The sequence below is a fragment of the Pinus tabuliformis genome, chromosome 4_1, assembly GCF_031772625.1.
Source record: "Pinus tabuliformis cultivar Carrire ecotype Pingquan chromosome 4_1, CPIR1, whole genome shotgun sequence".
Lineage (NCBI taxonomy): Eukaryota > Viridiplantae > Streptophyta > Pinopsida > Pinales > Pinaceae > Pinus > Pinus tabuliformis.
Genome location: NC_142303.1, coordinates 81,259,319 through 81,331,407, shown reverse-complemented (window position 1 = coordinate 81,331,407; position 72,089 = coordinate 81,259,319). Strand labels below are relative to the sequence as shown.

General features: G+C 38.9%; 1 pseudogene across 1 annotated transcript; it reads left to right on the top strand.

Annotated features, from left to right (window-relative positions):
- Window positions 1-40,370: 40,370 nt before the first annotated feature.
- Window positions 40,371-46,091, top strand: LOC149174279 (uncharacterized; annotated as a pseudogene). The gene is made up of 7 exons (XR_016258300.1): window positions 40,371-42,287; window positions 42,494-42,655; window positions 43,318-43,589; window positions 43,706-44,347; window positions 44,452-44,653; window positions 44,748-44,990; window positions 45,084-46,091. The product of XR_016258300.1 is annotated as an uncharacterized LOC149174279 (transcript).
- The last annotated feature ends 25,998 nt before the right edge of the window (window positions 46,092-72,089 follow it).

Below are 72,089 nucleotides of genomic sequence, written 5' to 3'. Positions count from 1 at the left end.
GGCTAAGCAGTATGAGCATGAGCACCAAGCGCTCTTTTTTAAGTCTGGCCATATGCTTTTTCTATAGTTGGACGAAGAAATAATTGCTGAAATGCTAGGTATTCCTACCCAGGGAATCGACATAACCAACAAAGGGTTGGACCACAAGTTTATTACCTAGGCATAGAATGATCATCTCGAATTCTTAAAGACCCTGTTTGAAAAACCAAACGCCGAATTGAAATTGTTGTTTCCTATACCTACACATTCCTTAAAACCTTTCTTCCACACTCTAACCTCTCTCCTCTCTATCATTTTTGGTTTGGCTGATGATACCAAAATGGATGAGTCAATTTTCTTGGCTATATGATTCGTTACTCTCCAGTCTGACATTCAAACCATCAATTTTCCTAAATACTTGACCGGAGCCCTCACAGTTGATTTATCTACTCATATTCCTTTTAGTTTTTTCCGCCATTTTCATACCTCATCCATTTGGTCCTTTTTAATTATCCTTCCTATTTTTTATCTTCTAATATTCTCCTGAGTACTACAAACACTGACAATAAAAAGAGAATTTTTTTGTTGGTCTGATGTGATCCATCCCTAGCGTGTCCCCCATGCATATTCATAGTACACTAATTTCTTTGCACATCATCTGAAGGTTAAATTAACGAATGTTGACGTAAACATACTTTCAGAAGAACAAATCAGAACATTAAGATTGACCGACGAACAAAGTATCGAGAGTTGGTTTCTATTTCCTGATTATACTGTAATTTGTTTATACTGATTCGATAAGAAACCTTTTTAATTACCTAAGTATCTGTCGCCATTTTTTTTTCTTATGAAGTCCTTAGACATAAAATGATAGTAAATGAATTACACTTTGTTTCCAAGAAAAAAGGGTCATTGTTTAGTTATCTGTATGCTATTTTCCCTTTGATTGCTAAAAATAAAAATGCAATAGATGCTTTGGAAAAGGAAATGTTGTCTTTTGGATTTCTGCAAGACAACCTTTGGAATTATGATCCCATGGGGATCATCTCATGTTTAAAGAAGCAAGATGTATTATCAACTTATGTTCATGAGAAAAGACCAGAAGTAGAAAACTTCACAAACATTGTAACTCTTGTCAATGATACCATACAATCAACAACATCTACAGGAATAACAGAGACCGCTACCCAAATCCACTCGAGTAATTCTGAAATCCATATACACGAAGAGGATGCAGATCCTATGGTTTCTTTTCCCACTAGTCCTGCATCAAAAAGAATATCAGAAGCCTTGAGTCTGTTCGAAGTGTCACGGTGGGTAAAGCCAAAGGAAAATGATGTGGATGTTGACATATTTGAACGAGAAGTTGAACAGTTGAATAAAAAGTCCTACAGGCCTTGGAAGAGATAAAACCCAAGGATTCAGGGATGCAAGCCCTTGACATTAAACATAATTTTACTGAGCAAAAGCAAATAATGGTGACAGATGCAAAGTTAGTTGTATTCTCAGAGCAATTCCATTCAGTAGACACCTCATAATTTAAGGATGTGATCCCCACAAGTGGAACCGATTCATCTCTGCTACTGACTTCGAGATGAATGGTTTAAACTTTACATTCGTCTAACCAGAGATTGGGGGGAATCAACATATGTTAGGCTCCAGGGTCTCTTTATTGGCCATTAACTTGGGAAGGGTGTCGGAATTGGATGTCATCAACCTGCATCAACAAGTAGGCGAGATCGTGGCCCGAAGATTGCTTGACTCCACTTTTGGGAACAAAAAGATGCAAGCAATGTTGAAGAAAGTGTCTGAGAAATTGCATGTGGAACGCATGGCTTTGAAGACAAAGACTAGTCGGATAAAGGAGTTAGAGGATATAGTCATTCGACAATCCGACCAACCCAAAGATACAGGACCTATTAAGAAATTGCTAAAGGAGAAAGTAAAGGAAATCAAAGCCCTTTAGTTGATCCTTAAAATCCCTGACCATGATCCTCACATCCTAATCTAGGCTTTCGAAAGGAAGGAATAAATTGAAACTCGCCTCCAAGAAATGGAAGTTGCCTTACGACTTAGAGAGGAAGAATGACAAAACATTCTCAAACATATTGAGCGTTTGACACCAGAATCTTGCGAAAAGGAGGAATGTCGTCTGAAACTTTTGGTAGAATACAAAACTTCGATCGATAAAGCTATTAACTCCACCCAAACATTGGAATTTGAATATCCTAAACTATTACACATCAAAATAACCCAGCTGGAGCAATAACTACACTTGGTCGAAGCAGGGAAAGAAAGAGTTGAACATAGAGCGGAGAACTTGGAAGGTTGAAAGAATGAAGAGATCGAGCAAATTCAAGTTGCCTTGAATAATGAGCATAACGAAGTTAAGTCTTTGCAGGAAGTGCTTCAAATTTTTGTAATGGGCAGTGAAGTATTAGTGCAAGCCAAGGAAGAGATATGGAAGGATATCTAGCACAAAATCACCACAGTCAAAGCCTATGTAGAGATCCTCTCAAATTGTGAAAAGGGAATAATAAAAAACGAAAATTTATAAGCAAAGAGCATGGACGCAGCCCTTGATGAAAGAATAAAGTATGTCAACTCCCTCATTGACCTCATCAATACATTGGAATATGACACTTTGGCAGGATTAGATCTGCATATCAAAGATGATTGTATTTTCTCCCTCTACATGCTAAGGGAGAAACAGGTTTCTAGGAAAATAATGTGGGATGAATTCAAAAGGTCTTTAAGGAGATAAATTATTTCAAGGCTGACTGGAATTATCTCGAGAGGTTTGGCAAGCCTTCATTTTGCGGAAATGATAATTGGGTGGTATCCTAGGAAAACTTCTGCGATCAAATAAAGAGTACAAAGAAGGATTTGAGATGTTTAGCTGTGGAGGGAGAAGAAGCGGCCTGTTCATATGTAGTTGTAAATGGTATCTGCAAGGATTTTACCATTCTGGCCAGGATCAATAATATTATACAGAATCTTCCTATCGCTCAGAATCAGATCAGATCTCAGCTGGTGGTGGTAATTACCAAATATAAGAATGTACCCTAGTTTTGTACCTCAGAGTGAGACAAATTCACTAAGTTGAGGAAACATTATAAACGAAATATTATGATAGAGCAGGTCTCATCCACATCACAAGCCATTCACCCAGTATAGCTGATGCAGTTTGTGACATAGCAACCAAAGGATTGGGGCAAAATCCCCTTGATCACCACGTAAGCACCAACTGTCAAGATGCGTGGAGCTCACTCATTCTCCCCCACCATCTCAATGAAAAAAGTCAAATCCTCTAAATCATGAAATCGCCACAATGAAAATTTATTTCATTTAGAAATTATTTCATTTTAGTTTGAAGTTGAATTGGTTACATTCAATATAGTTACTAAGACAATTACTCTTTAAACTATTATTTAAAACCTTGTTTCCCATCATGGGGGGGGTTGTTGATAGAAGTGTGAATTTTCTAGTTTTTGTTGAATTGCTCGTACATGCTACACAATTTTATTTTACATCTCTGAAATTGATCCTTATGTTTTGAAGAATCCTTGTTTATTTTTCATTTATCTTTTGGTTTCCAATTGCGAAAACTAAATCAGAGGCTTTCCCTCGTTTAGAAGTTCATACATTTGGTTTTGATGCTCATATATAGATATATATATATATATATATATATATATATATATATATATATATATATATATATATATATATATATATATATATATATATATATATATATATATATATATATATATCATCAAAAGTAGGACAAAGTGATCTATGCTTGATTGTTGTCAGTTGAAAGCTTTTCTTCAACTTAGCAATAATCAATGTTCTACATTACCAATTGCAAACGTGTTATGTTATATATATTTTTTGTAATAGCACTAGCGTTTCAGAAATCATAAATTTTTACTGTCTTTGTGGATTCTAGTTTCAATATTTATTATGGGATGCACCCATCTACAAAGGTTTAAAAGAGAATGCTAAGAATGTATGTACCTATTGCATACATCTTATCTAATACTGAAATGACTAATATCCTGTAACTTTGTATTTTATTTTTATTTTCCTTCTTTTTCAACTCTCTACTTATCTTCTCCCCATTTATATGTTACATTCTTCGTATCATTAGGATCACATTTTTTGAGATTGTTATTGAATTCAAGTTTTACCACTCACTTCTGTTAATTCCATGATTTACTACAATGAACAATTATCTCTATATGACCCTTTTTTATTTGCTTATTGAAAATCATATAATTAATTATGAGGGCTACCCCTATGTTGCATTGAAGGTCATTCATAGCACCTAGCGAGGGAGTACTTCTTAGTCCTCAGTGAACGCATATTCAAGTCATTCATATGTGGGGACGATTTGAGCACTAACATTCTTTTGGCGTCGTTTTCGGGGATAAAATAGTTTAAATCAGTGGACGACTAATTCTAACCTTGTTCAACCACATATTCTTTTTCGTTTGGCTTATCAACACAGTATATTAAATGACTTATATGAACTCTCTTTGTAGGTTTCCCGAAAACACTAAGAACTCCATCAAAATTGGGGAGTATTTGTGTAAGAGAACGAGCGGACCCAACCAAACCCAAATGCCCCTAGATAACGAAAACCAGTGAGGATCTGAGCTTGCAATAAGAGTGCACGTCCATCGATGCCCAGGTACTATATTAAACACACCTTATAGTTTTTGTATAAAGTTAATTGAAAATAAACCTATAGATTTGTATAGTTAAATAATTTGTCTTTCATAATTCTTATTTCCTTTCAATATGGAGACTCCCTGGAGGTTAACTAGATCCATGTCTGAGGTTAGTCACTCTCCTCTAGAGCACCCTGAGTTGCTAGTCACCATAGAAAACATAAGGAGATGCCTTGACAAGTTCAGGCAGAATCACCTCTTCTCTCCAAATCCCAGGATATCGGAATCCTCTGCTTCTCTGCACTCAAGTTCGTGAGACATGGCTTCAACATCATCTTCTTAGTCTAACAAGACATCCTTCCCTCTTCCATCTACGCCATCGAACAACCCACTTCCCTCCCTGTACCAGTATTTACCTCCTTCCCCCCCTTCTCCACCAACTCCTCCACCCATGAATTCTTAGGTGAACGTCCCTTATCACCCCCTTAACTTATAACGGGATTTAAATGATTTCCTGCCAAGGTTCAACAACAAGGGAGACTGAACCTCTGAAGAAAATGTAGTCAAATTCCAAGACTACTAGGAGAACCTAGGTGCTGAGTATGATGGTATGTGCATGAGATTGTTCGCAAAAATCCTGGAGGGTGAGCCTTAGAAATGGTTTAGAACCCTTCCACCAAACAATATTAATACCATGGATAGTCTTATTCAGCTATTTTCTCAGCAATATGGTGTTAAGAAAAGTAACCAGTTATGGCTTACAGATTTCTCTTCCCTTAAACTGAAATTTGATGAGTTCATCTATGATTTCAATAAACGATTTACCAAATGTTATAACCATTTTCCCGCCATTGTTCAGCCTTCTGATACCGTTGCCATAGTTTCATATTCTACAGTGCTTGATGATGACTTATCTTATGACTTGCGAGAAAGGGAACCTGCCACATCAGTCGACACCGAAGCTAAAGTTTGTGCTTGTGAAGGGAATCTTATCGCTATAGGAAAACGACTCTCTCGAGACACTAGGTATGAGGGGAAGAAGAAGGTCATTGACACCTCACCTAAACATCCTAATGTTTCTTCCTCCCAGGAGCAAAAGATCAAATAAATATCCAATATCATTAAATCTTTAACTAATAAAATCCAATGCTTAGAAGTGGGAAATAGGGAAATTCCTCCAGCTCCCTCGAATCCCTTAGTGCAACCTAATTTTCGCCCTAATCCAGCGAATCGAAATCCAAATTTCCCCCCTAGGAATCAAGCCCCTTTCAACCTTCGTTATCTTCGACAAATGTTGCAGAGAGGATAGAGGCCACATGAGCCACCTATTTAGCCTCCTCTCAGGAATAACGTCAATCTCATCGATGAGTATGACGATGGCGCAGTTAGTCATCTTATGAACCCTGAGGGAGGAGAGTATCCAAGTGTAAATTCTATTAATTCCTTTGACATGCCATTTCAACATGCCCTTGAGAATTTGGAACAAGAGTTTTGAGACCCTCAGCTTCAACGTTTCGTTCAACAACTGGAAGCCTTGTTTAAGCATAAGTATAATCTCAGGCCCGGAAAAGATCAGGCACCTCAGAAGGGACCTACCCCTCAACCTCTCTTGATTAAGGATAAACCCTTATTACTTCTTGAGCCTAATCTTGTTGAGGTAGATACACCTCTTTCTAAAAAATTTAGCTTGCAAAACAAATTAAACAAGCTCAGGGTTAGTATTTCGTTAACTGAAGTCGTAAACATTCCTAATTATAAACAAGAAATTGACTCCTTTAAAAATTATCACCAAACACCTCAGGAAATGGGGTTGACAAACATTATTAACGTCCATGACGACACCGCTAAGATCTCTCTCAGTCCCATGGATCAGAAAAATGGTAATTTGGTCCCTCTTTTTCATATTAGTTTTAAATTCATGATTGGAACCTTCACAATTGCGTGCTATACTCGGGCGCCTCCCACAACCTTATGCCTAAGGAGATCATTGATAAACTCAGGCTAAATATAAACCAAGAATATCATGATATGTATTCCTTTGATTCCCGCAGAGTCAAGTGTTTGGGTGTAATTAAAGATCTAGTGGTAGTTCTAGCCCATATTCTAGTCAAGAGAATTGTCATGAACGTAGACGTGGCTGATGTCCCCGCTAATTATAGGATGCTCCTGTCTAAGAGCTGGGGTAAAAATCTTAGTGGGTCGCTACAACTAGATCTCTCTTATGCCACCATCCCTGTGTTTGGAGGAGGTAATCACCACTTATATAGGGAGTCTAGGCTAACTTATACCATTATTTCAAAGCAAAACCCCAAGAAGTCCCTAGTATATACCTTTGAAGACAATTTGGGAAACTTCGTGTTTTTTATCTCAGAGGAAGAGAAGGTTCTTAGGTCCAAAAAAATATGCTTCTATCTCTTTGCCCCCAGACCCTAATGTGATTTGGAAAATGTATTTCGATGGAGCCTCTTCCAAAGCAAGGTTTAGTGTCGGTGTCGTTTTGATACCCCCCTCTAAAATAAATACCTCCTTTTCTTTCAATTTGAACTTCGAAACCACTAATAACATAGTCAAATATGAAGCCCTAGTTCTTGGGTTAGAGACAACACGGAAGCTTAATATTATGAATTTATCAATATAGGGCGACTCTGAATTATTGATCAAGAAAGTGATGAACAAATGCAAAACCAAGCACCCTCGTTTGTGTGCCTATAGAAACCAAGTTTGGGATATAGAAGATAATTTCTTTTTGGATATCAACTTTACCATTGTCCCTAGAGAGCAAAACCAATTAGAAAATGCTCTTGTTGTTATGACAACTACTTTCATTCCTCCCTTTTAACTTAAAATTAAATTTGAAATAGAAGTCCTCTACACGCTCTCCATACATGACAATCTGAAACATTGGCAGGTATTCAAGGATGACCAAGAGATTAAGAGATGTATTCAACTAGTTGCAGAATTTTCAAATCACTATATAGAAGAAGATGAAGACATTGATCAAGCCCATGCCAATACTTCTCCTTTAAAAACTAAAATTGGTAAGAATGATGTTATTCAGTTGAAAAACAATTACATCCCCAGAGGGTTGATTCCTTTGGAAAATATATTGGATTGAAATGACGTCGTTCCCAACCCAACCCTTAAGCCTCCAAATATGGAGATAGAAGTTGTGAACGTTTCCCCCACTGCTGAGGCTAAATTAGTTAACTTATCCAAGTTACTTCCATCCCATGTTAAAGATCAATACATTCATATTCTTTAAAAATATACCGACATATTCGCTTGGCCTTATGATGACCTTAAAGCCTACGACCAGAGCATAATAAAACATTTGATCCCTCTAAAGGAAGGGGTTAAGCCTTTTAGGAAAAAAATCTGTCATATTAATCCTCTATTACTCCCTCTTATCAAAAAGGAAATTAAAAAGCTTTTAGATTCAAAGATATTTCTTCCATTACACTATTCTACTTGGATATCCAATTTAGTTCCCGTTAGAAAGAAAAATGGTGAGATTAAGTTGTGCATAGATTTCAGGAACCTCAATCGAGCCTCACTTAAGGACAATTATCCTCTCCTCAAGATGGATGTTATACTCCAGCATAGTCATCGCTACCTGCATGTCTATGATGGATAGGTTTTCTAGTTATAACCAGATAGCTATCCATAAAGTTGATATGTATAAAACTCCCTTCACCAACCCCTAGGGTACGTTCATGTATCAAAAAATGTCATTCAGATTGATGAAAGCTAGAGCAACCTTCCAAAGGGAAATGGACATTGCATTCGACAATGAGAAGGATTGGTTCATAGTTATTTATTTATATGACATGACGGCCTTCTCTTTAATCAATGAGCAACATCTCAAGCATCTAGAAGCGATTTTTCGAAAATGTCGCAGGTTTGGTCTGTCTCTGAAACCCAAAAAACATTTCCTTTCTATAACCGAAGGGAAACGACTGGAAAATATAGTGTCGAAACATGGTGTCAAAATCGACTTGGAAAGGGTGCAAGAAATCCAAACTATTTCCCTATCTTGTATGAAGAAAGAAGTTCAAGCATTCTTGGGAAAAACAATTTCTTAAGAATATTTATCGCCAATTTCGCAGAAATAGTAAAGAATATCATCGGGATGTTAAAAAAGGGTAGTGATATTAAATGGGATGAGTCAAAGTATTCCTTTGGAATAATTAAGACTGTCATTATGGAGGCCCCTGTCCTCATTAGCCCATACTATACAAAGGATTTTATAATTTTCCCTTTTGCCTCAGAGCATACCATTGTTGTTGTCTTGCTACAAAAAAACCAATAGGGATATGAGAAACCAATAGCATTCTTTAGTAAGGACCTTCAACATGTAGAGCTTAAATATAGTATTATAGAGAAGCAGGCCTACGCTCTAGTTAAAACCCTTAAGGCTTTTAGGGAATATATTAGGTTAGCTAAGTCTATAGTCTATCTTCTGAACCCTGCGATAAGAGATATACTCTTACAACATTATATCTAGGGAAGAAGGGGGAAATGGATCGAAAAAACTCGAGAATATGATCTAGAGCTAAAGCCCATCAAAATAATTAAGGGACAAGGGCTAGCTAAGTTGTTAACTGAGGCCAATTTTGATGCACTAGGCATCAACCAATATGCTCTAGAGAACTTGGTAGAAGTTGGTGAAGGTCAACAGGATAAGCAGCCATGGTTTTTGCTACCTCTTTCAGACCCTACTACTTTTCATCCAAATTTCTTATCCTTTGAATGGTACACGGATATCATAAGTTACCTTCAAATTATGCAGTTGCCTAGTTCCTTGAGCGAAGTTGCACAACACTCACTAAAGTTAAAAGTTATAAATTATTGTATTATAGATGGTAAACTATACTGGAAAGATCCAATATGCATTCTTTTGAACTGTGTTCATCCTTCTCAATTTGACTACCTGACTGCTCAGCATCATGACGGGAATGTGGCAGTCATTTCGTGTGGTGAGCCACTGCCCATAAAATCTTAAGAAGTGGGATTTATTTCCCTACCCTCCTCGATATGTAAACAAGAAAGTGAGGGCTTGCCACTAGTGCCAAATATTTGTTGGAAATCAAAATCTTGTGGCATTACCCCTCAAGCCTATCATAGCTGAAGCACCCTTCCAACAATGGGGTTTAGACTTCATCGTAGAGATCCACCCTCCCTCCAATGGCCAACACCATTGTATTATCACTGCAATTGACTACTTTATGAAATGGGTCGAAGCTGCCCCATTAAGGAAAGTTAACGACAAGGAAGAGATGGATTTTCTAGTAGAAAATATATTTTCTCGCTTTGGCTACCCTCAAAAGATCATAGTCGACAATGCCAAACCCTTTTGTTCAGTTGCCTTCCAGAATTTTTGTGATAATTATGAAGTAAGGTTAGGGCATTCAATAACCTATTACCCTCAAGGAAATGGGATTTTTGAGTCCACTAACAAAAATATCATTAAAATCTTGAAAAACTCTCAGCATTCAAAGAATCACAATTGGCATGTGGGTTTAAAATATGTTGGCTGGGCTGACAGGATCACTACTAAAAAATCTATTGGAACTTCACCTTTTCAATTGGTCTACTACCTGGATGTTGTTTTCCCATTATACTTAGGCACCAAAGTTATGAAGACTTTGCACGAAGTCATTGAGGAGCATAACAACTTAAAGAGGTGTATCAACCAAATGGTTTAGCTGCAGTAAGAAAGGGAATTGGTGTATGAGAATATTAATCAGCACCAGGAAAAGATCAAATAGATCTTTGATAAGCGTGACAAAGATGGATTTTTTCTCCCCGGATATTGGGTCCTCAATTGGGATAAAAGAATGAGGAACCAGACAAACATGGTAAGTTCGATAACCTATGGTTGGGTCCATTTTTCATCGATAAGGTTGAGGGAGAAAATTATTTTTCTCTTAAGAACTTCAAAGGGGAAGAAGTTGGTCGTGCTATTAATAACCAATTTATCAAACACTATATTACCTACTAACTCTTTTCCTTTAAATATATATATATATATATAATAAACTGAATGGAATAACTATAATCAAATAAACACTAGCAAGAAATTGTATCATATGTTTATATAATCAAAATTATGAAATTTTCACATATAATTTACATAATCCAGTGCTATAAAGGAATGTCCATACAAATAGAATCAAACTACATCATTTAAGATTATCTTCCCCACTAATTAATATCAAAAAGAGCAGAAATTCTTATAGTATCTTTGCTTATGGTAAACCACAAATAGTTCTTAAGAATAAACAACTTTAGGGTCATGCGAGTTGCATACAAGACAAAGTCTAATCCCATTTAATCCTATTATCCCATGTCTCTGAAGGCCACCATACATCTACACATTATTCAATAGTCCTGTGAGATATCTTATGCGTTGCAATCATGTTTAACCTAGATGGAGTCAGGGATCATATAGTCTCACTTATAGCAGCCAAGTAAATGACCAAAGAGATGTGGGATTATCTCTCCATATTGTACCAGGGTAATTCCGAGTAGCAGAAGATGTTCTTGGAAGAAAAGTTGAAATCCATCAGGATGCAGAAGTGGGAAGACATAGATCCCTTTCTCACAAAGATTCAGGAGGTCCAAGACTAGCTTGCAATTGTTGGGGCAGAAATCTCAACCTTCGGAGCTAGTACGGTTGGCACTAAATAGTGTCTTGGAGGATTGACAAGTCTTCGTCCAAAGTATATTGGGAAGAGACATGCTACCAGGATGGGACAAAATGTGGGCTTACTTGCAATAGGACGAGTTGAGGAAAGCTTTGCTAAAGAGCTCCATCAATGGTAGTAGTAGTAGTGGACCAAAGGGTGTGAAGGAGGAGAAGAATGTGGCCCTCACATCAAAGGGTCCTGCTCAAGGGTAGGTGGAGCAGAAGAAGAAGAAGAAGGACCTATATAAGGTCAAGTGCTTCAAGTGTGGCGAGTTTGGCCACTATATTATCCAATGTCCTATCAGGAAGAAGGACAAGCAGGAGAAGCAGGGCCACATGACAGAACATGCTGAGACAGATAGGTTGTCTTCCAAGTTGGAGGAATACTTTGTGATGATGGCCACTATACCTTCAGGAATGAGGTGGGGTGGCTTGGAGTTGTAGCCCTGGAGAGCTATAGAGATTGGGCATGGTCCTTAAAGAGTCCACTTCATGGATCATTACTTGGCTACGGGGGCCCACAATATTCAGTATCATGTTGGAACAGTGACAGTTGATGCAGTCAGCACCAAAGTAACAGTTGCAGACTAGTAGCAGTCAAATGTTGAGGAGCGCAATGCAGTGTTGACTGCAGATCAGGTGGATCACTACAGATTTGGCAGCAACGCAGATTGTTCAGTGACATTACATATGCTAGTAGAAATCAGATGCTCAGGAGACAGATGTATCATACTGAACACAGTTGATTCAATATTTTGAATACTTCTCAGTTGCAATAGTTGCAGTAGTAACAACAATGGATGAGAGGGAGTTGTAGTGCACATGCAGAGTTGGAAACAATATAGTATTATTAGCAGAAACACAGATGCAACATCATAGTTGTGCAATACTTGAGGGGCAACAACATCTAGACATCAACGGCGTGACAGGAAGTGATATAGAGGCAGGGTATGCATCACAAGAGAGAACACAATCCTCGTTAAGATGGCGTGTTAGTTTATGTAGCATCGGATGTGTTCTAGCCATAAAATTTGGTGGAGATGCTAGAATGCATGAGATATCCAAAACCCATAAATCGTTTCTGGAAATTCCACCTAAATATGACTTAATTGGATTATTAACCCATTTTTTAATATTTCCTAAGTCTAAACTTATGAAAAATGGTTAATTAATCAAAATTAATTAAGTCAAGGTGAGAATTCTCTAGAAAATCACACAGATCGATCCAGAAATGATCTGAGCCATCAATTAAAATTTAATCTTGGTCATTGGAGTCCTAACATGAAGATATAAGAAGGGATCGATGTGGTGATGGATAATACACCAGAGTCACTTGGAGAATTTGATTTTCTAGAGTAACAACAGCCAGTTTCTGGAGAGTTCGAGCTTCAGTGAGGAAGCAGAGACAGTGAATGGAAGAGACAGTGATCCGAAGGAAGTTTTCCAAATCTAGAGAGGCAATAACAAAGAGGCCAATTTATTCCTAGTGAGGCAGTGCAGATGACTACACAGTTGCTTCAAAAAAGAAATTCAATTTGGCTTGAGGAAATATCGATTAAGATTCTATAAGTCGGGAAAGTCGTCCAGAGGAACAGAGAATGAGTTTCCTCAACAGAGACAGATAGAACGACTTCATCATAGGTATTTTCGGACTTAGAAGTTCAAGGGTCTACCCAAGCACTGCATAGAGACTAACACAGAGGGTCCAGGAGGATGAATTTTCTGAAGAGAAGTTGTGTCGGGGTTGCTTGTACAAGACAAGAAAATTCCCTTAAATAATTTTGGCCAGGTTTTCTTGATGTGAATTGCTAGTTTCAGGCATCCAAATTGTACTGAGAATTTCATTGTTGCTTAATAATAAAAGCCCTCATTTGTTGCACTTGTTTCCCCAAGTTGGGTTTTTCCAGGGACAATTGTCCAAAAATAACCGTGTCATTTTTGCGTGTGTGCGCTAGTATTTTCTCAGTATCTAGTGCTATTTATTTCTGCAATTTTATTTATGAAGGTTGTAATGTGATTAATTTGGCATTTTTCATAGCAAATAAATTGTTAAATTAATTAACCATTAGAAGAATTAATTCCAGTTGTTGTAATAGGATTTTAGTTTTGAAATTTTCACATGGTATCAGAGAGTGAGTGATCATTTGGGAAGCTCAGAAGAAAAAGAGGGAATTTCGTTGTTTGGAAGGAGTAGCAGGCCTAAATTCTTAGAGACATCACAGTGCTCAGGCAGGTAGGCTGAATTGTTGGGGCAAGAATTCAGTTTTTAGTTGCAAGGTTGCAAAAAAGTCAAGTTGCCCAAGTTAATGATTCCATCTGTCAGAGGGAGTAAAAGCAACCTAGATTTTCGATAAGCATATTCCTTGGTTGGATACAGCGGGTTTTGTAGCAGCAAATTCAGTGTTGAGCGGAAGAGAAAAGCACACACAGTAGAGGGAAAATTTCTCTTAGGGAACTTCAAGTCTCAGAAGTTCCAGGAAGATGGGTAGTAGTAGCTAGCAAATATGTGCATTCTAGGAGTGCGAGTAGCAGAGTAGCATCTAAGCAGAGGGAAAGAGGGATTTTTCAACTTGATCAGAGATAGTCACAACAGGGCTTAGAGATCAGGATAGGTTGGATGTTGCGTCCAACTATGTCATATGGAAGTCTAGGATGTCCTTCCTTTTAGATGAATATGGTATGAAAGCTTACATAGATAATGTGGTGGAAGTTCCCCATGATACAGATCAACTCAAGGAATGCAGGAAGGAATTGGCGAAGGCAAAACAATTGATCCTAGATGGAGTCCAAGATTATATAGTCTCCCATATATCGGACAAGGGAACAACCAAAGAGATCTGGGATGATCTCTCCACGCTATACTAGGGTACTTCCGAGCAGTGGAAGCTGTTCTTCGAAGAAAAGTTGAGATGCATCAGGATGAAAAAGGAGGAAGTCATAGATCCCTTTCTCACCAGGATTCAAGAGGTTTGAGACCATCTTGCAGTGTTTGGGGAAACACCTCAACCTTCAGAGCTAGTAGAGTTGGCACTAAACAGAGTCTCGTAGGATTGGAAAGTATTCAACCAAAGTATATTGGGCAGAGACACACTACTAGGATGGGAGAGAATGTGGGCTGACTTGCAATAGGAGGAGTTGAGGAAAGCTCTGCTAAAGAGCTCCATCAGTGACAGTAGTAGTTGTAGTGGACTGAAGCATGTGGAGGAGGAGAATATGGCCCTCGCATCAAAGGGTCCCAGTCAGGTGCAGTGGAGAAAAAGAAGAAGAAGAAGGACCTATCTAACGTCTAATGCTTTAAGTGTCACGAGTTTGGACACTATAGTACCCAATTTCCTCTCAGGAAGAAGGACAAGAAGGAGAAGCAAGACCAAGCGGCATCACATGCTAATATAGATAGGTTGTCCTCCATGTTGGAGGAAGACTTTGGGATGATGGCAACCATACTTCTAGGAGTGAGGTGGGGTGACTTGGATTTGTAGCCCTAGAGAGCTACAGAGATTGGGCAGGGCCCTTGAGGAGTCCACTTCATGGATCATTACCTAGCTATGGGGGCCCATAGTATTAGTAGTAGTATGGATCAGTGGCAATTGATGCAGACAGTACCAAAGTGATAGTTGCAGACTAGTAGCAGTCAGATTCTAAGGAGCACAGTGCAGTGTTGACTACAGAGCAAGTGGCTCAGGGAAAAGTTGGCATCAACGTAGATTATTCAATAACAGTGCAGATGCTAGTAGCAGTCAGAGGCTCAAGCGAGAGGTGCATCATACTAAACACAGTTGATTTAGTATTTTGGATGCTTCTCAGTTGCAGTAGTTCCAGTAGCAATAATAACATATGACAAGGAGTTTCAGTGTAGATGCAGAGTTGGAAACACTATGGTAGTGTCAGCAACAACACAGATCCAACATCAGGTTTGCACAGTGGTTGATGGGCAGCAACAACCAAATATAAACAGTGTGACAGGAGGTGATACAGAGACAAGGTGTGCAACCCTAGAGAGAACACAATCCTCACTAAGAGGGAGTGTTAGTTTCTATATCATCAGATGTGTTCTAGCCATGAAATTTGGTGGAGAGGCTAGAATGCATGAGATATCAAAAACCCAGAAACCGTTTTTGGAAATTCCACCTAGAGATGACTTAATTATATTATTACCTCATTTTTTAATGTTTCTTAAGTCTAAATTTAGGAAAATTGGTTAATTAATCGAAATGAATTAAGTCAAGGTGAGAATTCTCTACAAACTCACACGGATCAATCTAAAAATAATCTGATCCATCAATTAATAATTAATCTTGATCATTGGAGTCCCAACAACAATATATAAGAACAGATCGATGTGGTGATGGAGAATACACCAAAGTCACTTGGAGTCACTTTGTCCATTGGTGACCAATGCATGGCTAAGTAATTTGACATTAAATTGCGTGCTTACACTCAACAGGAGGCCCTTCTAGAGAGTTGTAAGACTAGATTAGTTTCTCGTTTTGTTAATTTTTATTCATTAGATGAATATATCCTTCTTCACTGTAATTCGTTGATGTTTCTAATTAATATTTTGTCCATCGATTGCTAGAAACACAACACCATTGCGGTACATGTAGATGAACTCCCTAGGGCATCTCAAGAAACACACTGTGGTACTTTTTAATTAAAAAAATGTGGTGTTCTTGGACATATCCTGCACTGATGCATTTGGAGAAATGCATTGGAGGAAGGTTAAATAAAAAAAAAACCCTCTCAACAGTAATTGTCATTTTTACAATATACAATGTGGGAGAGCTCTGAAGCACATATGCAACTCTTGCCACATGCAAGTGCACTGATGTCAATGCTTCTCTTGCTCACCATCCTTCTGTATCATGCTCACCATTTGAGTTTTCAATTTTTTCCAACCATCCTAAAATTTGTTTTTCTCCATTATGTGTCCACAGTGCCTCCCCGACAATAAAATGTCTAGGTAATTTCTATGCTTCTTTGTAATTTATTTTTTTTTAAATTAGAAGTGCAAATTGGTCTAAATTTCCCACTCTTAAAAAAAAATTAAAAAAATGTGCGATGCATTTGATACATTCGGCTTGCACCAATAGCGGTGCACCCTATAAAATTACGGAGTGCACCGCATTATGATGTGTGAACATAACACATCGTCTTGTTGCAGTGTGCTTTGTAAACTAAAATGCACTGGGATTGATGAAACATAGTGTACATCAGTGTTTCATGCCCGATGTGTTTATATTTACCAAATGCACCGCAAGCTTAATATTTAAAAATATAGCCCTAGCTCGGTGTGTTCGATAACTTGGACGTTCTGTACCGGTGTGAAAAGGTTATATGGCAACATCGATGCACAAGTGTGCCACGCCACTATAAAAAGTTCAATTTGTGAACTGATAGCGGGGCATCATACTTATTTGTGCACCGATAGTGGTGTGTTTATAGTTGAAAGCGCACTGACGTTGTTGCATGACTATGTTTTTTGCGCACTGGATTTTTTTTTTTAATTGAAACTTATGTTTCCATATTTACAAATACATGTTTCGTTTAATAATTAAAAATGTATTTTATGTATGAGGTTGATGTATTTTATATGTCAATCATGTAGCAAAGACGTCAGCAGAGGGAGCAACAACAGGAGTAGAAGTAGCAGGCAGACCCATACAATATGGTCTGAACATGGCAGGCCAAAGAGAGCTAGAGGGATTTATACCCTTGCCCTATTACTGCAGTGACCTGAGCACTCTCGGGGAATGTAGCACTATGAGGAGGCTAAATCCCTGAAGGTGCACTATGTTTTATTAGTGCATCTAATCCACTAATGGAGTTCCCATGAGTAACCTTTTTGTGTCGGTCCTACGGTGTGGTATAGGCCCACTTAGGAGGACATATAATTTATCACTCGCCTATCTAGGAGAGGGGAGTATTTTCCTCATTTCCCTTACGTCCCCCGTGGTTTTCAACTAAGAGTCAGCTTGCATACACTCGAAGATATGTCGGGCCTTATGCGGTCTGTCCATCAAATTTTCATGTTCGTGGTGGATAGCCAAAGATTCATTCTTTTTCTGTAGAGGAGGTTAGGTGTCTCTTATTATTAGTCACGACCATTGCATACTCTAGTAGTGATGGGCAGCGCATTAGTTGCTCTCTTTTGTATTATTTTGATTCTTTGATTCAGATACCATGTTCCATCAGATGGTCTGCCATTTTTTTCGGCAGTTTTGCAAGGCTTTAGATAGATGTCATGCATTGAGACATGGGAGGGAGACCTTCCCTTTCGCTTTCGAGCTTTTTTGTTTATTTTTTTAGAGTTTTCCAGAGATGAGGTCAACATTTGACCGTCGCCCTCCTAGTCACTGAGGTCTTGATGTGCATGTGGGGGAAGATGATGCCTAAGAGGGGCTTGCAAGAGTTTTCGGCCAGGATTTCTCCCGAGGCGTTGGCACTATTGGGAAGTGAGGATGACCATGTGTTTGTCAAGTTGGAATTTCCGTACGTGGGGATTGATATGAGAGGGTGTCCCAACATCTTATTCACAAGGGTTGAACCTCTAGATGATAATGGTAATATTATTGTTTTCTTTACATTAATATAGTTTCATTTTCTTGCAGTTTTAATGAATTAGAATACAATTTATTCTAACATGTTCTTTAAATTGTTATATTAAATTGTTTAATGAAATTGTCTAATTATTTTTCTGTACTGTATATTTTGTAGGCATCGACACATTCGATGGGGGCATGCCTCCTCGCCCACTGGATGTTAAAGGATATGAGGAGATGAGCAAGGGCCAAGAGGGTGAGGTACATCCTCAGGGGGGCATGGGCATCCAACACTGTAGGCTTGGTCTATGAGTTCAGATGGACTACTGTGACATATTGGCTAGAGTTTTGCTTGATGCAGGAGTCTTCCTTGCGAGGGCTCGAGATATCACTGCGGATCCTAGTTTCATGGGTCTGTACAATGACTGTCTGCAGGAGATGATGTCTTTTATGCAGCATATCATCAGAGCTATTAAGGTACAGACAAAAATAAGGGATGCATGTCAGCATCATGATGCATCAGTAGATACATCAGATAAGAGTGGTGATAATCATAATCACGGTGATGATCATGATCATGATGATGAGGATGGCGATCATGATGCTTTTGGTAGTACCACCCCATCGGATCATGGTCATTAAGGTGTTGGTGATCCATCTAGCAGTACACCTCCTCAGTCGCTTGATGACGAGATGCAAGAGCTAGAGGATGTGCCTCATGTTTCTCCTGACAGAGAAAACAAACCACCTCCTCCTCCACCTCTGAGTTTTCTAGACCGCGTTGAAGGCGCAAACGTAGTTGACCATATATCGTCTTCTACTCATGCAGAGCAGCCGCCCCTTCTCCACCTCAGCTAAGTTCAATAGATGTTGATCATGCAATAGTTGACCATCCATCGTCTTCTACTGCAAACTAGCTTGTCACTACCTCTGTTTTATCGGATATTTGATTGCACTTATTTGACTTGATGTAGTTATTTGACTTATATATATATATATATATATATATATGGTGCATTTTTTGTGTTCATGTTTATGTACTTAATTTATATGTTGGTGTTGATGTGTATATTTCTACGTCATGTTAGATATGTTCATTTAGTGTGCTTGTAGATAGATGTGTGGTGATGATGTTATATTAGAATGTTTGTGTTTTGTTAATTTGATCACGATGATAATGCCATGTTAGATTATTTGATTTGTGCGCTAGCTAATGACATTTATCTATGTTAGAGGTGTATATAATTAGATAATGGTAGTGAATTTGAAAGTGTATCTTAGATGATGTTTATGATTATTAGATGGTTATCATCATAACGTTTATTTTTCAGAAATAATATTTATTATAGATTATGTATTGGTGAACTTATATCAAACTTTTAAATATGAAATTGCATGCAAAATGACTTGCTTTAAAAAAAATGCAAAGATATAAATATAAATTACAATGTTTAGTATGGTTGAAACTATGATTGTAAAAATAGGTTGATCTTTTAACTAGTATAATATATATGTAGTTGACATTGAAATATTTTATTTATAATTCGTGTTCTCCATATTAAAATGTTAAAATATGCCCCCTCATAATATTTTCTTGTATGTATACATTTAATTATTTTTATTATTAATATTTTGTAAAATATTACATATCAAATTCATATTAAACATTGAAATTTTGACAAATATCCTTCATACATTGAATTAGAGAGCAACTATTAGTGGAATAAGAATTCTCTCAATCTTTCTCACTAAAGTGAAAATATAAGAAAATTTTAATATGAACATTGAAATATTTTACTTATGGTTGTCAGTAAAATATTCTTTGTTATAAATATATTTTTGTTTTAAATATCATATGTAAATGGAACATATAATGAATTACACATAATATAATATCACTAATACTATTTCTTGTCATGTGAAAAAATTAAATTTCTTCCTTGTAGTGAAAAGTAAATTATATTTTTTTTACTCGTTACATTTCTTCCTCATAATAAAAGCTAAAAAAAATACTTTCGGTTACTTTATATCTCTATATAAAGTTATATAAGATTAAGGTGTAATGAAGTGTTGTAATTATGGTGGACAATAATTTTTTTTGTTATTACTATTTTTAATTTGTTAATTTAAATTATTACTTTACTATTTTTAAACATAATGTTACGTGACAACATCTCTCCCACGCTAGCGTGACAACATCTCTCCCACCCTAAGTTGTAGAGCGACTTTTGCAATTAATTTAGATTTAATATAACAAAACAAAAATCTATTTTTATTCACATCTCTCCCACGCTAATTTACGTGACAACATCTCTCCCACCCTAAGTTGTAGAGCGTCTTTTAGTGCAATTAATTTAGATTTAATCTATTTTTATAAAATTTAATTTATTGCTAAAGTTATGAGATTTTCAAGTAATTTAAATTTAATATTTATTGCAACTCTTACCAATTTAAATTAGAAATTTCTCTCTCTAAAGATGAGGATAAATAAATGTAACATGATAAGGCTTCATGTGAAGCTACTTGTAGTTGGTGATTTCCTCTATTGGAAGTTCTCCCTTAAGGAGGCAAATGAATTTTTTTCTTGTAATAAAGATATAACAATTTGATGTTATTTTGGTTCTTTATTTGCTAATGTAGTGGTTTCAATTTAGCTCTTTTTAATAATAAATATGAGTTAAATAATACAAAAATGATAATAAAATAGATTTAAACTTTTGACAAATAATACATTTGTTTATTTCTTAATGAGTAATTCAGAAAATATTATTTTTTCGAAATACTTATCAGGAGATAGTCACTAAAATTCATGTTTTTCACATTTCTCCTAGCTAATATTACGTCGTGTTCACAATGATAAAGACATGTCTACTTTAAATTAATTTAGTTATAAATACATAAAAAATAAATATTTTTTCACATAATCTAAATAGGAGGCAAAAATGCATCACCAAGTCTATTTGAAAGGGAGTTGTCTTTAGTGTGACTTTTTGGACTTTCTTATGTCGAAATCCGCGCAAAAAAATTGAGGTGAAATCTTGATTTGTGTTGTTTAAACTGGTTTTTTGACTGTATATATGGATTAAGAACCCTGAAAATCCCCTAGGGCACTTCGATTGTGCAGGGTTACCCATCAAGCTTGTGATTTCAATAAATTCTTGCCGGATTTTAGAGAAATTAGACCAGAAAAACCCACCGGAAAAGCTTCCAAAAATTTGCGTTAAAGACAACTCCATTTGAAAGTCAGACAAATGCTTCTTAATCACCATCACAAATTTGGTGCGCTTGATATGTTTCCTATTTGAGAAGGGTTGTGACCTTGAATCCTTGTTATCATAGATAATGTACACAATTGGAAATACTTAGTTTTAAGTACTGTAAAAAAGTAACATGTAAAAGCATTTGTGAATCTTACCAATTATATTATAAAATGTGAACAAGATGAATAAAAAAATAATATAATTAGCGAAATATAATAACAACAAAAACATACAACAATAGTATAAACGCTGAAATAACTAGTACGTATCACTCTCTATTATCATCACCCTAATTATCTTCCTCACTTGTCATGATAACATTGTCGTTCTCAAAAACATGTTTTAATCTAGGGTCATGTCTTAATACGAACCACCAAACACTATCCAACAAATCTGGGTAAAAAACACTTGTTGCAATGTTTTCAGAAAACATAAGGCTGCCTAGCTTCATGCCACATCTTTCTAGATTTGATAGATATCATCACACTATCACAATCTTCCTTTACATTATTCTGATCAAAGGTGTCCCACTACTTGCACCTAAAAATAACACATTGGAATGAAGAGAAGTCCACTTGAATGATCTCTTGTATATTTCCAACGTAACCTAATGTCCCCTACATTAGGTTTTGATCATGGTGGCTAGCATGACTAGATTGGTCAAACTTGACTTCCACTCCATAGTCTTGTGTCATGCATCCATCATCGGCATCCTCCATGTGAAAATGATGTCCATATGCCCACATAGATGGGAACAAATGCATAAAAAAGTGAAAAAATCACAATGTCATGTGTCTAATAACTCAAACATATATATATATATATATATATATATATATATATATATATATATATATATTAATTACAATTCAAAGGTGTAGTATGAAGTTAAAACTGTACAAAAAGAGAATATGATTACCGAGTTGTTGCACCCAATCCCTATGTTTAGTCCATCCTCTTCAGCCCGTGGGTAACGATCAGATGCACCATATTTCTCTCTTACTTGATCAACAACCCAACTGTTGGGGAATGTCATTGGCATATTTTCTTTTAAATGATCAGGATAAGGCACACTTATACCATTCAACCATTTTAATTCTTTCCTGTCACTATCCCATTTCCTCCTCTTTTCTTTGTACAATGCGACCCATGGTTGTGTCACTACCATATTGTAAGGAATAAATTTGTTGATGGCTTCAATTTCTAAATTCATTGATGATCAAATCAAACCAACATATATATATTTAGTATGTATGAGATCAAAATATCCATTAATATGAAGTTCAGTGTGAATAGTTATGTTGTAGTAATTTTACAAATGATAAGCCTACCCTTACTCTTTATCATGTGCCTTTTTCCATTTGTTTCAAGAAGATCCGCTTCTCTTTTGTCTTCATCCCGTTCGTCATCCCAAATCATTGCACCTGGTGTCTTTTCTATCTACTTGATGTACTCACCGGAATAATAGAAAGACTCATATGGTATATACCCCTCTACCATAGACCCCTCTATTTCTTCCCTTTGTGGAACAAAACCTTTCAATTTCTTCATGTACCTGTCTAAGAAGAACATCCAACGACAAGAAATGACACCAATTAATTCAACCTCATCGACTAGGTGAATTAGAATATGAACCTACAATTTGATGAAACTCGTTGGTAGTTCCTTCTCAAACATACAAACAATCTCAACTATCTCTTGATGTTGTTTTGGAATGCTAGCTATTTGAATCTCCTTGGATTTGATCTAGTGTACAAATGTGAATAATTTAGATATGACACGTCGTAGGCCTTGGGGGAAGTCATGGTTCACACACCCACGCAGGAGTAGAGCATAATGACATTGCACAATAAATAGTACATTATATAAAAATTAATTATAAAATATCATATTACTAAAAAATAAAAATAAAAATTCATGCTTTTGACATGCGTACTCTTAGAAGGTTCAAATGGTCATGGGATTTCAACCCTGACAAATGATCTTCCATAGTGAAGCAATGCCATAGGGAACACCCATATAAAGAAAAAAATTTGACACTCATTATGACTTCCTTTTCCAAATAAATATCATATTTATTTAAAATTCGCGGGACATCACCTTCTTTGAAATACCAAGAGGGACCAACTTGTCCTCTAATTTCTTATCTTTGAAGATAGTTCTAGGCTCAGAAATTGTGCCAAAATATCTAAGTGAGGGATTTAATTTAAATTGATGACAAATGATTAAAACCATTTACACCTGTACAATCCAAAAGCTTTTGAGATTTTCAAACTGTTGATTTTCACTACTAACAACATATAATCCTTCAATTGATTGTGAGAAAGGAAAGAAGAATATATTTGATAATCAAACATTCATCCTGAATACTTAATTTATCAGATACAGTTGAAGTGTGTAGAGAAATTTTTATAAATAACACATATCTATTCAAGAGATGATAAAAGACAATAAATAATGATGCAGAGGTACTAATTTCAACAATATGTTCAATTAGCTATTCTTAGTAAAGATTATAACTTTGCAGTGGAATTTCATAGAAACCTTAGATTTACCCTTTCGACTAACCATTTTGAAAATAAAAAGAATAAAGAATATTTTAAAAGAGAATACTCGGTGAACTGTTGACTAGTAGAACAAGTTGTTTGTCGCAATTCAAAGATTAGGTGTAACTGAGTACTCTCGCGAACACTGGCGAAATGAAGAATAATACGCTCAATAGAAGGCAATTTGGATTCACAAATGGGTTTGAATAGTCGTTATTTGTTTTAATGCTTGATGCATCAATATATGACAATTGGGACGTTAGTGGGAGGGATTTATTAATTTAATGGTCGAATAGTTAAATTATCAGGAAATATACAAAACGTTAATTTAGCGAAAACAGCGGCAGTGGTACAACATGGCGGGAGTGATAGCGGGGGGCGGAAGAGGTTTACAGGGGGGAGGGGGGGTAATGACACTAAGTGGTATATGAGGTTTGGGGGAGGGGGGTGGTGGGTCCCGAAATCCTTGAAATGTTGACACGTCCTTTTGGGCGTCAAATAAAAAACCATTTTGCAGACTCCCCCACCCCCCCCCCACCCATATTAACTGTCGGGAGTGCGGGGGGTCCTACAATTCTTTATTATCCAATGATTTGAGTGGCGGTAATATGGAGCATCGGAAATTGCTTGGACGATAACTTCCTTGGCATCTTTTTTATTTTTATTTTATTTTTAAAACATTTAAATGAATTATTTGCGCATATACCAAACTAAAGCGACATTTTAACATATGCTCATCTTTATTACAAAGTGTTTGATAAAATTAACTTCTTTTTTTAACTATACAGTTTAAAAAAAGATTTCATAGGTAAAAATAAGTTGCAACATCGTCTCCATTTGGGGATTGCTTCCTGTTGCGTGATGCAGAGAACGTGTCGATCCATGTGCCTTCTCCTCAGGCAATGGAGTCATTGTTGTAGAAAAATTACACTTGGCCTGGAAATGTAAATGAAATTGGTTATGTACAATGATTATAACATAAACTTTCTCAGTAATGGATGTAATGCTTTAAATATTTCCCCATTGACTAGCAATGGGAAATACTCTCCCTCCAAATTCCGAAGAATGAAGGTATTATTTCCTTTGACTTACACAACACTGAAAGGTCCCAACCAGAGATTGTCAAACTTTCCATGCTTTCATTTTTCTTCTCTTCTTGCATCCCATCTCAAAACTAAGTCTCCTCATCTGAAATCCCTTTCTCTAACTTTTATGTCAAACAAACTTTTCATCTTGTCTTGATATTATAGGAGTTTATGTTGTACTTCTTCTATGTCCTGATTTAGTTCAATGATTTGATTTATCGTTTTTGAGAAATCATCAATCTCCTCATAAGAATCTTGCAAAATCTTCATGACTGGAAATGCTAATTGAGTAGAGAAAATAGCTTATGTTCCATAAACAAGTTGAAAAGGAGATTTACCAGTGGACCTCTTAGGTGAAACTCTATTTTCCCATACTGCATATTTCAAATGATTGTCTCAGTTTCTTTTATGGTTTACTAACACCTTATTAATGACTTTAATAAGACTTTTGTTTGATGACTCTGCTATCCCATTCCCTTGTGGATAATAAGGTGTAGAGTGATGTAATGAAATTTGATATTTTTGACAAAACTCAATCATTTTAATGGAACTAAAAGCTTGAGCATTATCTATAGCTATTTGTCTTGGACAACGAAATCTAGACAAAATGTTTTCCTCAATAAAATTCATGACTAGAGAATCAATTGCATTCCTCACAGGAATATTCTCTACCCACTTTGTGAGGTAATAAGTTGTAAGAATCCACTTGTGTTGATTACTGGAAGAAGGGACTATTTCATCAATAAATTCTAGTCCCCACTGTAAGAAGGGAGCTTCAACTGGAACTAGAATGAGAGGGAGGGAAACTAATCTTTGTTTTCCCGCAAAAATATGACAAGGAATACAACTTCGTACCTTTGAACCAACTAGTACAAATAACTTTGGCCAATAGAATCATGCTATGAGTATTTTGTGTGTTGTTACTTTCCAAGCATAATGGCCTCCAAACACTCCTTCATGAAATTGTTAAATCACCCCTTTTGTTTCACTTTAAGTCAAACACAATAAAAGAATGTTCAATGGGTCCTTCCAATATAGATTTGCATTTACCATACAATATTTGATTGCTCTGAGCTTAAGAGATATGCATTGATTCCTTATGAACTCAAGAGGATATTCAAAATCTCGCAAAAAATGTACAATGTCTTTATACAAATCTAATGATAATAATAAAATCATCAATATGCAAAGGAAGTGGTACAAGTGCTGAGCTGGAAGAAGGTTCTTATGGATTATTCTCCTGTGAAGCATCTAAAACCTGCATGATTGAATTGATGCCCAAAATTTTATAATTTGATTATGCCAACAACTTAGCTAGAGCTTGTCCTTTAACCAACTTCGTCGGTTTGATATCCAAATCAAACTCCAAGATCTTAGCAATCCATCTCCCCCTTTTCCCATATGTATGAGGTTGAATCAACACTATTTTCACTGCTTTGTAAGGTACATACACAATTATAGGAGAATGTAGCACATAAATTCTAAAATCTTTCAAGTCTTGAACTAAAGGATAGGAAAGTTTTTCAACTATACCATACTTCAGTTATACATCTCTCATTATTTTGCTAAAGAAAGAAATTGGTTGTTCATGATGGTCTTCATTTTTCTGCAATAAAACTGCTACTATTGTGGTGTCTGAAGCAAAAGAGAAAATGCTAAAGAGTTTTGAATAATCGATACTAGCAAGCACTGGTGCCTCTGAAATTGCTTTCTTAATTTGAGAAAATGAAAATATAGCTTGTGTACTCCACTTGACTTCATGATTTTTCTTAATCATATCAGTAATATCCTTGACAATCTCAACATAATTCGATATGAACCTTCTTTAAAAAATTATTTTCCCTAAAAATGATTGAATTTCTTTCTTTGTTCGAGGTAGGATGATTAATTGAATTACTGAGATTCTTTTAGGATCAATTGTGACTCCTTCCTTTGAAATTATATGTCCTAACAATTTCCCTTCCATCATGGCATAACTGATTTTTTGGGATTAAGAGAAATCCCAAATTTTCTACATCTTTGAAAAACTTTCTTCAAATGTTTGATATGTTTTGCATCAGATTATGAAAATACAGTTAAATCATTAAGGTAAATTACTATGAATTTATTTACCTTTTCAACAAATGTGAAATCCATGGCTCTTTGAAAGGTTGAACTAGCATTGATTAAACCAAAAGGTATTTTAACATACATGAAGGTACCCCATGGTGTTGTAAAATTTGTATTTTATTTGTCTTCTTGACTAACTAGAATTTGAGATTATCTAGAAAAACCATATAACATTGAAATGTTATCAGAACCTGTTACTTTTTGAAGCAATTGATCCATCTTAGGCAATGGATAATTATCTTTCAATGACAATTTGTTCAGGTTTTTAAAATCAACACACAGTCTTATTTCTCCATTATTTTTCCTAATAGGAACCAGATTAGCTATCCACTCATAATATCTTAAAGGAACCATGATATTTGCATCTAGAAACTTCCTTACTTCTTTCTCAATAATTGCCAACAGGATAGGATTAATTCTTCTCAGTTTTTACTAAAATGGCTTAGCTCCGGGTTTCAAAGGAATTTTGTGCTCAATAATAGCTATATCTTAAGCCTTAAAATCTTCATATGACCATGCAAATACATATTTATATTCTTTGTGAAATTTGATATATTTATCTCTTATATCATGTGGCAAGGTTATTGAAATTTTGATATTTCTTACTTCTTTTGTAGTACTAATATTGTAATCATGTATATTTTCTTGTTGTGAATTTGAGAATGAAGATCTTGGTACATCATTTTGATCAAGCAATTTCTCAAGCGGGACTAGTCCTTTCGGAATATAGTTATTAGGGAATTGTATAATGTCATGATCGGCTATTTTTTGTTTCAGATTTGAATCTCAGGATCACCAACGTTTTCTTTTATCACATCCTCAAAAACTTGCCAGTGTCTTAAGTTATCATGGTTAAAAGGTTTATACTTGACTTCAATTTGATACTATAGTTGTAGGGAATCTATAATTTTGAAAGTGCTTGCAGATGTTGGGTTGTGTTATATTCTTTCCACGACTAGCCCACGTAGTTAACCGGGGGGTTAGAGGGGGGGTGGAGCCCTCCCTTCATTGCGTCGATTGCGTAGCGGGGGGGTCACAGGGGGTTTGAGGGGTGTAGGTAACCCCACCTCCCCGCGCCCCCCACCACTCTCTGGTCTTGTATGTGGATGATATGTTGCTGGTTGGAAATGACAAAGAAATTATCCAGGATTTGAAGACCCAATTGTCCTCCAAATTCGACATGAAAGATCTTGGTGCTGCAAACTGTATTTTGGGCATGGAAATTAAAAGAGATCAGGCAAAGAGGAAGCTCTGGTTAAACCAGAGGAAGTATGTCGAGACAATACTGCAGAGGTTTAATATGCAGGATAGTAAACCTGTGAAGGTTCCTATTCCTGTAGGTGTGCGGTTATCTGTTGAACAACGTCCCAAGACACAAGAAGAGGAAGAGGACATGTCCCGTGTTCCATATGCAAGTGCAGTCGGTAGCCTGATGTATGCAATGGTCTGTACTAGACCTAACATTGCACATGCAGTGGGAGTATTGAGAAGGTTTATGTCAAAATCAAGAAAGGAGCATTGGACAATAGTGAAGCGGGTTTTCAGGGATTTGCATGGCACTAGTGATTATGGTTTGTGCTACCAAGGAAGACCAGGATTGGACAGAGTGTTGGATATTCGCGGCTTTGTTGATGCAGACTAGGTTGGAGATCTGGATTAGAGAAGATCTACAAGTGGGTATGTGTTTAACCTATTTGGAGGTGCAGTCAGTTGGATGAGTAAGAAACAGTCTGTAGTGGCACTATCAACTATAGAGGCAGAATACATCGCAGCCACTCATGCAAGCAAGGAAGCAGTTTGGTTGCAGAGATTGCGTTCAAGTATGGGGTTAGTACAGGGAGATATAAGGATATATTATGATAGCCAAAGTGAAATTTTGTTGGCAAAGAACCTTGAATATCATTCAAAGACAAAGCACATTGATGTTCAGTATCACTTTGTGAGGGATATGATAGAAGACAAAAAGGTGTTGCTGCTAAAGGTGGACACTTTGAAGAATACTGCAGATGCATTAACAAAATCTGTGAGCTCTGAGAAGTTCTCTTGGTGTAGAGAAACAATGGGCGTTGCAGGGCTGGATAAATGACTAAGCTCTCTTGTGGCCCCCTGTGGAAAGAAAACAACAAGTGGGATAATGTTGGGTTGTGTTATATTCTTTCCACGACTAGCCCACGTAGTTAACCAGGGGTTAGAGGGGGGACGGAGCCCCCTCTTCATTGCATTGATTGCATAGTGGGGGGGTCACAGGGGGTTTGAGGGGTGCAACCCCCCCTACGGGGTCCAGGGTAGCGACCTGGAAAATTTTGTTTTTTGGACCCTATATTAGGTTGGGCGGACCTACCTATGGTTTTGTGCATGATTTTCGCACATGGTTTTGAACGCGATGGTTTTTGGTCCATGGTATTGGATGCTTCGGCATGTATAAATATGTATTGTAACATTGAAAGGAACATAATGAAAAATCAAGCTGGTAGTCCCAGTTTTGGAATCTAGGGGAAAATATCTGTGTATATGTGTTTTATGTGTTATGCTCTCGCATTATTTATTTTCTGTGTTTTAGAATTTGTATGCAGGTAATTTCTGTACGGGGTTAAAACCTACAACAAAAACTGCCAAGGAATATGCATGTATGTTATCTTATCTCGAGATAGTTGAGATGTTAAAAGCTTGAAACTAATTTTCCACACAGTCCCATACCTTATTTTTGTAAGCTTTTAATCTAGGATGTTTCATTTGACAAATATTTCTAGCATGTTTCACTATCAATTCTGAATCACCAAATACTGTCAAATTTTACACCTTCATTTTCTTTGTTAACTCTAATTCCAATATTAAAGCTTCATATTTTGCCACGTTGTTAGTGACTTCAAAATCTAACTTGAAAGATTGAGTGATGTTTTTATTTTTAAGTGAAATCAAAACTATCACAGCTCCATCTCCATCTCTGGAAAAGGCTCCATCAAAATATTTTCCATACGTCATTCTCTGAAGACTAAGGAACATTTATAGTATCTTCAATTTTGTTTTGTACATTGCACTCATCATTTACAGCCAAGATAAAAAAAATCCTATATCTTGATCAATGGCATATATAGGGTGATTTACTACTTGATTAACATTACACATAGTATTTATAAATCTCACTTCTCCATATAATCTTAGATGCTCTCTTCCATAAACAAGGATGGTAGCATAATACATATCCATTTGTAATCTTCCTCCAAGCTTAGCACAACAAGATCTTGATAATAATATACCAAATTTAGGAGGGATATATGTCACTACTATATCCATTATATGCTCTTTACAGGAATTTGGGCAAGGGTGACAACTATATCTTTAATTAACCCCAAGCATGGCACCTTTTTTGAATCAAATGTATACAGGTCATGATAGGGCATAGTGATTTGCAATGAAATTGGTCTGTAATAACTTTAGGCATTAAATTATGAAAAGCATCATAATCTAGCATATAGTTGTACAAAAGAAAATCATGAACTTTTAATGTGACATAGAAAGGTGGAACACTTTCATCCATATATCCAAACTAGGACCAAAAACCACAGAAGGTTTCTCATCAATTTTTTGTTCCTCTTCTTTATTCTTTGATGATGAACCACTTTATTCTTTAGCTTTCAATTTCATCTCTGTTTTTTCTGCCTTTTCCTTCAATTTACCTGATGTTTCCCTATTAGCTTCTACCTCAATTGCATTGGTTTACATATCTTATAAGGTTTCAAATTTTCTTTCTCTTAACATTAAAGAAAAATCATCATCAAATGCTTTAGAAAATCTAACTTTAGTTGCAACAACTAGTGGTTTACAATCTAGTGGCATCTTATTGTAAATCTTATTAAACCTTTTATTAAATTCTACAACATCTTCACTAGGATTCCTCCTTAGGTCTTCAAATTCTGTCAGATAATAAACAGGGTCCTTTTTAATTCCCCATTGGTTTATGAAGATATTTGTTAATCTTGTCCATGAATTTCTAGAATTTTCACATAATTGTCTGAAAAAAAATAAAAATAAATAAATAAATAAATAATAAAAATAAAAAATAAAAATAAAAATAAAATAATATATATATATATATATATATATATATATATATATATATATATATATAATAAAATAAAAAATAAATAAAATAAAATAAAAAATCCTGACATTTCCTTCTAATGATTAGACAAATAGTCTCATATAAACATCTTCATGTGCTACATATTGAGCTGTCACAATTGGTCTAAATCCAACCATGTGTTGTGGTAAAAATAATTATCTAGGAGATAAATATTTACTGGAAGATGATTGGTCTGAAACTATAGGCTTCTTCGGAAACTAAGGATGAACAGTTAACTTTTGAACTTCATAAATAATATTTTCTTGATCTTCAAAAGCTAAAGGATTTGTGTATATTTTAGGTTCCTCTTCAAGCTTGGCAGAAGTGCAAGGATAAGTGTGTATGATAGAGGTTATAAAATCACCAGGTTTAAGTTCAGGCAACTCACCTACTTCTATATTAGATGATTCTGAAAGGGAGAAAAGAAATTCAAAGGATTCAAGTTGATGAACTAATAAGACAAATTGTAGATCTATTCCCTTAGAAATAAGTTCTAAGACTTTCGGTGGTAAATCTGATAATTTAGCAGGGATAGGAATTGGTTCAAAGTGCTTAGACTGTGAAATTGTTTTAGGTGGGAGAGCAGTAGAAGTAGAATCTTCAAGTCTACGTTTAAGCAAAGAAATTTGCACAAGTATCTTTGGATCTGATAATGGAGTGGAAAGATGAAAATCAGAGTGATATATGGTATGCCTGAGTGAAGCCAGATTTAATTTATGAAGTTTCCAGGTGAAGAATTTTAGCCTACTAGCCTCTTATTCACCATTGAAAGGTAAGTCTTATCATTGTCCCACGGAAAATGAACTTTAGTTGAAAAGTGGAACTAGGTTCAGTCTTCATAATGACATGTAAATATGATTTTATGTAATGAGATATAAATAAGAAAAATGAAATGATTTTATTGACTTGCTCCATGGCTTTCATGAGCAAGGATTTCTTTTTGAATCAAGGCTCCCAATGAGAGTATTTAGGATTTATTTGTCATCTAGTCATAAAATATAAGTCATTGTCATGTAATGAAGTCATGTTACACTTTGTGAAACGTCATCTTGTCTATATAAAAGTATCCTCCAAGAACTTGTCACCTAACCTCTTCAAGTCGGCCTTCAACGAGGATGGAATATACTAGAACAAGTCGGCCTAAAGTCCAACTTTCAAGTCAATCTAAAGAACCAGTGAAAAGGTGTATATGTAGCCCAACTCTACCTCCATCCAAGAAGGCAATTCGATCTAAATTCGGTGAGACAGAAGTGAAAATAAGAGAGCAGAAAGAAGTATGAATTAAAGGTAGTGAAAGGGTTCCTCTAGGGTTATGAAAGTTTATCTTCTAACGCAGTGAAGAAGGGATCTTTTGGGGTAGCGAAGAAGGACGTAAATAGGATTCTTTTGGGCATACAAAGAAGGATTATTTTGGGACTTGTGAAGTGAAGCTTCTTTTGGAATAGCGAAGGAAGGTAACTTCTAGGTGATTGAAGTAGAAACCGAGTTTCTCTATAGAAGTCCTAGAGACCAAGATTCTCTAGGGAAGTTGTGAAGTTGTGGTAGGAAAGCTAGAGACCGAGTTTCTCTAGAAGGATTTGAGGTGAAGCAGTTCAAGATTAAGAAGAAAGGTGAAGGAAGGAAGAGGTAGAACATCAAGGTTGTTGGCAAGGTTCTTGAGAGGATACTAGAGTCAAGGGTATGTGTCATGATCTTGGTACCTATCAATTGAAGATCTAGAAGAAGAATTTTGATTGGGTTTTCCTCTCAAGAGGTGAGAGGTTTTGGCCATGGCTAGAGAAGCCTACATATTGTGTCACTTGTCTTTTACTATGAATTTTGGTAATTGTCTTGATGAAAGAACACATTAATAAGATAACGAAGAAAATACTATAAGATTAAGAGGTAAAAGTGCATCACAAGTATCAAGTAGAGAAATTTTTAACTCTAAATGCCCTAGATTTATCAACATGGAATAAAAGCTTAGGTGTTGAAGGAAAGAAGGGGCGGCCAAAACAAGTTGACACACAAGAATCAATCTTCATAGAAGGAATAAAAGCAAGTCAAAGGTTATCAACAATATCAAGATATTAATTAAAGAAACCCTAGATCGAAGAAGGGAGTAGGAAGAAATATTGAAACCCTAAAAGCACTTCAAAGAAAGTGGAAGCTCTTCAAAACTAAGAAAGCTTGAATCAAAAGTAATTCCTCTCTCTATTGAAGCAAATATATCATAGAAGGAAGTCCTACCTCACTAAAAGATTTGAAGTAAGAAGAGGCAAGTTCATCATCAAGTTGAAGAGTTGATCTTCTCAAGTAAGTACCTCTTATTATAATACAATCCAGTGAAAATGACTTGATGCCAGGGGTTTATAGTGCCTGATGAGATCAATGCAGCCTTTTTTACAAATCCGGGTCTAGAAAATAATGGTGGAACAATCGTACGCGGAAGAACCTCGAGGAAAATGTGCGGAAGATAGTGTCGTAACTGCTAGGGATCGCAGTGCATTTGCGATATTTACCGGTTTGGAACATGCTGATGAATTGTTCGGGATTCATGCAGCTATTTAAAGAAGGTTAGCAGAAGAAAATTGTTCATGCAACTTCGAAAATTGTTCGCTTTCTGCTACGTGAGGCCACCGGTGCTGGAATCTACGAGGTTCTCGTCGGGCTCGTAGTTGGTCGGGCTCGCAGTTGGAGCGGTTTGATAGAAGTTTTTGAGCAAATCAAATTGAGAGAGGATGGATCAGAATTGCAGCAGCAAAAATAAAAAAGAAAAAAAAATGAGGAGAATAAAATAAAATAAAATTTAATGAAGTCAAAATTATTGCATGTAAATGCGCATACTACTGTAAGACTTGGTAAGGCATGTGTACCCCTCGGTGATCACCGGTAAAGTCTAGGTTAGACCTAGGTGATAGGGGGGATGTCGGGTTAATAATACCCTGGGTAAAAACTCTGAGGGGGGTAAGAGCTAGAGTGAGCGGGATTGTCTCACTTAGCAGGTTTGGCTAGAGTTAGTCAAGGAACCCCAAGTCAAGTTTAATGGGGGAATTGTTAGGTAAACTTGACTCAGGATAGAGTCAAAGTTGACCAGGTTAAACAGTGATGGTTTTGGGGCACATGGTATTGTGCACCCATGGTATTCTGCCCGTGGTATTATATGTAATGGAGCTTATAAAACACTGGAAGGACTTCATTGTAATGCAAGACCTGGAGGTGAGCGGTGAAGGCTCACTTGGTCGGATTGGCCAGGGTTTTGGCCAATGCTAATGAGATCTTATTAGGTTGGGGTTTTCCCCAGTTTGGGGTTTTCCCAGATAAACATTTGTGTTTATGTGTTTATGGTTGTCGCTGGTTATTTTTATATTTATTCCTCTCAATAATTATTTATGTTATGCAGTAAATGTTTATTAGCTCCATTACATATGGGTGCACAATAACATGTGCCCCAAAACCATCACTGTTTAACCTGGTCAACTTTGACTCTATCCTGAGTCAAGTTTACCTAACAATTCCCCCCTTAAACTTGACTTGGGGTTCCTTGACTAACTCCAGTCAAACCTGCTAAGTGAGACAATCCCCTCACTCTAGTTGTTACCCCCCTCAGAGTTTTTACCCGGGGTATTGTTAACCCGACATCCCCCCTATCACCTAGGTCTAACTCATACTTTACCGGTGATCACCGAGGGGTACACATGCCTTACCAGGTCTTACAATAGTATGCCCATTTACATGCAATAATTTTAACTTCATTATTATTATTATTATTTTTGCTGCGATTCTGATCCATCCTCTCTCAATTTGATTTGCTCAAAAACTTCTATCAAGCCGCTCCAACTGCGAGCCTGACAAGAACCTCGTAGATTTCAGCACCAGTGGCCTCACGTAGCAGAAAGCGAACAATTTTCGACGCTGCATGAACAATTTTCTTCTGCTGGCCTTTTTTAAATAGCTGCATGAATCCCGAACAATTCGTCAACATGTTCCAAACCGGTAAATATCGCAAATGCACTGCGATCCCAGGCAGTTACGAAACTATCTTCCGCACATTCTTCTTCCGCGTATGATTGTTCCACCATTATTTTCCAAACCCAGATCTGTAAAAAAGGCTGCATTGATCTCATCAGGCACTATAAACCCTTGGCATCAAAGAATCCCTTTGAAACCAATATCTGGCTCTGATACTAGTTGTTAAGAAATTTACCCGAGAACACAAATTAATAACCAGCAACAACCATAAACACAAATATTTATCCAGGAAAACCCCAAATCCGGGGAAAACCCCAACCTAATAAGATCTCATTAGCATTGGCCAAAACCCTGACCAATCCGACCAAGTGAGCCTTCACCGCTCACCTCCAAGTCTTGCATTACAATGAAATCCTTCCAGCCTTTTATAAGCTTCATTACATATAATACCATGGCTAGAATACTATGGGTGCACAATACCATTGTTGGACACCTAATCCTAAAGGGTTAGTGTGGAAGCCGAAAAGACTAAGCAGTCCAAGAGACCTTGGGATCTGAAACCCAAGAGTCACAACATTGTATTATAAATGTACATCTCCTGTTAATAAAAAAAAATGAACTCACATGATTTATCTTTCACATTGTTTTACTGTCCATGTGTGTTTAACATGGTATCGGAGATGGTACGTTCATAAGCTTCTCAATATTGTGTGAGCCACTTGTTTTTGTGGCCTGTGTAAACCAACGCTTCTATGTTTTTAATGAGTTTTTTATGGTCCATCTCTGCAAATTAGTTGGAAGTCGTTGAACTGCGCCCTGCGCTTCTGTTGTGCTGTCATCCTGACATTGAAACGCTTGAGCGCTGTCCTATTCCTAAACGTTCACCTGAGCGCTGTCATAACTTGAGCGCTGCCCTGACATATTCATTTGAATGCGCTCTGACTCCAAAACCGTTTCATATCCTCTGCACTCCCTGGGTTGTGCATATTCCTTTCCTGCGTGCTGTCTGCACTGTCCATGAGCGTTTCATGATAATTACGCTGCTCCACCTACATTTAATACGCTACGAAACGCTCCTTGTAACTGCTCCATCGAACTCTTCCTGGCGTTTCGAACGGGATTTGTGATGCTTCTTCTGCTTCGGTGATGGGGAATGATCTGAATCTGAATTGAATTCTGCTCGGAGTTCCTCCCTGGGGATGAACTTTACACCGCTCAACATTTCTATAACTCGCAATCTTCGATTGACTGCTGATATATAATGCTGTTCAATTGAAATGGTAACATCAAAGTTTATATGTGTGCACTCTGTATAGATATATGCTTCGCCGTCCTCCCTCACTTCAATCTGTCTGCATATTGTTTCGGGTGCGAGACAACCATTTCAATACACCAGTTTTTCCGCTTGCGCAGATGCCGCCCCAATTGCCATTGATTGGGTAAGAAATACAGAGTTCCCCAGAGATCTATTTCATCAAACTGGTTACGCCGAAGGTGTTATTTTAATGGGAGGTTCCTCTGGAGCCCTTCGTCGTCTTTGCTGAACCTATGAGTGAGTGAGTGTAACGTGTTCAATACATGTCATTTGCGTGTCAGCAGCGACAGGAGGTTCTGTCTCGGGCTTCGTAGGGTGACTTTGACGCGTTTACTACTCCTGAAATCGCTCATTTAAAACCAGTTTTTTCTCAGATGAAATAATTGGTGGTCTGTCTCTGCAGATGAGTGTACATATCTGTCTGTCTCTGGATCGATTCCCTGCTGGATTATCGTCCAGGAGCTCACAGGCGCTGCAATTCTGGAAGCGGTTATATCTACTGGTGGATCAAGTAGGAGCACTGATTCTGGCACCACGGCAATTGCCTTTGGCTCTTCTTCACCCATATCTTTTTCTGCGCGAGTCGCTGGAGGAGACGGCGGATGAACTTCGACCTCGAAGTTTCGAACTCTGAGGAGTGGCCATTCATCCATCAACCATTACTGCCTATGGTCACGTGATAAGAATTTTGGAGCACTAGTGAGATCTTCTCGCTGGAAACATTGTCGGTCAAGCACAGAACAAAGAGGAAAGGTTTAGATTTGAAACAATGTCCTCATCAACAACGTCATCTTGAAGTCGCCTTTTAGTGGAGCCTGCGTTGAATGATGCAGTCGATGACTATGAGAATCCAACTATTTGGTTTGTTTTTATTGTGTGAAAGTCCCGTGGGTGTACATTGTACAGGTCGTTAATCCAGCACAAATTGTAACTAAAGTTGTCTTGGTGCGGAGCCGGAGGGGCTCGAGGTGAGATACCTCCAAAAACTTTGTCCGGAGTGAAACTATTGTTGTCCTGGCGCGGAGCCGGAGGGATTCGAGGTGAAAGACCTCCAACAACTTTGGAGTGAGCTTTAAATGTTTTCAAGTGCACCTATTTAACAGTCGACCAACCTACGACCATAGTCTATGGAATGAAAAGATTGAACGAAAACCATGTCAGAGAGTTTTTTTTGTTCTCGCGCCTTGCACCTTCGGGTCTGAGCATTTGGGGTGGGCATATTTGTACTCAATAGGTCGTTGTTTATTTCTATTACAGTCGTCTGAAGAGAAAGAAAACCAATCCCTGTGATTTTTCGAGAGTTAGCCTTTAAAGGTTCAATTACAGTGAATTGAAGAGCATCAATAGCACGTTAGATGTAGCTAGGGAAAAGGATATTTGGTGTTGACTTCAATGGATGTTGGCCCTCTGCTCGTTATAGACACAGATCTGCAATGACTGATGATTAATGTCCCGAGCATACTAAAGCTCCTCCCAACACATTCTCTATTTGTTTGTTACACAAAGGTGTTGACTTCAATGGATGTTGGCCCTCAGACACAGATCTGCAATGATTGATGATTAATGTCCCGAGCATACTAAAGCTCCTCCCAACACATTCTCTGTTTGTTTGTTAAACAAAGTGAATTCAAATGCTCCTGCTAAACATAGCATGCACAGTACAGTAGAGAAGACCTTTTATATTGAGCCTGCATAACAGCTATTTGCAGAAAATCATTTGTTATCATGCAAATCTGGTATCTCAAATATTGAAGTGGACTATTGTTTTCTTTGAAGAAAGTGGCAAGATCAGAGGATACTGATTCGTACCCCAGTCAAGGCATATGAACATTCAAGTCCTGTCCATGACAGTGTTATAATTGTTGAAGTTTTGTTAGCCATCATTTCTGATTCAAAAGGGAAGGAGTATTTGAAGGATCCAAGTAAGTTTGCAGTTGCTGCTGCCCCAGTTGTGGAACTGTATTTAAAACTCATTATAGTTTCTGTTCCTTGATTCATTTGCTGCACATTTACAAAGGATTTTTCTGTGTCTTTGTACTGTGAGTGGGTGTTACTTTTACTCATTGGGTCATAGTTGTAATCAGTCTTTTAAAGGGGTGTAATTTTGACAATGAAGAATATGCCTCGAATTACTGAAATATTAGAGTTCTTAAAAACTCTGATACATTCCTCTAATCATGAAACATTCCAAATCAGCAAAGGCTCTCTCTCCGAAATTCAGACATGTCTACAATATGCACAAGAGAAAATTGATTTTTTGCAGCTTGAAACACAGCTACAACAAGAAGAATTAAAACAAAGCAGTCATTCTGAACCTATTTCTGTTCAGAACAATGAAGCAGACTCCCATAAACAGCAAGTCAATATTGTTCAAGTTCATTCAGATCCAGTACCCAATAAAGCAGCAATTGTACATGCAGATGCAGAAACTCAGTCTGCACTTCCCAAGCCCATCATCAGACCTTGGGAACAGCTTGTCCACAACAAGCACAGAACTAGTCTTGGATATGACAAGGACTTGTCCTTTCATATTCCAGACTATGCCAAGCCCATTCAGTTTCAGAGTGCTGGATTCATTCATGACAGTTCACCTGCTCTTCATGACAGTTCAGCTTCAGCTGTTCCAGACTCTGCCCCTCTTCCACAGCAACAACAACAACAACAACAACAGATCGTTAAATGTCAACACTGTGATCGAGTTGGCCATCTGAAAGATCACTGTTTTGATCTTCATCCATGTAAGCACTGTCATAAAACCAACCATTCTTCACACAGATGCTTCAGAAACAAACGTCCTGCAAGAACAAAGATTCATCTTGGATGGATCACTTCTTGGCAATGGGCATCAACAGCCAAGAAGATATTCCAAACACATGTCAGAACTTGTTCCAGAGTATTGAACAGTGTTGCAGTTGAGTTTTCTCCATCTTCTCACCTTGTACCTGACAGGGGGGAAAATGATGGTCATCTACAAGCTTCAAAGTCACATCAAGCGAGCCTGAGCCACAACCTGCCACACCAGTTTCAGAGTTGTAGCCAGAGACAAAGATGCCCGTGAACACAGATTGAGAACACTTCCTCTAGCAGAAGACTCCAGCTTCTTGCCAATTTTGGAAGAGTTCCAGGAATTGCATTAAGCATTTTAGAGTTGTTGGTTATCCTTAAACCATCACAGGTTGAGACTTCCCTTTCAGGTTGAAGTTTTACCTTTTATGTGGGGTGAGGCCTCCCTTTTATGGTTGAAGGTTTCCCTCTTTAAAACAATAGGATCACTTCCTCTAGCAGAAAACTTCAGTTTCTTACCAGTTTTGGAAGAGTTCCGGGAACTACACTAAGCGTTCCAGTGTTGGTGGTCATCCTTAAACCACCGCCCTTTTTTACCAACATTTCATAGAGCACATTCAGCCTAGTGCTGCCATGCATTTTTTGCACATTTTGTATTACAGCTCTCTTCTTGGACTCATACATAACCCTTCGGATTAAGGGGGGGAATGTTGGACACCTAATCCTAAAGGGTTAGTGTGGAAGCCGAAAAGACTAAGCAGTCCAAGAGACTTTGGGATCTGAAACCCAAGAGTCACAACATTGTATTATAAATGTACATCTCCTGTTAATAAAAAAAAATGAACTCACATGATTTATCTTTCACATTGTTTTACTGTCCATGTGTGTTTAACAACCATGTGCCCCAAAACCATCATTGTTTAACCTGATCAACTTTGACTCTAGGATAGAGTCAAGTTTACATAACAGGTACCGCTGCAAGTGCAATGCAAGGCTTGTTAGGAATGCTTGTTGAAGGAGGCGCTGATAATGTCAACTAGTGCTTCCTTGAAGCTGCACGTTTTAGAAGCATTGAGAAGGTTTCTTGCGAGATTGCTCCAGACATTGAACGCTCAGCTTAAACTCTTTGCTCCAGACATTGAACGCTCAACCTGAGAACTGATAGGATGAAGAACGAATGTTGATAAGTTTCAATTTTTTTATTGTGTTGTGTTTGACACACGAGCTGGATCCAAGTTCTTGTTAGCGGAGCCTATGTGGCAAATTTTTTTGATGTCTATAGTAACCGAAAGAACAGCAGCATTATTGCCCCCCTTCGTTTTTTTTTGAGGATTTGATATTGACACACAACTTACTTTTTCTGAAAGCTGACACGCATTGCAATGTGTATTCAAATTTCTGGCAAATGTACCATTATTAAGGAGCACAAACTCATCGTGTGCAAACACATCATGAGTATCGAACAGTTCATTAAACACATCATAAGGAGCACAAACTCAGGGTGTGCAAACACAACATGAATACAAATACAATAAGAAATGATTGCGTTGTCGTGAAACTCTTTGGGTCACAGTTTTCTGCAATTTTGGCAATAATTTTGGCAATGGCTTAACGAAGTATATGAAGGGATAAATAGGTAAGGTTTAGCCAAATGGTTCGCTAAATTTAAAGGAAGGGTCAGGGCTCTTGGGAATGGTCAATACCCACTAAAGCTAGCGCTCGATTTGAGCTTTGATTTCATTTTTACTCACATTAGGTATATTCGTTTCATCAATCTGCGATTCAGGGCGCCACCAAATGCCATATCTGTGACTGATCTGTGCTTTATCCAGGCGCTTTTGGAGGTAATCCTACTGTTATAGTGTCTGTTCTGAATTGGGTTCTTGTCATTTCAATCAATTTCTATTTATCTATCAGTTGGGTATTTTCTGTTTATAATTTTAGCCACTGTCTGAACTGGGTTCTTCTTATTTCTGTTAATTTATATTTGTCTTTTAACCGGCTTTCCTCTATATATGTTTCGAGTTCCTGTTTTGTACTGTGTTCTTGTCATTTCTATTAATTTTGATTTTCTCTCAACTCAATATCTTTTATATATATCAGAACCTGTTGGGTCCTTGCCATACTTGGCAAATTTCTTTTTCTTTTTAATGTGGGTTCTCTCTATTTGATGAAATTATGCTTGGGCACTTTAGGATCAAGTATTCTGAACTCAAATTTTTTTCTTTTGGTTGATACCTTATCTGCATTCGGGGAGCATTCTAAGCATCTTTTGATCTGTAAATAGGTGAAGTGAGGTGAAGGGGAGGCATTTTAGTCTTCTGGTTGAAAACCATTGGGAAGTTCTCGGTGTAATTCCACCCCCTATAACTTATTTCCTTGAGGAGCCTGTTGGGAAGTCAGTATTGGGTCTGTGCAGGTTATTGGATTTGAATTCTTAATAGAAAGTAAATGGTTAAGGTTAGTAATTGTCTTGCTTTTAGCATCTATGCTGAGAGTATTTAAACACCATCAAATATCAATTTCCCTTCCTGTAACCTTAAATAGGGTCTCATGGGTATAGGACAGTTATTCCCAGTTATATATTTATACCATAGGAATATATCATCCATATGGCCTATAACAGTGTTAATAGGAGCTGACATCCCAGTTATACAAAAGTGTTCAATGTCTGGAGCAATCTGGACCAACTGAGCTAACTATAGGGGCTGAGTTTTGTCTGTCTTCTTGCAATTAGAGGAATTGATTTTACTTCTTCTCACAGTTTTCCACTACTAGTAAGTTTTGTCTCTCCTCGTGCAATTAGAGGAATCGATTTTACTTCTTGTCACCATTCGCCAACTCCACTCACATTATTCTGATTTTATAGCCTGAATATTTGATGATGCTATCTGCTAGCAATTGCAATCATTAAAGCTTCAACAAACTTGGTGGTTTTGCAGAAAACTGTGACCCAAAGAGTTTCACGACAACGCAATCATTTCTTATTGTGTTTGTATTCATGCTGTGTTTGCACACGCTGTGTTTGTGCTCCTTACGATGTGTTTGATGAACTGTTCGATACTCATGATGTGTTTGCACACGCTGTGTTTGTGCTCCTTACGATGTGTTTGATGAACTGTTCGATACTCATGATGTGTTTGCACACGCTGTGTTTGTGCTCCTTAATAATTGTACATTTGCCAGAAATTTGAATACACATTGTAATGCGCGTCAGCTTTCAGAAAAAGTAAGTTGTGTCAATATCAAAACCTCAAAAAAAAACGAGGGGGGGCAATAATTCTGCTGTTCTTCCAGTTACTATAGACATCAAAAAGATTTGCCACATAGGCTCTGCTAACAAAAACTTTGATCCAGCGGATCCAGCTCTTGTGTGTCGAAACACAAGCCAATTTTTTTTTGAAACTTATCAACATTTGTTCTTCATCCTATCAGTTCTCATGTTGAGCGTTCAATGTCTGGAGCAAAGAGTTTAAGTTGAGCGTTCAATGTCTGGAGCAATCTGGACCAACTGAGCTAACTGTAGGGGCTGAGTTTTTCTGTCTTCTTGCAGTTAGAGGAATTGATTTCACTTCTTCTCACAGTTTTCCACCACTAGTAAGTTTTGTCTCTCCTCATGCAATTAGAGCGATCGATTTTACTTCTTGTTACCATTCTCCAACTCCACTCACATTATTCTGATTTTATAGCCTGAATATTTGATGATGCTATCTGCTAGCAATTGCAATCATTAAAGCTTCAACAAACTTGGTGTTTTTGTCCTATTCGGCGATTGGAAATTTGAGTATGAAAGCCAGACAGTTGATGTATCTTAATTCGGATCCTGTTTCCTTTTTTTGCAACGTAAAATTTAAATTTTAAATATATATTTATAAAAAAAATTAAGGGTAGGGTTCCGATTCCCTGATTCTTAATTTCTGGATGAGTGCTGCACCCACACTGGATCCTTTTGCCAATTTTGATTGCATCCATGGTTTGTGTAACTTTGGTTTTAATAATAATCTTTAAATTCCTAGTGAAGGCTTTTTAAAATCTTGTGTTAAGTATATCTGATTTGTGCCCCTTTAGGCTGTAGGGTAATGTTGAGATGAACACTTTTGCATACAAGTACGCAGTTTATACTAAAAATGATCCGTTGTTCTATTACCATTGTGATTTATTCTTGGTTTTGCCTTTGTGTAAGAAGTTCATGGTATCTTGTGTGAGTGAGCTTTTACTGGTCTTTGCTCTTCATGTAATGTTTGATATCTTATATGCAGATGGCAAGATGGGATGATATTCTGACACTCCCTGTGCAAGAACCATCCACTATAGAGTTCTCATCATCTGACCTTAATTGGTTTGAGGTGGAGAGTTGGCGTCAAAATGTTGATGATGTTGCTCTCATTCCATTCTCCAGAGTTGAGGACTTTGTGAAGGGAGAGTGTTCCAGTGCTGAATGTCCTACTAGATTTCATGTTGAAGCAAGACGGAAAAAGGCAGAAGGCAGTTCATATAAGCCAAGAGTTGATGGCTATCTTGAATACATATTGTAAGGTTTTTTTTTTTAAATTTCATTGCATCAGTCTACTTTTTTATGCCTAAGATGGAAATATGTTTCATGCCTATGATTTTAATCAGTGCGTATATTTTTTTGTACATGCATAGATATTGGTGCTGTTATGGCCCTGATGACCACAGGAAGGGTGGAACATCTCGGCCTAGCAGAAAGTGTATTAAACCATCAAAGAAAAAAAGTGCTGGACGACCACATACAAAGAGAGGCTGTTTGTGTCATTTCATTGTGAAATGCTTATTTGCTCAGCCATCTGTTGCCCTTATCATATACAACCAACAAAAGCATGTTGATAAGTCTGGTTCTCCTTGCCACCGACCGCTTGATGACAAGGCCATTGGAACACGGTTCATGTATGCTCCCTATATCTCAGAGGAGCTTCGATTACCGATAACATCGATGCTATATGCGGGATTTTCTGTAGAGAGCATAATGCAAAAGCATATGAAAGCTATTGAGAGACTAATCGTGATGAACTCCTCTCTCACAATTATGTACGGAAATTAGAGAGGGATATTAGACGGTCGACATATGAACTGGACTCGGATGATGCAGTGAGTGTTAAAATAAGGGTTGAAAATCATCGAAGCAAGGTGTTCTATTACCAGGGCTCATCTGATACTGATGCTTTCATTTTGGGAATTCAAACAGAGTGGCAACTACAGCAAATGATTCGTTTTGGAAATAATAATCTATTAGCGGTGGATTCAAGTTTTGGGGTTAAAAAATTTAAGGTTTGTATATGCCTCATTTTTTTTTTCTTCTAATTTCTTTTTAATAACTTAAGAGGCATGTGAAAGACCCATGGAAAGTAGTACCTTGTTTGTTTCCTATGCAGTATCCTGTTTATACTCTTCTTGTCTTTGATTCAAACCAAATTGCAATTCCCATAGCATGGATTATTTCTGCAAGTTTTTCAAGTCATGATGTTCACAAGTGGATGAGAACACTTCATGATAGAGTTTGTGTGAAGGATTCCTCGTGGAGGTTGAATGGCTTTATTGTTGATGATGCATTGACAGAAACTGCTAAAATTAGGTGTGCGTCTTTTCAGTCTTTTGTTTATGATTTGAGTGTATCTATTATCAATAATCAATTGAAATAATCCTTTTGAGATCATAACTTATTGTTCAGGGACGTGTTTGTATTCGACTCTGTTATGCCTCTGGCATCTTCGGCATGCATGGCATAGGAATATCATAAAGAAATGCACCAACTCTGAGATACAGCGGGAGATGTTGAAGCGCCTTGGGCACATTATGTACAGTACATGGTATGGGTCAAATGTTTTAGATGCTATGGAGGATTTTATGGAAGATTTTATAGACCATAGTGCCTTCTTGGAGTACCTTAAAGCACAGTGGATGCCAAAAATAGGTGCGGAACCTTATTTTCAGGGTTTGACGTATATTAAGGCAATATCATTTTCCAACTAAAGCTAATGTGCTTTTCTGTGTTTGAACTTTGTAGAGATGTGGGTCACTGCAATGAGGACTCTTCCACTAGCAAGTCAGGAAACATGTGCAGCCATTGAAGCATTCCATTCCAATTTGAAGTCTAAGATGTTTAATGAAGCAGACACAGGTGCATATCAACGGATTGATTGGTTGGTGCACAAACTGACTACTGAGGTGCATTTGTATTATTGGTTTGACCACTTCTCAGAGGAAAATGACTTATGTGGATATATGAGAGATGGAGAACTTGCTTCCAATTCATGGCATAGAGCACTATACATTGCTGACAGTGATGTTATTTTGAATGACAAAGATCTTCAGTTTGCTAAGGTGGTTAGCCAAAGTGATCGTTCACGAACACATACTGTCTGGAATCCCGGTACAGAGTTTGCTATTTGTGATTGCTCGTGGTCTATGTCGGGAAATCTTTGTAAACATGTTATTAAGGCTGGTATGGTTTGTCGTGATCGTCAGGTGGCTAGACCATCAATGGCTATGCAGACGTATCATCAAGCTCTACATAGTCTGTTGCAGTGTCCACCAAATGGTTCAATTGTTCTTGACCATGCTATAGCACTCACCATTCATATGCAGCAGGATCTCAAGAGACTGTTGGGGCCATCAAACCACAGAGGCACAGACCCTCCACTTACTCTGGTTCCTGGGAAGTGGGTTTGCAAGAAGAGTAGAACTGAAGGTAAAGTGAGTACTGCAGAAGGTGACAATGAAGCTATTAGCCACAAGATTGCCTCAGACAAAAAGGCTGACTGAAGCACATAAGGATAAGATTCGTATGCCCCTCCCCACGCTCCAACTCTCCAACCATCAGGGCCACTTGAACAGCCAGGTTTCTGTCAGGAGTTTCTTCTTCATGGGCTTGGATGCTACTAGAGATGGGACCCCTTACAGCTTATGCTCTACATGATTTTTGGGTTTTGACCTGTAATCTTGACTAACTTGCTGCCATTTAAATATGAATTTTCTTATTTCTTATAATTGTATATATTTACCATATTGTGAATATTTGTCCATACTTGTACATATCTCTCTGCTTTTTTTTCTTTTTTTTTTAAATGTCCAACAAATAACAAATATAGAAATTTTATTTTCATCTTGCATATATCGAGCAATTTGTCTCATTTTATTGTTACAATAACAATATTCGAGGAGTTGTATAGTTTAGTCTATCCAACTTTAACTGAACCATCAACAAAATGTGTGTCTGGTGGGGGTAAGGATTCACACGGAAACTTTTTGATACATTTCTTCTTAGCTTTTTATTTCTAGACTAGAGATAAATATTACCTTTAGTAATATCCCCTTTAGTTTGTATCTATAGTTATGCATCCTTGTCTTGTATTTGTAGACATGGATCCCTTGTCGCTGGGGTTACAAGGGGTTTACCCATGTTCCTTCTGAAATATGTCTGTTAACCAACTTGTGTATTACTATGCCCTACCCATGCATAGCAATACACAGGCCCTTACAAAACAAAGAAAGATGCTTGATATGGTTGTGCTCTATTCCCATTTTGCCATATTTGTAATCAAGGTAATGATATTTATTTCACTAGTCCATATTTCGAATGAATACTCTCCCTCTCCATAGTCAAATATCTCTAATTTGCATCATGATCTAGCAAGACCATGCAATCCTAGTACTAAAATCCATCCTTGTTTTCATATTGGAAGGTTGCATATGAAGATTCATGATAATTATAGTATTTGTATCTTCTTAAGGGTTCGACACATTAGTGGTAGTTTATTATTAGCATGGTTTCAATATATATAAATGCATAGGATTGGAATTTCACTTATCCTATCAAAATATATATTAGTAGTAGTTTATTATTAGCATGGTTTCAATATATATAAATGCATAGGATTGGAATTTCACTTATCCTATCAAACTATATATTGCATGAGGAATTGAGAATACACAATTGAATGAAGGTTGTTGAATGACTTTGTTTAATGCAAACATTTATAGCCCTTTCATGGGTCAAGGGTATATGTTGTGTGCAATTTATTATTTTGTTCCTTTTACCATTGGATTGTTGTAGTCCCATTCCAAGCTGGTTTGATTTAGTGTTGATGGTAAGTTACAACCCCCATCATGGAAGATTTTTATCAACCCCATTTTGAAAAGGATTTCTTTGATGCATAACCTCCTCTTTGCTTTAATTTATGCTAAATGATGATTATTAAAATATTGAGAATGACAAACATGTATTGTCAAACACCATTGGTTTTCTTGGTAGTGTTGGCAAGTCCACATAGTTCATTTATGGAGAAGCTATATATATGAGTTTCCTCTCTTTGGTCATGGCAATTTGACATTTTAAGGGTTGTGGTATTGATACCTAGTATGTAAATATAACTATGTGGAGCCACAAAAATTATAAAAATGGATGTTTCTCTAATTAAACAAACTTCCACTAAGTTTGCAGATTTCGCAGAAGAATAAATCTCCCCTAAATGTGATCTAGAATGGGAATGATACACTTGTTTCAAAGGTTTCTCATATTTATTCTCGTCTAGTTGGTAGGGAATGGAGAAATCCTGTTCTTTTGATGTGTATATATTTTTTCTGAGGGGATACTTTCTTCTTATCTCCTCTGTTTTGTCATTATATTAGTGCCTTTTGAATTAAAATGTCTCAAGTGCCATTGAGTTCAGGTGTAGTTTTGGAATGTGTCGAAGCAATGTGTCACCAAGAGGAACCATCTACACAACCCGTTGTATAGTTGGGTTTCTTGTCAGATTCAAAATTTGTTATGGGCGATGATGTGTTGCTTGGAACAAATCCTTGTTCTTGTGACATATCACATCAATCAAAAGTTTGTATGTGAAACATGCAACGTCCTGAGAGGCATCCTTATCATCTGAAACCCAAAATGGATGCAATATAGGTTTTGGGTTGAGCCTTAAATCATTGTGTGTTTTGGGAATTTCCTTGGCATGTGATATAACAATGCAGAGGATTTTATCACCAATGAAAACATTTCACCTAAAGCTTTTTTGTGACGTGATGCATCGCATCTCAAAGAAACTTTGGATGTGTGGATCAGACTATAAACACCCACCCTTCCATTTTCCCTTTTCTCAAGATCAGGATTAACCACGGGGTTTGGGATGTGACTACATACATATGCTACATAGGTTGTACCTTGACAGATGTCAAGTGGCATTGTACAAATGGTTGCATGGCCTAGAGGGATAGCGAAGCAAAGTCAACCCTGTAATTTTGTGCCATGGAAGTGGAATATTGTGAATTTACAATTGTTAGAAATCTCTTATTGCAAAAAACACAATGACGAGCTCAAATTTAGAGATTGAGTGATATCTGAGACCAGAAATATTTAAGATCCAATATCCAAAATGATACACGGGAGTTGGGTCTATTGCATTCACCATCTTTGAGATATAGGATTGGTTGGGCCCTAAGGGCAGCCTATCTGGTGTTAAGGTTGTAGTGTCTTGTCACTTCTGTTCTTCCTACTATTCTTCTCTCTTTGTGGTTTTCTCTAGTAATCTTTTTATTTTTCTCGTTAAGAGTGTATCTGTTGACTATTAACTCATCTAGTATCATCAACAACAATGCTCAACAAATATTCTATGTGATGCCAAAATAGGGTTTGAACCTTGATGTTGTCACATAAAACACATTGATAGATGGACTTTGCAAAGTGGGAAATGTCAACAAGGAAATACAGTTAGTTAAGCAATTGAAATATGGTGTTTATGTCCCTCTAATGATTACATATATTGCTCCCATTGATGGACTATAAAAGGAAGGCACACCCCGAGAGGTCAATAAATTGTTGCACGAGGTCTTAGAAAACTCTAGAGTTGTGACATATTTAGTAGTAATAAAGTTATAACAAATTTTGGTGAGATATTGCTGAAATACATCCACCAAGATTTAGTTATAGGTAGTGAAATGCAATTATTGAAGTGTAGCAGTGACTTTGGGAACAATGCATTAGCCTTTAGGCACGCTATATGAAACAGGTTTGGTGGCTAAGCTTGATGAAGTGCTATGAGAAACTTCAATAAGAGTGCATTGGGTGCTTGATTTGAAAACACATTTGGTTTAGTATTTAGTGGGTTGCACATCTTAATTAAATTTACAGAGTTGTTCAATCTTAAATGGGTTTTCCCTAGCAATTAGTGTGTGGCAACTTGCAAAGTGCCCAATGTAAATTTCATGGTAGTGCTTATATTACTTGATGGCTGAATGTCCTCTCATACCCACTCATCAATCATCTGGTCAAGGCAGTAACTTGCACTCCCCCTCACCTACGCGTGACTCTGCAGTTGGTTACTCCTCACCTCCCAGGACTGAACACGAAATTTCATATCAACACCTTCGCTCCATCTGTCCCATCACCCACCAATTCGCAAAAGCAGTCGGACTGATCCCAAGAATCCAACATCTTCCATACGCATCAAGAAAGCCAAAAACCACTCCCACATGGGTTGTTGTATCATCAGTGGAAGAAGCAGTTCTTACCACACTTGAAGGCCTGACATAAGTTGTTGAGAACGGAGAGGAACCTTTGGTCTTCCAACAGGGAGAATGAGACACCCTCGTGATCTTGGGCTCAGACTCCGGTACAGGAGGTGGAGGGGAAGGCAACAGAGGAGGCAGAGGCGGAGACGAACCAACAAACTTAGAGCCGGAACCATCAGATTCTAAAGAAGAGGAGGAGGATGAAGAGCAAGAAGACATGGCTAACCAAAATCTGGAATGGATGACTCAGGGACCATTGGCTCTCATGGGTGTTTTTCACAAGATGCCAAAGTGGTCGGAGAGGATGATCACAAAGTTCGACCTTGAGAGCACAGTGTAGGCAGAAGATCACTTAGACAACTTCTACCTACCAGTACAGACACTTGAGGCACGCTATGATGACGTTGTATGTAGACTGTTCCCATGTACCTTGGATGGTCACGCAACTGCATGGTATCACAACTTCCTGTCAACTCCATACAAAACTAGGGTATGTTCGAATGTATGTTTCTGGAAAAGTTTGCTGATGAAAATACCCTAGCCATGTTACTCAAATAATTGGGAAGCCTGAAGATAGTGGGGAAAGAAAAGCTAAAAGATTTCAATAAGAGGTTTCTACGAATATTGAATAAGTTCGTAGCGGACACGAAACCTCATGACTCCATCACCGTCCACTACTACATGTCCACACTGCCAACCAGCATTGTGCAGTTCGTCAAGTGAGCTGCGAAACCGACACTATTAGAAAACTACGAAGAGGTAATCGCTGTTGAAAAGGACCTATGCGCAATTGGGGTCATCAAGGATGACGAACCAACAAAGTACCCTAGAGAGGCGAGAAGAAGGCCGCAGGATGCAACGAGAAAGGGTAAGGATAGGGAAACAAGTGATATTGAAACCGTTACTCGCCTTGTAAAAAAATTGACAACAGAAGTGTCCGAGCTCAAGCAACAAACCATTGACACATCAGTGAACAATTGACCGCCCAGACAGAGACAAGGAAGCATGTCATCAAGCAGCAATCGTCTCTCGACTAAAACTGCACAGAGCTATGTGTTCCAGCGCGAACAATGCGCGAACGACAAATTCTGTTCATTTCATGAAGATGATCACTCATAAGGGTCTTGTTCGAACTAGAAGCGAGTTATAGTATCAGTATGAAACCGCGCACTTAACATAGCGAGCAGTGCACAGGGAAAGTCAGGAGATACATACAATGACGAAGATGTTGCGCCGGATGAGGCATCAAGCTCTGGGCATGTGGTAAACATGTATTAGTGCTCACAAGCAGCGCAGAAGACGAACATTGAGAAGCAATGCCAAAAGAAAAATGATCGTTATAATATCAAAAGTAAGGGGGCTCCCCTTACACTTGGGGAAGTGAAACAAAAGCTTGAACTACTGAGGAAGGTCGATCCACCATCCATCCAAAAGCAGAAAACACAAAGCAATCTCGAGAAGACAGCGGCGGACAAGTGTACGTCCATGAGTAGAAAAATGCATAACACTCTGCTGGACAACACGAAGACCAGTCTCACTCGTACACCTCGGTGAGTCTACCCCCTCTGGGTTACATCATTGTGGAAGACATGAAGAAAACTCGTGCAAACATCAATTTGTTTGATTTGGCTAAGATCCAGAGTTAGCGGGATATCCTGCTGCCCGCACTGGGATAGACATCAGTGGACAGTGCAACCTCTACCAGCAAGGGAGAAAGCACACCTCCTTGGTCACTGTCAACTATGCTAAACAGACTCTAGATGGAAGAAGAAAACTCTGTTTGACCTCCATTCTTGCTTTCATTTGAAATCTTCAACTGTAATGTTCACAACTGTTTGGTTGATTCTGATGCGACAACCAACATTATGTCGCTCTCCATTGCTAAAAAGATCAATGCGTAGTGGAGCAAGACATTCGCTCAGATCATCCAACTTGATCGAACATCTGTACCAGCCATTGGTGAACTTCACGATGTGATCATCAAACTATCTCATGATGGTTGAGTTCACCAGTGCATAAACATTGTTGTTGTGGACATACCGGAAGCGTATGGCTTACTACTCAACAGATACTGGTCTAGCAAGTTGAACAGATACTTTGCTACAGACTGGTCGCACATGTGGCTTCCGTACAAGGGCAAAAACAATCAAATTTGGGTGTTATCCAAGAGATATATGAGGCACAATGTCACTCCTATCAATGGCGAAAATGAACCGTTGGCCTTTGCATAGCTCATGTTCGGAAAATGCCTCTTGGAAACAACATTGGGGTGTTATCTTGCACGGCCAGCCCCAACCCCACTAGACACGCAGTTGGGTCTCCTTCCTTGCCCAACTGATGGAAATGAAACATGTATAGTACATTGTAACCTTAGTAGTAGTAGCAGTAGCAACAGCAGTAGAAGTAGTGCAAGCGCGTTGAACGGTCCATGTACATACGAGTTGTGGACCATGTACTTCGATGGATCAAAGACACATGATGGCATAGGGGCTGGGTGTGTCTTGATCGACCCAAATAACAGGAAGCATTTGATCTCGATTCGCTTGGAGTTCGAGTGCACAAACAATGTTGCTGAATATGAAGCACTTGTGTTGGGCTTGTAGAAATCCATTAACCTCAATGTGGTCGCGCTCAAAGTGGTAGGTGATTCAAAAATAGTGGTACGGAAGGTATGTAACACCATTCACTGTTTATCACTGCATCTCAAAAGTTACCAACAAGAGATATGGCGACTGATCTCTAACTTCCAAGCATTCAATATCATTGTTGTACCAAGAACGCGTAACACAATTGTCAATGCTTTGGAAAACACAACTTCTAGAATGTCACCGCATAGGGATAGATTTACTGTTGAAATATTGTATAGACCATCTATCCCAAATAACATAACTAATTTACGTGTGTTTGATGATGATCAACAGATACTGCATTTCATGGCCAACACTGATACCTTCAAGGATGCAGAGATAGACAAAGACGAGCACGAGCGATCTTTGCAAGTTGGGGAAGATATCAAGAAAGGCCACCTCATTCCGAAAGGTGTGGCATCTTGGAAAAACTCTATAATTTGTAAGAATGTTTTCAGGGGTTTAGGAACAACAAAACCCATAGCTCTACCATGATGCATGAACTGATCAACTTGGGAACATAACAAGATACAAAGTTCATCAATCTCGGTACATGTTGAACGTAGCAGGAGCGACAAGCCTTTGTCTGCTTGTTCAAACAATATCGTGATGTGTTTGCGTGGACATATGATGATCTGAAAACTTATGACACACGAATAATCCAACACATCATTCCGATCAAAGAAGGGGTCAAGCCATATCAACATAAGTTGAGGAAAGTACACCCGTCACTTGAATCCCTCGTACAGAAAGAGCTCACCAAGTTGTTGGATGCGCGGATCATATATAGAGTTCATCATTCTACTTGGGTTTCAAACCTTGTTCCCGTACATAAGAAGTCAGGGGAAATCCGCTTGTGTGTTGATTTCTAGAACTTGAACCGCGCCTCAGACAAAGAGAATTACCTTGTGCCGTCTATGGAGCACATTATGCAAACACTATATGGGGCACAAATGTTTTCCTTACTTGATAGGTTCTCACAATATAATCAGGTTATGGTAGTTGAACCTGATAGATTCAAAACTACCGTCTATACCAAGTGGGGTATGTTCGCATACAGACGCATGCCATTCGGGCTCATGAATGCAGGCGCAACCTTTCAGCACACCATGGACATCGCCTTTCGCGGTCTCATCGGATACAGCGTAGTGGTGTACCTCGATGATGTGACTTTGTTTTCAAGAAAATGAGAAGACCACATGCACCATGTGAAGAAAATTTGTGAGTGATGCTAGAAATACAGGGTTTCCTTGAATCCCAAAAAGAGCATATTTGCAGTGTCTGAGGGGAACCTCCTTGGACACATCGTTGCCAAGAGCAAGATCAAGGTTGATACGGACCGAGTACGGACTATCACATTGATCCCTCACCCAGCCAACAAGAAATCAATGCAGTCCTTCTTGGGAAAGATAAACTTTCTCCGGAAGTTCATCTCAGATTATGCGCAGATGGTCAAACCAATGCAAGCCATGATCAAGAAGGATGCAGTTTACAGCGGAGGAAAGAGGGAAAAGTACGCATTCACCTGTATCAAGCAGGCTATTGCAAAGGCGCCTACACTCTACAACCCATATTTCAACAAAGACTTCCTTTTATACACCTTCGCCTCCGACAACTCACTCGCTGCAGTACTCACTCAGAAGGATGAGATGAACGACGAACATCCCATCTCCTTTATGAGCACAAACATGCAAGGACTCAAACTCAACTATCCCGTCGTTGATAAACAAGCATATGCGATATACAAGGCGGTGAAACACTTCAGACCCTACTTGCTGAAAAACCATTACATAGTCTATGTGCCTCACCCAACAGTCCGCTCACTGCTTGTATAACAGGAGTTGGGTGAACGGCATGTGAACTGGATGACAAGCTTGCAAGAATATGATCTTGACATCAGGCTAGTTCACACTATCAAGGGTCATGGTCTTTGTAGACTCGCAACTGAGGCAGTACACGCATAGGAGGAAGAAGAAGAGCTCGCGGGTTGGGAGCAGAAAATTGAGATGTATGATGTAGTGCGAGCACCACCCGCTGCAAATGGAAACTCTTGGTACATGGATGTGCGCCAATACCTTGAGCAGGGCACCATACCCTCTCACTTTTCCACTTGACAAAAGCATTGCATCTAAAAGCTTTAGTTTATCAGTTGGTGCACAGAGTGCTTTACAGAAAGCACAACAACGAAATCTTGCTTAGGTGCTTGGAGGCACATGAACCAGAGAAGGTCTTGCAAGATCTGCATGACGGACCAGCCGGGGGTCACTTCGTGGGAAATACCATTGTGCACAAATTTATGCGAGTCGATTTCTACTGGCCCACATTATTCAAGGACGCACACGCTTACACCCACAAGTGTCGGGTTTGTCATCAATGCGCTGACAGAACGCGAAGGTTAGCAGCCCAATTGCACCCTATTGCAGTGACTAAACCGTTCCAACAATGGGGCTTGGACATCATCGGGGAAATTTTCCCACATTCGTCGAAGCAACACCACTAAATTCTTACAACAACTAATTACTTCACGCGGTGGACATAAGCAATTTTGCTCAAGCAAGTGAATGACCAGGAAATCATCAACTTCCTCCAGTAGAACATCATCTCACGCTTTGGCATTCCAGTATCACTTATGTTTTAAATGCAATGTACTTTTCATATTTAAAGCTTTATGATTTTGCATTACAAAATTGTATTGTGCTGAAAGATTCATCTAACTACTACCCGCAAGGAAAGATTCTCGCAGAATCCACGAACAAAAACCTTATCCGTATAATAAAAAAGACCGTTTACTCTGAGCAACATAAATGGCACTCTACTTTGACGAATGCTTTATGGGCTGACTGTGTAACACCCAAACCCTCTCTGAATACCTCACCATACTTCCTGTTCTATGGTAAAGAGGCCATCCTACTGCACAATATCTACTTGCCTGTGCTTCAGTTGTCTCAAGAATCCCAAGGCAAGCCTTGCATGTTAGTTCAGCGTAGGATTACACTTCACAAACTGTAGGAAGAAAGGATGAAAGCAAAATAAAAGTTTACACTCCACTAGAACTGTATCAAGAGATGGTTTGACAAGAAGTCTGCAGGGAAAGCTAACTTCGATGTTGGTGACTTAGTAATGAAATGGGATAGACAAAGGCAAGCATACAAAGTTCTAGTCCCTGTGGATTGGTCCTTACACAGTCCATGAGAAGCTTGGCCCACACACATACCATTTGCAATCACTGGATGAGAGGATTGACAACCTTCCCGTCAACAACCAAGATCTCAAACACTATTTTCAATAGGTTGGGTTGCGCCCCACACCATGTACATAGTCTGCTTACTGCTTATTTTTTTTGTTTTGTTTCCTTTGCTTACTGTTTTTGTTTCATTTTGTTTTGTTTGCTTGGTACCTTCCTATTTTTGTTTTCCGGAAATAAGTGTTGCCGTCTACTGGGTTCTGGCTTTTGAATGAGTATGTGGCTAAGATATGAAGAGACTTGCAACACTGCAGCACTTGGCCAGTCTTGTGTTTGTCTTCTCTGTGCTTGGTTGTAACCTTCGGCTGATGAAGTCTTAACGGAGAATACGACCCGTCTGCAAGGAAAGCTTGGGTCCAACAATGAACTTGTGTCCACATTGGGAAACCCCATGCCTACACTCAGTCTTTTGCTTTGCGTGATCAAGCTCATCCGAATAGTAGAAACGGAGAAGGGAAAATATAAACGAGCAAACCTATATCAGAGGGCTTACATGCTTCTCTGGAGGAACAACCTCTTCTGTTCTCAATAAGTCGGGATCCCTCTTCCGCCCCAAAAACAAATAAGTGCCTATGCACACTCCTCTTTAAAAAATACAAAGGCGAAAGAAGAGAAAGGCTTCTTGCGCAGAGAGGTGAAGCATGCAACTCCACCGTGGTACTGACCAGGCTTGCTAGCAGTGGAAAAATGTGTGTGTTCTTGCGTGAATCCGCTGGGGTACTGTCCAGGCCTGCTGGCAACAGAGCAACACCAGAGATGAAAACCTATACTCATGAATTTTTTTAACTCGCGAGGCAAACTACCCTTCTCGATTTCGAAACACTGTGATCAAGATGAAACTTTTGTTGTGTTCGACTAAGTTGGCAAAAGGTGAACCATGTCTGTCCATGGGGTAAGTGGGAAAGTCGAAGTAACCCGCACAACGATTCAATACTCCTTGAAAGACCAAGGCCCTGTGTTATCAATGAACCAAAACAGAGAGGCTGGAATTCTACTAGTGTCTTGCCAAGTGTTGTAGCCGCTGCAACACTCTCCAAAATTATGCCCTGCATCTAATTTTGGAGCCTCCCTTAAGTTTTTACTTTATGTTTGCAAGCACTCGGGCTCACCCCATGGGCTTGTGTGAGTCTTTGCACCCTCTTTACTTGACTGTTCAACGGACAAATTTTTGCATGTCGATCACAATGTCACGCTTGCCACCATGTTCTGGTCGTGCACAAAATCTCTGCTTCGTGTGTGCATGTTGTGTTTGCTATGTAAACATCCATCACACTCACACATGAAGTTGTGTGCATTGTTGCACAAGCGTCACCGCGGTCGTTCAACGATCCATCATAAACGTCGCACTTGTCGCACACACCATCGGTAAATCATGTAGAACATATGTTATCTTGATGGTTTGGGGCGTCTTGTCGTCAAGTTATGTTGAGTGTGTGTTCACAAGGTTGCATATGCACATATTCACTCACTCACACACTTAGTCATTTTTGTTGAAGTTCTGACGACCGGACCACCCTCTAACAACCGAACCTCCACCTTGCAATCGACTCAACCGACTGTCACCAGAACAACGCAGAAGTGTCCAACAAGCCATTTCAATCTGCGCTTCCCACAAGCTAATAAACCAACCCTCCTGCTGGTCAACCAGAGAGATTGACCAAGCAGTGACCTTGAGACTCACTCCCCTCAAAAATTGCGCAGAAGTTGCAAACCTCGCCTGTTCCGCTAACTGCGAAAACTGCACAGACAGGCTGGACAGATAGTAAGTGTCCATCCATGTCTCCCCTCAAGAATTGCGCAGTTTTTTCTAGCCAGTCACCTAGACACTTGATCGACAGCTCGCCCAGAAAATTGCGTAGATTTGTGAGCCAACCCATCAGCAGCCCAATGCCCCGCTCAGCACAGAAACTGCGTAGAGGTGTCCAGCAGGTCAACCTCCCAGAATTTGCACAATTTTTGTTGCCATCTCCCTCCAAGAATTGTGTTGTTTTTGCTGCCAAGCCACCCCGCAGCCTACTGCCATCTCCCCCTAGGAATTGTGCAGTTTTTGTTGCCAAGCCTCCTGAAGCCCGCAACCAGCTCCCTCCAGGAATTGCGCAGTTTTTGCTGCCAAGGCCCTCTGCTGCCTGAACTACTTCCCTCCAGAAATTGCATAGATCTTCCCTCCAACTAAGCCAGATCCCACAGACAATCACTGCTGATCCAGATTGTCTTTCTTAGTCTCCCAGTGACCTCTGCGTAATTTTCACCAACAGTGCCCAGAGCTCACATCCTAGCTTGAAACTTGCCTTGTGCAGTTTCGCAGCCTTGTCCTCTCTCCTGGTCACCTGCATCCGAAAGCGAATGACCATGCATCATGGTAGACTAGGAGGTTTATGGATTTGATGTTGTCTCGTCATGAGTGATTGCAGATACAGGTACATGAATAGACATGATGCGATGACAGATGGGATGAACAAGGAGAGTACATGCAAAAGGATGTGTTCGCGAACGAACGAACAAACGATGCATGCAAGGAGATGTGTTCATAAACGGACGACCATGTGAAGATGTGTTCACGAACAGACGAACGAACGAGCATGCAAGGATGTGTTTGTGGATGGACGGATGAACAAACATGTGAGGAGATATTTTCGCGAATGGACGAACATGTCAAGCATGCCAAAGTACAAGTGAGGAGCAACGCAAACATGCAACATCAAGTTAACCTAATGTTCATCAAGGACTCCTCACACCTTGCCATGGAGAGGTGAAGCTGTGATACACCAAGAGGACATCCATCACTCAGCAACACTGCAACTCGACATGCACACCAGCAGCACCATGAACATACCAGCACTATCATGTCGAGTCGTGTCATGAGTTAGGTCAGCCACATCACTACTGTGGGCCATACTGATGTCAGTGAATGTAATGTAATGTGGAAGTCCAAGAAACCCACTTGTAATATGAAGAGTCATGTAATCTGAAAAGTCATGAAAGCCAAACAGTGACGAGGGAAGTCGAACAGTCACAAGGGCCAGTTTCACCCTTTGCTATAAATACCTCTTCATTTGTACATGCAAAGGAATTTTTCACCTTGGCTCCTCCCACATAGCCTTGAGAGTCTGTAATCTTTTTTTTAAGGAGCAAGTAGTGGCTCCAATGCCCCGCCCACATGGTTAGTGATGTATGGTGTATCGATGTGTCTTGGAACTTTCGCTTAATTCAGAAGCCTGCTCACAGGCCAACACGTTTTCACACGTGTTGTAAATGTTTGTAAGAATTAATTTTAAACACTTGTAATACATGTTGCTTTAACCTGTGTTAAACAATTGAAATCATTCAACTGTTCTAATACATATATTTATGAAGATGTGTTGTATAAGTTGTTAACATTGTCCTACCCATGTTGGTTACCTCCTCAGACATCAGACAAAACCTTTCATGTAAACTTGCTATAATTACTGTCACACTCGCACGGACTGCCCCACTGGGTGTTGTACGCATTATCTTCCTTTATGTGTTATGACTGCAGCACCTGTGTGGATTACTCTTCTGTAAGTTGTGCATGTCCTATTGTGTTGTGTGTCTCTGACAGAGTTAGGACTTCCCCCCTTCCGACTGGAGACTCACTCCCACCCTCTCTCTGTTGTGAAAGAACCTTGACACATAGTAACACTAGCACTCACCAGGCACGCGAACCTTGTTGTTCGAAGACAAAGTAGACCACTCTTTCGCGTTGACAAGCAAGAGCTAAGGCAAACATTTAAGATAATGGAAATCAGACCATCATACCAGATGGGACTACAGTGTGAGGTCTAATTGGGACTTCATAACAGGGAGATCCCCTGAATGTTGGTAGGTCCAACACCGTCAACACAAACATATTGTATTCATCCAGATTCTTTGATTAACGCAATACCATTTGAAAGGGGTTTTGAGCATTTGTTTCCCCCTAGATAAATATTTGTGTATGTGCATTGAATTTTGATTCATATTTATGATTTATGTTCTCGATCATGAATTGCTTTTCGCTGATGCAGAGAGTAGATTTGAGTCTTAATTTTTTTAGTAAATTATATGTGTTAGTTTTGAATTTATATTAATATTTCTATTAAAATAATGAAAAATATGACATTCCCAATGTCTATGATCCAAATTGGATCCATAAAGAACTGTCAAAGAACCATGACTGTATCAGGTCGGGACAAACATTAAAGAATTCAAAACAGCGATCGAAAACACCCTGACCCAGTGGCAATGGCAGCCAGCGTGGAACGACGAGGACCTCAATCAAAGTGCGCTGACTGAGGCCCATGGAGACTGCGCGGGAGGCGAAATTAGCCACTGGGAGGCCCGAATCGTGAAACAGAGGAGGTTTTTGATGCGCGATTAGCGCTTAGCTGGGCGAAAAGGCTCAAAATGGAGAAGCCCCGAGCACTCGGTCACGTGGGGAGCCGGAGAACGTAGGGCAAAATGCAGAAGGGCTAAAAGCTAAAGGTGGGACCCGCTCCGAAACTGGCGGTATTGATCGGGGGCTCCTTGAACGGTAAGTGGTTTTGGATGAAGTTGGAGCAATCCCACTCAGCGATCGACACGTGACAAGCGGAGGAGAGAGAAAATTGCCGCTCATCGCGCGCTAACGGTCGAGCAAGTCAACCGCGCGAAATGAGCGAATGGCGTTGGAACTGGGGGATCTAGATCAGACGATTGACATCGTGCCCGATGGAGAAGCGGAATCGACGAGGGATTAAGCCGTAGTTTGTAAAGATTTGATGTCCGCTTTGACCGCCACGGTGGAGGAAGACTCATTCCACGACGTAACCAAAGAACTGAACTGTCGAAGCAGGCTGGCACATTTTACAGGAGGACATGTGGCCACTCCATGTGAGCCTGATGATGACGCTTAACAAGGAACTCCAAGCGTAGCTACAGAAGGTGATTCAACGGAGGTGGAAGAGGCACTGAATAGACATGGGAACGAATGGCCTTAAAGCCATGAACAGAAGACAAAACACAGAGAGAAAGAGAGAGAGACAGAGAAAGAGAAACTAGAACCCCGAGAGAAGGACGGAACACAGAGAACAAAAGAAGATAGTGAAGCAAAAGCAGAAGAGGATAGAGGGCCGAGCTGACCAAAGGCAGCATTGAGCACCAGAGAGCTTGAGGATTCAAGCCATCCCAGAGAGGATCTATCCGGACTGAGCACCACATTGGGCTCTCTCCATTGTAGACCAGAAGGTCACAGAGCTGGTAGGCAAATGAGTCTGTGCACTCCAATGGCTTGGGGAATCCAAGAACCACCCTGCCAAGCAAATCTATTCCAGGAGATTTATATTTAGCTCCTGCATTGTAATTCTCTGCTTAAGACACAATAAAATAAGGCCACCACTGGGAGCTGCACTGAAGATGTAGCCCTGGAGAATATGGTGAACTCCTTATTAATTTTTTGTGTTCTTGTATTTGCTTACTGTATTTCTCTGTTGTCTTTCCATTTCAAGTGTCTGTGTATTTACTGTCAAGTACGACACCCTCTCATTATTAATTAGATTTAAATGCGATGATACTGAAAGTTTTTTCTTCCTAAAAAATATTGTATTTTCATTAATAAAATGAAAAAAAAAATACATTATGCACATGCACTAGTCGTGCATTCCCTCGGATCTACCTTGATCCCACATGAGACTGAAATCTATCCAAATAACAAGGTCTAAAGGCCAAACATGAAACAGGGCATGTAAGCCTGCCAAGAAACCCCAAAAGGGTTAACAAAAAACCAGGAAAAACACCCCACGAGGTGCAAAATTCACATATGAAATATGGGCACAGGCCACCCATAAGCCTAAACAAAAACATGCCTGGAGTGGATCTCCAAAAAAGATGAGTAGTAGCCGAACAAAAAACCCCAAATAAACTAGGAAATGAGCAACACGCGAGTATTCGACGACGAGTGCAACACCACGACATGAAAGAGGCACGAAATAGGGTGCCAAGGAGGTTACCTGCCCCCTAAACTCCCCACACGCAACCGAGCACCACCAACTGCCACCAAAACCCTTCAACAAATCCACACTTGAGAGAAATAGGGTAATGTTGAGCAACGACCCATCAACGACAACAATAGGCAAGGAGAAATGATAGCCTCGAATCCAAGCGATGCGGCAAAGAGGAAGAGGGGTTTGCGGAGGCTAGGGTTCCGTCCATCAGACCCCCTCAAAGATGAACCCTAAGAAAAAACCAAGCAACTAAAGGAGTAGGAAAACACCATAGTGAAAAAAGGGCGGGCCACAGAAAAACCAACACTGAACGTTTTAATGGACCGCATGACTAATTACAAGGCGAATTGTATGGAGTATCGGGTGGAAGGGTTATCGTTAAAGTGAGCGCTAGTTGCAGCCCAAAAGGAACACGAGTCGTTAATCTAGTGAATTTTCGATCATCAGATCATTTCGAGTGGAAAAAGGGATGTTAATGTCCATGCTTGTTCAAACCCGAATAAATCCTCGCCATCAGATTCATAGCTCGATGACCATGCAATCGTTTCAGGTTGAAATGAAGGCAGTAGCCTCTGCGCTAATTGCGACCCGAATTAATATTTGTTGTCAGATTGATGTTCAAAAAAATGTTAGGTGGCTTCAGGTAGAGAAGGAGGGATTGATGAAAGGTTTGCCATGTTATCAAAAAACACATAAAGTTGCCACTTAGCACAACTTAATAACCCCAATTAAGCAAAGAACAAAGGGTTACACGTATGGTTACTTCAATTTAGGCTATTAATTCTACATAGTCCACTGATTAATTTGTGATTTCATAATTAGATCAAAGGCATGGGATTTCCTAAAATAAGCTAAAATTTAGTCCTTGGGACAAATTTATCCCAAAGGGAATATAAATCAAAAAAATTTAAGACTTCATAATAGCAAAGTAGTATCACACACGCACCTCGTAATAGTTGTTGGGTTGGAAGTTAAATGTTGTAAGCAGGATATAATGAAGCACCAATGTAGCTATAACATGCGACTAATGAGTAGGATGTTGATGAAGTAATAATTATGGAAAACAAACCCCCTATTTCTGTTTTTTTTGAGAGAGAGTTTACCACAAGAGTAACAAGAAAAGAAGAAATAGGAGAAATCAGAGACATATCAATACCTTCCTTTATTGCCTATATCAAGCCCACTTTTTCCACTTTGGGAACCACCGTGTCGTGATGAATATAATCCATTATCTACAATGATGATGCCCCAACTATTCCTTCGCTCTGAACATGTTCATGATCCTCAGTTGGTTGTACTTGTCCCCTTGAGTCTGATAAATTTAAGGAAGATTATTTGATTTATTCATCCTAAAATCATGCACATTCTTATACAAAGGGAGCTCATAATATTTGACTAGATGACCATATTTGTGACATCTCATACACCTGAAAGGGACCCCTTTATAGTCAAGAATCTGCCATCTTTCCTCACCTTCTTCAATGTCCATCATTTCTGCTAGTCCTTCATGAAGATCTATATTCACAGCGATTATAGCCATAGACCTATCCCTAAAATGTTCATAAGAAGAGTTATGATTCAAATATGTACCAAGAGAAATACCTAGATCTTTGAAAATCAAATTGTCCTAGTAATTTGATGGAAGGCTAGGCAAATGGACCCAAAAAGGGACTACATCCATCCTTTCCCTAGTTGCATAAAAAATAAGGGTCCATAATTTAAAGAGAACCAAGGTAGATTTAGTTTTCCAAACCTTTTGAGATGTCCACAGAGCTTCAACATGATCCTACAAATTGAGTTGAATCCAACCTTTGGAAAACATTATAATATCGAGGGGTGATTTTATATGAGGATTCAATTCTTTTTTCACCCAAGCTCAAATATTGCTGGTATTGAACTTCCAGCCTCGAGCTCAACCCACTAGGGATTTTTCCACCAAATCTACAACATTTTTCATCATAATGTCTTCCCCCAACACCAACTTCAGCTTCATCCGATTAGCTTTTTTCTTCAGGCAATGGCTCTTCCTCTACTTTGAACCAACTTCCTTTGCTCACGAGGAGATAAAATCACCTACTCTACTTTGAACCAACTTCCTTTGCTCACGAGGAGATAAAATCACCTACTACATCTTTATTTCCTTCTTCTTTGAATACCTATCACCGCGTTGACCAAGTTTTGTCCCTCTTCCCCTTCTATAGCTAAGACCTCGTTGAGGAAACTACTAGAGGTTGGTTGAAGGACCTTTGCAAGAGAGTACACTCGTTCATAAGTCAAAAAATAACTAGTTGAGTGAGGAAGACCTTGAGCCATAAAACCCCCAGATTGAAATAGAAGACCTAGGGTTGGAGAACCCTTTGAAGAAATATTACCCCCTATGTACGCTTTTTGTTGATGATTATGAGTGGGATTAAAATCTTCAATATAATACTTCTTCTTTCTCCCTAGGTTCTTCTCCCAAGTACATTTGTGGAACTTATCCATAACAAAAGTTTTTATCTCTTTATTATTTGTGAGACACATGCTCAAGCAAATACACCATATACTATGTTAGCGCTTGAATTTGGCCTCGGGCTGAAAAAGACAAAATCCAAGGCAACATCAAACCACTTAGCCTCGTAGCTAGCCCTACGGGGCAGGAGGGGGCTCTCTCCGGGTCTATCTCGGCAAAAGGTTTTCAAAGGGCAGAGATGACCAATAAAGAACACTGATTTTAGGCTAGTAAACTGATTGAGAAGGTTTGATTTCAGATTTTTAAGGTTTTGGTGGAAAACTGAGCACAACAATTTTGGGTGCGGGGATGAGACACAATTTTTGCAGAGGTCTTTTTGGGGCAAGGTAGGAGATTGTCTTGATGCCTTTGATTTAAGTGAATGGATAGGAATGGCCGGTGAGGAGCTAAAGAGAGCAAAAAACTTTCGAGAGTTCTCTTTAGACAGCGGAAAACATAGATATTAAGCAAACTTAAAGGCAGAGCATATAAATTATGAATTCTACCTTAACACTTCATTTACTTAATATGCAGAAAAGAGAAGTGGGAAAATGATACACATAACACACTTACAAGTACATGAGAGAAGCACACCATCAACACAAATAACCACAGGAATCCAAAATAGTGCTGCAAAACCTTGGTCTTTCCTTTGCCAAAATTGCAGAGATACAAAGAGTAATACAGTAGAAGCTTATCCCTCAAGAGTCCAACCATGAAAATGACTAAGAAAATACATAATATAGGCAAGCTAACACCTTTCCTTGCCTCTAGGGGTCGAGTTCATCCTTCTAGGAGCTGTTTCAACCAATTCTAAACTGAGCACTAAAATCTAGGCAGTCAAAACAACTTGCCTCTATAAGCTAGGAAACCAATTCATTCATTAAATTTTTGACTTTTTATGAATGAATCTTCTAGAAGAGATAAATAAGTGCCATGACATCATAAAATTACATCAATTACATAAAGGAGGATGAAAAATCACTCCAAAAAGTCAAAACTAGTCAAATCTGCGTTTTGCTGAGCTGTAGGTGAAAATCTGGCAAATTTCCCTGATGCGTAGCGCCCCAATTCTCAACGCGTAGCGCACCTTTGAGCCAACTTTTGAGGCACTTCCCGGCATCCAAATGAGGCAAAAGTAGGCTTGTTGGAAAGGTCTGAATGTCTACTTTCCAACCCAAGTGGAATTTCTCAATTTGGTGTCCATTTGCCCCTCCAAAATTGCAATCTCCCAAGACTGCTTCCTGTGTGTCCAAAAAGTGGCAGAAAGTCATTTTTTGCATGTTTTTTGACCTTCTGAGGGCTCAAAACCTGATGAAATGTCTTCGCAATTGCTGAGAAAATGTAATTTGTCATGACAAATCCAAAAACGCTGAGTTTTTGAGAAATGGACTTGCCCATCTTCAGGGTAGCGCGCGGCGCGCTACGCGTTGAGGGCAAAAACCTGCCTTTTGACCAAAAAATTCAAAAATGACCAAAATTGCTCCAAATTCTCTGAAATTTGAGCTGAAGGTGTGTCAATTAGTGCCATGCTCCTTCAAGGAAGCCTCAGCCGAAATATGAAGGGGATCGGGCCTTTTCCTCTGTTTCAGTGCCTTGGCCAACCGTCCTTTGAGTACCTTCATTCTTGCTTTACACACATGCATTCGAGCCCAATAGTGATTCTTCATGTGTCAGAGCATGTCTTTTTCCATGTTTGCCTTGGCCAACAACTTTTCCAAATGAGTATTGACCCGGATGAGCATAGCCTCTCGCTCAATGGGTGTCAAATCACCGGGTCTCTTGCGAGCCAAGTTGCGGTCTTCATGGATCCTCCGCAACTCATCAAGAGAGTGCTCATCCTCTAATTGCTTGTTGCGCTGTTCTAAATAAGTAATTGTCCAATTTGCCATCTCTAATTTTTGCTGCAACAAGTCATTTTCAGCCCTTAGTTGCTGGATGATCTCCTTTGACTCTAGGTAGGAGAAATGATATCAAGGTCAACAACATCTATGCCTAGAACATCTGATGGCCCCTCATCAATCTTGGGCTGCTTACCTCTCTCTAGTACTTGTGCTGCTGTCGAAAGCGAGGTCCCTTCCACCTGATGTGGACATAACACTCGTTGTGCTGATGAAGAAGGCGAGACCCCTTCCACCTGATGTGGAGATAATACTCGCCGTGCAGATGCAAATAAGACCCTGTGGCCTCTCTGATATGTAACATAAGGAGGAGTGCTGACATGCTCGGGCTCTGGCATGTCAAACTAATGTGAAGGCCCTCCCTCATCACGGACAACCTCAGGAGGTGGCTGTGGCACTGTGAACAAGTCACAAGAAATGAAATCCTCCCATGGAATACCCTGTTGTGCCAACTGATGCATGACCACAATCTTGATCAGTGCATAATGATAGATGCTCTTGTGTTGCTGTGTTGGGGCTCTTTCTTTGCACCAAGGGCACCATCCTCTCTATATTTCAGCACATGAAGAATGGAATGTTCATCATTCGTACCCGTGTGAAATGCATCAACAAATGGATATGGTACGAATATAAACGTGAAAATCTGCCCTCGCAAGTGAAATAGCGAATGTTGATCCTCATCAAAGGTGCATACTCGTCTCTTAAGAATCTGAAGGGAAAAACAGCAATTAGGTGCCTCATATATACAGTTTTGATATATGGCTCATAATGAAATCTGTCCAACTGCTGGCGCTTGTTCCACTCTTCTCCAATATTGGGTATCCCTGTTGCTTGAGCAACAATCTCGAGTGACAATGTGAAGTTCACTCCTGCAAGATTCACATGCCCATTGTGCAAATGTAGGACAAACAAGCGGGCCAATTCCTTGTGGTGTTGAATTTGGGAGATTCTCTCACAATATTCATAACATGATTGATATCGGAAACATGACACTGCAAGTGGACAAGCTTGTAGATAAGCCAAAGAGGTGGGCTCCTCCCTGACATGCTGACCACCTTTACCACCCCTGTGATGCCTCCTTGGCACCTCTACCTCTAGTGTTGATTCACGGTCATCACTTTGCTCATAATCTGTTTCAGTTTCTGACATGGTTTTGGAGGCAAGTGACAGAAAAATAATGCTGACTGTGCACCCAATGAACTGCTGTTTTGACTTGTTTAAATGTTGTTACCAAGGGGACAAACACACATGGGAAATATTAGGGAAAAGGGAAAATTGAGGGGATTAGGGAAAACAAATGTGAAAGGAAATTTTAGGAAAGGAACATGGAACATATATAATCATAATTTGTGGGATTTTAATGGGAAGTAGGGTTTAGGAAATTTACATAGGGTTTTAGGAATTAGTAGGGTTTAGAGATTTTAATGATTTTTAATAGGGAAATTATTGATTGCATGGAAAAATGTCAAGGAAAATGGTGATGAAAATATGGGGAAAGAGCAATGGAAAATGGGTAACCTTGGGCAGCAAATTTCAATGAAACCCTAACACATTTGCATTTTAAAATTTTGATACAGCAAGGTAGGGTTTTTACTTCATATTAGCATGGCATTTGTTTGCATGTTCATTGCTCATTCATCTTAGCCAAACCAAAATCACCATGGATTAGAGGCCTACCTGAAAAGATTTTGAGAGAGAAGTAGTTTTGGTTGCTTGCTGGCGATTTCCTGAGCAAGAAACCCAACGCGTAGCGTGCCCCCTCTGATGCGTAGCGCACCTCCAACGCGTAGCGCCTGAGTTATTTAGCACTGGAAAATGCGCACTGATGCGTAGCGCGCCCCCAACGCGTAGCGCGCCCCCTCTGATGCGTAGCGCGCCGCTGTAATTGCCCAATTCGCCCAATGAACTTTGAAATCGACTTGACAAGTATTCTCTTGAAGTGTTTGAGAGACAAATGAGTTACCAATGAGGAGGGAGGGGCTTTTATAGGCTCACTTTTGAATTTAATTTGCCCAAAACCCACTTTATAATGTTTTTGAAATGACACTTTTTTGAATTAATTGCTGCTGACTTCTATTTTCCTTTTTTTTCAAAATAGATTGGTTGAAATGATGATTTCTCTTGAAAATTTTTGCAGGGATAGCTTCGGAGATGTCTTGGCAAAGGAGACCAAGGTTGCATGCCAACTTTCGGAGAATTTGAACTTTTTACAAATTTTTACAAAAGTGAGATAATGACCTTTGTCTTCAAAAACAAGGTTTTTGAAAACAAGGTAAAAATTAGTTGTACAATGATAAGAGTTATTAAAATGATGCTTTATGACGGACATCCCTCTGGCCTGCTGGTCCTTTATGACATCTCAAGACAAAGCTTGACTCAACCCTAGACCTAAGACCTTGACATTTAAAACAGGGAAATGACCTTGTGAAGATTTTATTTACTCAGGAAAACATGATCCAGCAGTGCCAAACAAGAGGAGGATAAAAGACATAAGCTTCTCCACCAGGGTTATGGCATGCCTAACGGGATGCAACATGATCACACTGATGAGACACCTAATTATGAAATGCAAAGAGTTTTGATCTCTGGTGGAGGGCTACTAGACCGACTCTAACATTGGCTCCAATGGGGATGGTAGCTCCTTGGAGATGCCAAGAACCTTAGACCTCTGGGAGAGCAGACCAGTGTTTTCCATCCATTGGGCAATGGAGTCCTTATTTACATATTTGACCTAAGCTTGGACAGCTTTATTGACTGGACATCTGACTACAAATTGGACACGACTTTGACCCAAACTAACTCAACTTTAGACAGAAAATGGACTGATAAAAACAACATGACAAACCTCACACCAACTAATCTTCATCTTCAGAATTATAGCCTTCACCACGGGCCCACTGAGGATGAAAGATCAGCACACACATGCGATAAAACATAAGTAAAACGGTATATACAATGATGGTGAGAAGAACAAAAATGCTCATACATGGTACCTCTTCAGCAGTCGACCATTGATCGACCCTCCGGGATAATCATCTCCGTTCATTTCCTTGAGAAGAAAAGCATTTTGGCCACGATATGCTGCGATCTTATAGGGACCCTTCCATAAATGATCAAATTTGTCGTGCTTCCCTTTGTCTTCATTCTGAGCATCCCACTTCAAAACCACATCATCTATTTGAAAATCATCTGATTTTGCTTTCCTGTCATAAATCTTCTTTATGCGCTCTTGCAACTTGAGAGTATTGTGAAGAACCTCCTCCCGTGTCTGCTGTAAATGAATCATTTGATTAATCCGCCTCTGCATGGGATCTTCCTCACTATCAATTTCTTGAAGCAATTTGACCATCGGAATAGCAAGTGACGTAGGAAACACTGCATCTGCCCCGTACACCAGCTCAAAAGGAGACATGCCAATTGACTTTTTATGACTTACCCTATCAGCCCACAGTGCATTCACTAACTTTTTATGCCAGCTCTTCTTATTGATTTCCAGCAATTTTTTAATGATATTTACTAAGGACTTATTTGAAGATTCTGCCAACCCATTTCCTTGCGGATGGTAGGCGGTAGAATGCCCCAAGCTGATGTTGTATTTATAGCAAAAATCAACCATTCTCTTTGATTTAAATGCTGCTGCATTATCTGTAATTAACTTACTTGGACAGCCAAAACGTGATAATATATTACTTTCAAGGAAAGAAATAATTACCGCATCTGTAGCCTGCCGGGTGGGAATGGCTTCAATCCATTTTGTGAAGTAATCTGTGGCTGTCAATATCCATTTATGCTGTCCTGACGATGCTGGATGAATCTCACCGATAAAATCCAAGCCCCACTGCTGAAATGGTGCGCTGACTTCAATTGGTTTGAGAGGCAATGGCTGCAATTTCTGTTTTCCTTGAAATATTTGGCACTCATGACAACTCTTAACAGCTTTATATACATCTGAAAACAATGAAGGCCAATAAAAACCTGCTCTTAGGATCTTATTTGCTGTAGTCTTCCAAAACAAATGACCCCCACAGTCTGATAATACGGCTGAAAAAAGCAATAGGCTTCTCAACTCCATCTCTCTTTTGCATTAGTACAGCTGCCAATGTATGCTCAGAAGCAAATGAAAACAAAATAAAATCTTGTGTGTAATCCGGACTGATTAGAGTAGGGGCTGAAGATAAAACCAACTTTACCAAATTGAAAGATTTTACCGCCTCTTCGGTCCACTTGAGCTGGCTGTCCTTTTTCAGCATGTTTGTGATTTCTTTAAGGTGCTCGGCAAGATTCGGAATGAAGCGACGCAGAAAATTCAGCTTACCATTAAAGGATTGTATTTCTTTTTTGTTCCGGGGCTGCTCAAGTTGCTGAATAGCTTCAACACGTGCGGGATCTATACGGATACCATCTTTGGAAATAATGTGACCCAAGAGCTTGCCTTCACTCATGGCGAAAAGACTCTTCTTTGGATTCAGCGAGATACCATATTTTCTGCACTTTTGAAAAACAATTTGCAAGTGATATAAATGTTCTTCATCAGATTTTGAAAATATAGTCAAATCATCAAGGTAAACAACTAAAAAGACATCTTTCTCATTGGCAAAAGCCATGTCCATCGCACGCTGAAAAGTGGCACCTGCATTTTTCAAGCCAAATGGCATTTTTGCATAATGAAATGCACCCCATGGAGTAGTGAATGCGGTTTTATCACGATCATCTTCATGCACCAAAATCTGATTGTACCCGGAATAGCCATCGAGTAGTGACATCCTTGATGCTCCAACTACTCGCTGCAATATATGATCCATTTTGGGCAGTGGATAATTGTCCTTTAAACATATCTTATTCAAATTTCTGAAGTCAATGCATAAACGGATCTCACCGGTCTTCTTTCTTACGGGCACCAAATTTGATATCCAATCGGAAAATCTGATAGGTACTATGATTCCAGACTTGTACAACCTATTCACTTCTTTTTCTATCAATGGCAGCACTTTAGGATTGATTCTCCTCAACTTTTGGCGGAAAGGCTTTTGATTTGGCTTTATAGGAATAGTATGCTGAATGATATTAGTATCATATGTTTTCAGATCTGAATAATCCCATGCAAAGACATTAGAAAACGAAGACAACAATCTGACATACTGCTTCTTTACCTTTGGTGACAATGACTTAGATAATTTTACCATCTTAGGATTCTCAGCTGCTCCAATGTTTACCTCCTCAACACCTTCTTCGGTTGGTCTCAATGTCGGCTTGCGGGCCACATCATCTTGATCAAACAACTCTTCCAAAGGAATCAATCCTTTAGGAATAAAATTATCCTTAAGTTGCAGCACATCCATTTGATTTACCTCATCTGGTTCTGTATCTATGGAGATGTCCTTAAACTCACCTTCAATCTGCAGAAAATCTTTAATTTCTTCATCATCTTGGAAGACTTGCCAACATCTTTGATTGTCCGGAACTGTAGGACGGTGCTTCACATAAATCTCAAATTTGTTGCTAGAATTCATTGGAATTTTTAGGTTACTTGCTGCTTTGGCCAATGCATCAACAACACCATTTTGTATGCGGGGCACACACGTCAAAGTATGTTCAGAAAACAGTTTCAAAATATCTAGGACAGCATTGCGATATGCTCTCATGCGAGGATGCTTGGCCTGGAACTCACCTTTCACTTGGTTTATTACCAACTCGGAGTCGCCATAGACTGCAATCTTCTTTGCTTTTAGCTTTCGAAGAATTTTAAGGCCAGCAATGAGAGCCTCATATTCCGCCTCATTATTTGAACAATCAAATGCTAGTTTATAAGAGCAAACTCTCACCTTGCTTGGGACTTTGTCTTGGGCAGAAAATGGACTTCGAATCCACACACCAATACCAGCACCATCGCTGCCCACAGCGCCGTCAAAATCCATGGTCCAAAGACCATCTTCATCGTCCTCCAAGTGCTGAAAATGTGTTGCCTCTGCTTTTTCTGCTTGCTGCCCATTAGCTTCAACTGTTTGCTCCATGGCAGCTGGCTTTTCTTCTCTTTCCTTTTGCAAAACTTCTCGAAAATTTTCGGTAATCTCTGGTATATCTTCTGCTTGAACTAACTGACTATCTATCTCATTAAAATTATCAGCAAACAAAACAAACGACTCCAAATCTATATGTACATAATTTACAGGATGATTTACTGGCTTTTCTTTACTAGTTATCATGTATTTCATCTTTTGCTCCCGATATAACTTTCTCATCTGACCGAAGACTGGAATTGAGCA